This window comes from Leuciscus leuciscus, assembly GCF_965113295.1.
Source record: "Leuciscus leuciscus genome assembly, chromosome: 19".
Lineage (NCBI taxonomy): Eukaryota > Metazoa > Chordata > Actinopteri > Cypriniformes > Leuciscidae > Leuciscus > Leuciscus leuciscus.
The window spans coordinates 6,611,107-6,672,503 of NC_138743.1; the positions used below are offsets into that span (position 1 = coordinate 6,611,107).

Here is a 61,397-nt window from a genome sequence, read left to right on the forward strand (position 1 = left end):
CTTCGGTAATGGTTACTTTACTGAAATGAGGCAGTCTATATGACGTATGCAGCCGAGAAATTAGACCTCCGTCGGACACAACCTTCAAAATAAGACACAGCTTGTGACAGTTGAGCTGAAAAATAAAGATGCCGTCTGAATGTTGCGGTTAGTGGTCAGCTTGTATGTAAATGTATGAGGCGTCAGTTGTGTATAAACGCATGAAGAAGAAGGAGCATCCGTATAAATACCTATAATGACAACCTAAACGAGAATGGGCAAGGAATGACGGAGAATACACGGTATAAATACATGGAGCTAACAAAAGGAACTAATGAGCTAATTGATGGGCAACAGGTGAATATAATGACTAAATCAAACACACGGAAAACTAGGTCACAGTGGAAATACAATGAAACAGAACATAGCTATAACAGAAGCTCCCCCTAACGGAAAGCGTGGCCTTGCGCTGTAAAGAGTACATCAGAGAAGGAAGGAAGGGAGGGGGCTCTGGAAGAGGACAAGGAGCTGGAGAGGGGCAAAACAAAACTTTTTCGACTTCATACAGCGCTGTGCAGATCAATCGCCTGCCGACTTGAAGTAGACACAGCTGATCCACGATTGGCCGAATCCATCGCATGGCAACGTGTTTATTCGACACCTTCAATTCCACTAATGTTCACAAATCTGTTTTTTATAACAGTAGGCTTATGTTGAACTTTATTCTTGTACAAACAGACGCTGTATTAAGTAATGCATAAAGTATTCAATAGAAAAGTATCTGAAACGTCTGTGTATTTGTCAAATATTGCATTTATTTCACTTCAGCTTTGGTAAAGTATACAAACACCACGTGAGCGTTCACTACGGGAAGCAGAAAGTGTCCGACTTCACGTCTCCGTTTTCTGCTCCTGCCCGCCTGCATGCGTCGAACACAAAAGTCCAAGGGGGGAGTGGAGGGTGGGAGGAGCCAAGAGGGGCCCCGGAGCAGGAGGAGCTTGATGTTGGTCCAGAGACCAGCCAGGGCGAGGCCCCAGGGCGGAGTCGCAGGTGGGAGAGCCATGGTGGAGATGACTTGATGGAGGATGACCGACGAAGATGCAGCCACCAAAGATGGAAACACTGGCGGAGCCAATGAGCTGGGCTGGGTGCAGCTGGTAAACTGAAGATGCTGGACAGATCCTTACAGCGTGTTGGAGATGAAGAGGGGATGAAGGACACCAGCGGTGAAGTGGTGATTTGAAATCACTGAGGTGTTCACATAACATGCAGGCCATTACGTTTTAAGACGTTATTTATTTTGAATATTATTTTATTTAAACTGTACTATATAGCCTACACATTGAAAATGTTTATTCTTATAATGTATATAGCCTAAACTAAACAAGAAAGAATCTGGACTTTAAACAGAAAAGATTCTAAACTTTTATATATACAATAGCTCTTACAGTATTCATTATTTCTTTGTAAACATTTAAAAATAACACAATATAAAATGCAGTCTGTATTGGCATATGCACAGCCGGCAACTGAGGTTTCAAATGCGATTTGAAGGAATTATTTGAGGAAATGATCAATAGCTGTTTTGTAGTCAAGACTCATGTTTAATTTAACAAAATATTGTACATTAACCTAGACAAAGTAGCCTATATATATAAAAAAACAGGAAAAAAACAGGGGAAACATTTTGTCTTACATTCAATGACTTACTGCACATTCATCAGAGAGGAGTCTTCATTAAACACTTTCAGTGTGATAATTAATTTTAAGCTTTTCTGAAACCAAGGGTAAAATAAGGCGTACATTATGGGATTAATGGTGGAGTTCAGATAGAAAAACATTGAAGCAACATCTCTGACATAAATTAAGTCAGCATTACTGTACGGAACCACTAATGAACAAATATAATATGGCAGTAAACACAGGAGAAACACAAAGACCAGAATCCCCAGCAGTATGGCAGCTTTTAGCTCTGATTTGTCACTGACTCTGTTTTTAGAGGATTCTTTGCTGTTGTGAACCTGAAGGGCTCTTATAGCAGTCACATGTTTCCTAACAATGACAAAAATATAAGTGTATAATATTATGATGAGTGTACATGGCATAACAAACACAAGCAGGAGATCAATGATGGATGAACCCCCATCTAAAGTATAAACACATTCTCCTGGACACATGACAGTAAAGTTTCCATTAATGAAGAGCAGAGTGAAGTTATAAAGGACTGAAAACAGCCAGTTAAATAAAGTTGCTATGTAGATCACAGTGGGATAGATATCCTCTGAGTAAAAAAAAGGAGAATGTAAAGCCAGAAACCGATCAACTGCAATTATAGCCACAGTGTGAACAGACACGGTAGTTGCTTGAAAAGCCACAAAATTGAAAAACGAGCACATCACTGGTCCAGAAATCCAACATGACTCAATCAGCAAAATCAAATGAAACGGCATCACAAAAACTCCGACCAGCAGATCAGACGCAGCTAAAGAGAGGATGAGGATGTTAGCAGGAGTGTGGAGCTGCTTGAAGTGACTAACAGAGATGACGACCAGCAGGTTTCCACACACGGTCAGAAGAGACACAGCTGCTGCGGACACATACAGAATCAGATAGACAGAGAAAGAAACAGATCTCTCTGGACAGGAATATTCCTGACAGTCATCAGTTTGGTTCACTGCTGTAAGATTCATTCTGAAGTGCATGGAAGAAACATCTAAACATAGTGTTGTTCCCCTCTGACTTCCTTCATATAGCCACATGCGTAACCACAGATAAAGATCTCTGAAGACGCTATTTGTCTCTCCAGCAGCTCTGAACTGCTCCTCACCGAAACACCGTCAGTCCTGGAGGCTCCACAATAAAGACATTCTACAATCTATGTTTCCTTTTATACACTTGACATGTTGACTCTTTCCAGGATCAGCACCACCAAGGGAGAAGAACATAAAGCTGGGAGATGAACTGATTTAGAAAAGTTTGATACAAAAACATAGACGGGCTTATTCAGGCTTTCAATGTATAAAATTAAAAACTTCTAATCTTTAAATCCTGATGTATCGCCGTGTTCAAATATGCCTTCTTTCCTTTTATATAGTATGCGAAAAGTATCTTAACTACGCTTTGCTATTACATGAGGCCACACGAGAAGATTCATAAATGGCAGAGAAGCAGCATGAGTATATAGAGTAAGATACGACATTCATGGCAGATGTAATGTGTCTGGATTGTGTTCACATGAACACAGCTACTTTATTAAACATCTTTTATGGTCACTTCATAAATAGTGCGTAATAGCCTACCTGCCCTGACGGTAACATGATTATTTTTGGAGAAGTAATTCATTAAGCTTATTGTTGAAAAAATCTAGGTGTAATGATTATAGAACTGATACAGCTAAGTGATTCTGCAAAAGTATTCATTATTTATGAGTAACAATAAAAATAAATAAAAACATGACAAAAATACAGCCTGTATGGCCGTATATACATCTAGCGATATATACATTTTTTTAATGATATTTTTAAGGGGTTGTAAGAACGACGAACAGTTGAATTTGAAGAACTTGCTGAAAAAGAAAAGAAACCTTTTCTCAGACGACGTTTCGCGTGCGGAAGAGCAAAGCGTGAGCGAGCAGTAGACATATGTGAGATTGTATGGAAGGCCCTTATATGAACATGGTTTGAATGTGTTTTATTAAAGTCTTCGGGTCAGCGCCCTTCTTAATTAACATTAACTAAGATATTAGATCAAATTCATGTGCCTACTCACCAATCAGGCGAAAGCTTTGCGCGATAACTTTCTCTGTGCACATAAATACGCAAATCACAAAGTGAATTTGTGAATTAGTGAATGCTGCCATTTGATGCGCAAACATAGACTTAATGGGTGCTTCTCAAACGGAAGGCTGTGGCTGCTTCAAAAAGCTTACAAATGCTGCCTTCGGAGGACGCATTCCAAGGTAGGAAGGCATCTAGGCACATCCGAATCCAATGTTAGATTCACTTTCTGTCTCCTGAGATACATTTATCTGATCGATTTTTGAAGACAGCATAGATGTATTCCTCGTTACCTCTGATATCCCACAATCTTGTGCTTTCCATTCTGTGACAGTTAAGATGAAAAATAAAGATGGCGTCTGACATTTGCAGTTGGTTGTCAGTTTTTGTGTAAATGTAAATTTTTAAACCAATGCTTTCCACTTTTGATGTAATTTCTATCGAGAAATTACTATTGTCATAATTAAATATTTGATTAGATTCTATTTGCTTGCTCACACCACAATGACAGCCGAGCACATGGCGAACTGTCAAAACAAAGCCATGTGACAACGAACATAAGGACATGAAAACAGGTGAATCAGACCGGAGACATGACAGTACCCCCCCTTAGGGACGCCACCTGGCAACCCGGGGAGGGGCTCACCTCGTCGCCGACTGAAGTCCTCGATCAGTGCCTGATCCAAGATGTCCCAAGCTGGAACTCAGCTACTCTCCTCCGGGCTGTATCCCTCCCAGTCCACGAGATACTGGAAACCCCTACCACAACGTCTGGCATCTAGTAACTTCCTGACAGTGTACACAGGAGCGCCATCCACTAGACGAGGGGGAGTTGGGGGCAGGAGTAGAGACAACAGGGTTTAGGGAAGAGCAAAACACATGTTTGACCCTGTTAACATGAAAAAAAGGTTGAACTCGACCAAGAGTAAGAGGAAGCTTGAGACGAACCGCCACTGGACTCGGGACCTTAGTGATGCAGTATGGACCAATGAACATGGGGCCAAACTTTCGGGAGGCCACCCTGAGAGGTAGGTCCTTGGTGGATAAACATGACTTCTAACCACACACATAACGAGGGGAAGGAGTCTGAAGGCGATCGGCTGCTGCTTTGGTTTGTCTAGAGGTCTGGGCCAGGACCAGGACCTTCTCAGCCTTCCTCCAGGTGCGACAACAGCGCTGGATGAAGGCTAAGGCAAACCTGCAGCATTGGATTCCTGTGAAGGAAACAGAGGAGTTTGGTAACCAACAGAACATTGAAATGGTGACAAACCATTGTGAACATTAGTGCTACCAGCAGGGAATTTTGGGCGTTTTCCACCCATGTCAACTGTTGACACCAACAACTAGGATTCTGGGAGGCCAAGCAGTGGAGGGCTCTTTTGAGATTCTGGTTGGTTTGCTCACACTGCCTGTTGGTCTGGGGATGGAACCCTGAGGACAGACTTGTAGAGGCCCCAATCTGTCGGCAGAACACCTTCCAAAACCGTGAAACAAACTGAGGTCCCCTGTCGAAGGCCACATCAACCGGGTGGCCATGAATCCGGAAAACGTGGACGACCACCACCTGAGCTGTTTCCTTGGCTGAGGGAAGCTTGGACAAAGGAATGAAATGGGCTGCCTTAGAGAAGCGGTCCACCACTGTCAGAATCACAGTTTTACCTCTTGAGGGTGGAACGCCAGTGACAAAATCAAGGCCCAAATGTGACCAAGGATGAGAGGGAATGGGTAAGGGCTGGAGCAGACCAACCGGTGGGTGGTTCAAAGTCTTGTCCTAGGACACAAGTATAGCAAGCCAACACAAACTGCCTGACCACCGGGCCCATGGAGGGTCACCAAAACCGCTGGCGGATGGCAGCCAATGATCTCCGAATTCCTGGGTGACAGATGTGTGTCCCCACTGTAGGACTTCAAGGCGCAGTACTGCTGGCACAAAGAGTCGACAGGCAGGTAACTCCCTTGGCACCCCCTGCTGATGACGGGCCTTCTCCACTCGATGCCCCAGGAAATGGACCCCACCACCACTCCTCTAGGGAGGATAGTCTCGGTCAGTGTTTCACATTCGGGGGCCCCGAACAGCCGAGAGAGGGTTTTGGGTTTGACATTCTTAGATCGTGGTCGGTACAAAACTGTGAAGCTAAACCAGCCAAAAAAAGAGTGCCTAGTGGGCCTGACGAGAATTTAACCTTTTGGCCGAGCAAATATATTCAAGGTTTTTATGGTCAGTCCAAACTAAAAAGGGTTGTGCCGACCCCTCCAACCAGTGGCGCCACTCCTTCAAAGCCAAACTGACTGCCAACAGCTCCTTGCTACCAATGTCGTAGTAATGGTCTGCTGGGCTCAGTCTATGGAAGAAGCAGGAACAGGGATAAACCCTCCCATCCTTAGGGGACCGCTGAGACAGGACCGCGTCTTGATAAAGAAGAGCCCCGCACCAGTAGGCGATGAAGAGGGACGGATAAGACCGGCATTGAGGGAATAATGAAAATACTTGTCCATAGCCTCTCTTTCTGGACCAGACAGGGAATAAAGACAACCCTTGGGCGGAGAATTGCCTGGGAGGAGGTCAATGGCGCAGTCATACGGCTGGTGAGGAGGACTTGCTGAACAGATTTTAGTACTCCACCGGGATCCCGGTCAGATTCGGGAATTAGAAGAGCCCTCAAATGGATTGTGACCGGTAACAGGTTGCAAGAAGAAGGGTAATTAACACAGGGAGAAGCGCCCACCAGGATCCTCCTCTACTGGCCTTGGCTTTTAAAGGACACTTAATGGCTTCCAGGCTTCCCACAGTGCAAGCACAGGCCTCAGGTGAGGCGTTGTTGTCTCTCCTGGGGCGTGAGATGAAGATGGCATAACTACATGGGCTTAGGGTCAGGTAGAGGAAATTGCTGACGACGAGGCTGGAGAGCAAACACCAAGGAACATTGAGAAATGCCCGGCAGGAATTAGGATCACCGTCGTATGGTGGGGGGTTGTTGGCATGGGGCTCTGGTTTGTGGTGAGGAGGGGGGGTTGAGCAGAAAATGTATCTGACCTGACTAAATCCAGCAAAAGACAACAGGCAAACCGATCCAAAGAACGCTGGAAGTCCATCTCCTTAAATGGTGAAGCAGAGCGCAAAGCTCAGGCACCGGGAGAACAGCAGGGCGTCAGGCAGAGGGAGAGGGGCGTGTTGCAAGATCACATGCTGATGAGAGGCAAGAGACTGAAGCGGGAAGACGGGACCAGTGAGCTGAAACCCAGCCGGTAGTGATGTATGTCTCGAGACCACTTTTACGTGGTCTCGGTCTTGTCACGGCCTTGACGGTCTTTGGTCTTGGTCTTGTCTTGGTCTCGGACCTCTCGGTCTTGTCTAGGTCTCGCTGTCTCAGACCGACATAGTGGTCAGGGGATTTAGCAATACATTACTACAATATCCACGACGACACAACGTTCGATAATGCAACATTATTATTTCGCGCCCTTCAAATGCAACCAATCACATGCATGTATTTTTTTTGTGACACAGCCGTTGGCGCTCATCCATCCATTTAACATTATGCCTCAGTGAGTGAGTGTAGCGTAGAGCGTAAAGAGCACAGATCCAGCATCTAGGCTATAGTAGTAGTCAGTCAGTAGTATGTCAGCAAATTCCTTGGACATAAAATTTGCTTTCGTAGAACACAACGAGTTCTGCAAGTCTGCTTGACAGAGACAGCCGGGACCACCTCAACGTTCACCAGACACCTGGAGCGTAAACACAGAGAAAGGTAAGCTATCTACCCATTTTCAAACTCTTTGAGGTAAAACCTTTCCAACTTCCCATGACCAAACAGATCATGTATCCACTGAATTATTGTTGTTTATCGTGTGTTCTCACACGTTCTGTATTATTTAGGGACATATTTTTTGCAAGCCTCTCTAAGGACGTAACTAACCTGGTGAAGAGTGTAACTAACGTTACATGCTAAGTACAGGTAGTTAGCTCTATCAGTGGCTACCGGCGGCTAGCACTACTTAAATCAACATTTTACATTTTACTAACGTTACTTTGGCCAGGGGCGTAGGAGCAGTTTTGAACCTGGGGAGGACAGAAAATGCTAGGGGGGTTCGAGGGAAATTTTTAATTTTCGTGTGACTCGTTTCGCCTATTTGAACTATGTATAGGGGAGCGCAGGGCATAACCTAACGCGGGGCTAGTTGTAACACGCTTGTTTTAAATACTTCCGCACATGCTTGGATGATGAAACTTTGTGTATTTACTAGTTGCCATATCAACACTATACAGAAAAAAAAATTCCGCCAAAATTATTAATTTTTTTTGGAAGATATCCATAGACATTTATTAAACCATAGCAAAAGTAAATTTCTTACTTAAGTTAATTTTTCATCTCTATTTTTTGTGTTTATTTAAAATAAGACAAATCTGATATTATTTTCATCTCCAAGATGTTATTTAACAGTTGAGATAGTTATTTAATGCTTCGCTAACTAGCAGAAGACACTAGCAGGGTTTAAACCCCCGTTGTGCAGGTGGGGGCATGTTGTAACACTGCGTTACAATGTGCCCCTATTAGAAATATGCTATTATATTCTATACTTTTATTAATTTTATTGGGAAAACGTGAGAAAAAGGTGAATAAAGACTGAGAGTCAATGTTCAGAAATGACTAATTATTTATTTGTTTTGAACTAGGTTGTATAGCTGTGTTTCCATGTGTTCGTAGTCAAAACTCAAAAATTTGTTTATATTTAATCATTAAAAATTGCCATTATTTTATATGAAAAAGTTTTTTAATTGTATTTTATTTAGAAAATATTTTAGTTTGTTTTGTATATATTTTTTATTAGATCAGATAACATTTTAAGCTGTCATATATGTTATGTTACAATGTGCCCCACACATGTTACAATGTACCCCACCTATGGGGCATGTTGTCACATTTCACTTCCATTCCTTCGGGGTAGGCTATGTCAAGAAAAAAGTATATACTGTATTAATAAAACAAAACCACATAATTGTACTAGACATGTGGGAAATTAATGTGGGAAAAAATAAATACTCTGAACTATAAGTAGATTTACACAAACTGAGAAAGTCAAAAAGCGTTAGGTTGTACCCCACTCTCCCCTATCTTAATGGTCCAGTGGTAGAACTTTCGCCAACCATGTCAAAGGTACTGGGTTCTAATCCACACTCGTATAGTTTTTTTTTTTCGTATAGTTTAAAAAACACATAACAGTGACATGATGGGTTTTAACTTCATTCAGGAGATTTTGGGTAACTGCAAAACTGACAGATGACTTTGAGCGCACCGCCAACGGTGTGTGTGTGTGTGTGTGTGTGTGTGTGTGTAACCATAGCGACAAAACGACCAACTTTCGGATCCTGCACGTAATCCTATAATTTCGTTTTTAAAAATGTAATTATGTATTTAAAAGGTGCAGAATGGATTCATTTGGAGACCGTTCATTCAGGAGATTTTGGGTAACTGCACAACTGACAGATGACTTTGAGCGCACCGCCAAATCGGTGTGTGTGTGTAACCATAGCGACAAAACGACCAACTTTCGGATCCTGCACGTCAGCCTATAATTTCGTTTTTAAAAATGTAGGTCTTAGTGAGTTAGGAGTCCTCTCGACTTCTTTTAAGCTGTCCCAGGCTTAGGTGCTACTTTTAGGGCTAAAATACTTCGTGAATTACTCTTAGTCAAAAAAAAAAAAAAAAAAAGGATTTATACACATATATAATGTGTGTGTGTGTGTGTGTGTGTGTGTGTGTGTGTGAGAATGGTCAAATAGGAAAAATTACGCATGTAATTTCAAAGTGAAGGCTTAGAATAGACCCTATACTTAAAATCACTTTTTTTTTCCTTCTTGGACCACCAACCAATCACAGTCTTCAAAAGATTGTGTCATACATAGCAAAGGGGTCAACCCCACCTCCTTACTAAGATGAAAGTTTTGGTCTTTTCCTTACTCAGAGTTGCACTCAGATCGGTCCCGAATCGCTTTTAAGCTAAGACTCCTGCGTAAAAGTTTTTAAGCTAAATTAAGAGTTTTCTTAGAGGATTCTTAGAATCTTTATGAATACGGGCCCAGATGTTTAGACTGTACACATAGATGTAATGTCACTGTACTTGTAAGATACAGTAGTTTGTTGTGGTTAAATAGAAACAGATGTCTTACAGATTCATTTTCGCCTATTTTGTAGGTACTTGGAGTACAAAGCAGGATCTGCAGCATCAATGACAATAGCCGACCCCACACAGCCTCAAATATCATCGTTTGCTCAAAGGGTCCACTTATATTCCCCAAATTCAGCCAGGCAACAGGCCATCACCCAGTCCATCCTCCAGGACCTTGTGGTTGGATGCTCTCTCCCCCTGTCTGTCGTTGAAAATCCAAATTTTAGACGCTTCCTGAATGTCCTGGATAGCAAATACACTCCCGTGTCTAGGACCAGCTTGACAGAGAAGTGGATACCTCACCTTGTCACTAAAATTAAGGGCGACATAATTAAAGCCCTGGAAGTCCAGTCAAATGTTGCAATAACAACAGACCTCTGGTCTGACCGGAGGCTTCGGTCCTTCCTGGGAGTTACCGCTCATGTTGCCTGCAAGGACAAGGACTCTTACAGTTTAAAATAATTTTTTCTAGACTGTAGGCGTTTCACAGGGAAGCACTGTGGGGAACGAATCGCCTCAGCATTTGACAACATTGTTGAGGAGTAGCCTATGGCGTTGGCCATAAAATAAGCTACATTCTGACGGATAACGCGTCCAATATGAAGCGGGCCTTTAAAGTGAGGATGCCAGAAGTAGAGCAGCCTGAAGGTGACAGCAGCGATGACCTCGATGATGAAACGATGTGGGAGGATGCAGAAGATGTAGAGCCATGGTCATCATCGGGTGAACGTCTTTCTTGCTTCGCCCACTCGCTGCAACTCGTCATCAATGACGGGATGAAAGAGGTAAAGGTAATAGCTAGAGCCATTGCCATGGCCAGCAAATTCACAACTCTGCTGCACAGCAGTAGCAAGCATAGGGACACGTTTGAGGCCCACTTTGGCTCGAATAAGTCTATCCCAGCTGCAAACAACACCCGCTGGAATAGCACCTACAAGCAGTTAAAGGCTCTCACCACACTTGACCACCGGGGCATCACAGAAATGTGCAGTGACACCGAAAATTTTGTGTTTTCAACCCGAGAATGGGCTCAGCTGAACGACCTTTGTGCTTTGCTTGAGCCATTTTCTGAGGCAACAGACCTCACGGAAGGAGACACTGTAGTTACCATCAGCATGGTGGTCCCCACCGTTCTGGACTTACGGACGCATCTCATCAAGATGGAATTGCACCTGCCGCAGATTGTGACAATAGTCAGAGCAATGAAAAAGTCTTTAGAGAAGAGGTTCTCAGGAATTTTCAGAAGGATCAGCATGGACGAGGGAGATCCGGAGCAACCATTTAACCATCGCATCTACTTTCTTGCCGCCATGCTTGACCCCAAGTTTGGATTGTGTTGGGTAGATTTAGATGTCCAAAATGGTGAAACCGGTCCAGCACTGAAGAGGTTCAGAGATGACCTTAAAAAATCATTAACAGGTGGCTACAGTATATTTTTATTATTATTATTATTGTTGATGTTGCTATTATTACGGTCATTGTTTTTATATTGTCACTAGCAGCATCCTGTCTAATCCTGTCTTTTGTGTGTGTGTGTGTGTGTGTGCACCTTTTTCCAGACCTTTTGAGCACAGAGGTAGACAGAGATGCAACTGCAGCACCGATAGCAGAAGACACAGAAGAATCGCATAGTGACTCACCGCCGCCCCTGAAACATCAGCGTCTTCTTTCACGCTACAAGGCTTTTAAGTTGCAATGTAGCACAACCCAGAACTAGAGCATTAATGCACAAATAAGCAAGTACCTAGACAGCATAAATGACTGACTGTGATGCACTGACCTTTTGGTCCAAAAACAAAGAGCGTTTCCCCAATCTACACAATGTTGCCTTGAAAGTTCTCTCTGTTCCTGCCTCTTCTGCCCCAGTTGAGAGAGTTTTTAGTAGAGGAGGCATTCTAATGAGACCCCACCGTGCAAGGCTAGGCCATAAGATGTTGCAATTTTTTATTTTCCTGAAGTGTAATCAACCACTGTTTTAAAGCACACACAGGTGCGTGAGCGGGGCGTGTCTTCAATTAGCCATCCCATAGCCCTACTCTCTGGACTCTATCTTGCTTCCTTTAGACCTGGAGCCTTTCCAGTGAATGGACTCAGATCCCCTCAAGAAAATTCACACTGGTTCCCTAACCATAGAACAATTTGTTCTTCTCAGCTAATCCACACTGGTTCTGCGCACATGATATAGTATGCCTTTCATTCTAGTCTGTCTGTGTTCTATTGTTCTTGCCCCACTGAACAACAGGCTTGATTTCATTGACAGTGTGTTATAATCACTTCACACTGGTCTCTTGGTTCCCTAACCATAGAACAATTTGTTCTTCTCAGTTAATCCACACTGGTTGTGTTACGAACTGCTCCGAGACACGAAGGTTTAGATCCAAATGCAGCTTTATTTGAGGGCAATCCAGAGGCGTAATCCAATGTACAGGCAAGGGTCATACACAGATAGGCAGTCCAAACAAAGAAAGAAACAAAACAGGCAGGGACCAGAGGCAAGAGAGTAATCCAGGGAACAGGGCAAGATATCCAAAAAAAACCAAGAGACAAGAAAACCAAGAGAGCTCAGAAATGCAGTGTAACACTAAAACAAGACTTCGCAGTGAGTGAATGAATGAACATGGTATAAATAGACTGAGACTAACAGGGTGATGGGACACAGGTGAATGTAGTCAGTGATAATGAGGTACAGGTGACTGTGATGAGTGATCAGAGATGATGAGTCCGGGCAGTGAGTATGGGAAATGTAGTCTGAGAGTGAACGTGAGTGTCTGATGTGGAGTGCCCTCTGGTGGCTCTCAAGGGCACTCCAGCTGGTGACCGTTACAGGTTGTCACTGTTTTTAATATCTACACTGGTTCTGATATTTATAATGTAATTGTTTGGTATATGTATAATTGCCTATGTGTAGTTGACATGGCTATATAGGTATCAAGATATCAGAATCTTATAAGCTCTTATTCTTATTAATGTACAATTTGATGTACAGTTTTTGATGTATTAATATTTAGTATTTGTATTTTGCATTTGTTTAGATGAATTTGTGTCTTTGATATCTGTGTGTGTGTGTGTGTGTTGTTTGATTACAGTATTGTATTTAAGATAGTGTTAGACTAAATAAATGGTCTTTTAAATATCATATGCATATCTCTGTTGTGTTGACTAAACATTAGGCCTAATCCAAGTTTATAATTGTGTATCTTTAATTTGATGTTACGATTTCATCTACACATTTATTATAATTTCAATTGGTTACATATTTCTCATTCTTTAGACAGTTGTTGGAGGAGCAAGATGGTGTTGGAGATGTTTGATGTTTTGTCAGATGAACCAATCAGTACCAGTTATGTCAGTCCTCAACAGTACACAAAAGTTAAGGGAGTCTCAATCCTCTAATAGTGCAGTAACAGCCGTCATGCAATTGCTACACATAGTTGATCTCACCCAGTCTGCAAAAACATTTACAGTGAGCTCAGTCACACACATGACATGGTCTGTCTCTGTATTGTTCTGCCTGTGTAGCTGAAGTAATACCGTCTAATATGTATTGAATGTAAACTGCGGCTGAACCCTAGTATGCTGCTGTTCTTGAATTCATACAAGTTATTGCTTAGCTTCAACACTAGTCTGTTTTTTTTTCCCTCCGGTCTCGACTTGGTCTCGGTCTTGGTCTCGACTTGGTCTTGGTCTTGACTTGGTCTGTCTTGGTCTGTCTTGGTCTTGGTCTTGGTCTTGTCTTGGTCTCGATACCCTCTGGTCTTGGTAGTGTCTTGGTCTCGGTTTAGGCGGTCTTGACTACAAGTCTACCAGCCGGCAGCAGAGAGAAGGCCTAGAGAGATCGACAGAGGAAGATGCACAAAAGAAAACAAAACAAGCCTCAAAACAGGACTGCACAAGACACAACTGGAGTTAAATATTAACAGGCTGGGTCGAAGTGTAGCGGGGAAGCAAACACAACGATCTGACGTGACAGAAGACACGAGGAGAATAAATTGGGTAATTAACAAGAAAGGTAATCAATAACAGGTGCAGGGACTGAGCAGTGATGATGAACGAGAGGGTGGGGAAACAAACCACACCACAATGACAGCAGAGCACATGGCGAACTGTCAAAACAAAGCCATGTGCTCCGAGACAACAAACTACACAGACAATGAACATAAGGACAAGAAAACAGGCGAATCAGACCGGAGACATGACACATAAAGCTGCCTATCTCAGCTGCCATGTCATCAAGCGCCTTTGAAGGCCGCCTCAATTTTAAGGATCCTTAGAAGGCAGCCTTTGATTCAAGTCCTTCATTCAGCATTTTGAAGGATGCATCAAGTGTTAAATCATCCACAATTCTTTGCACACATTCCAATTCACGAATAAGAACTGATGGAAAACGAGTCGGCACTGAACTTGTCTGAATTCATTTTGAAATGTAAGACAAAAATAATGTTTTCAGAGATGAAGGCATACATGTAATCTTTTGTTTTGGTGTAAATTAATCACTTAACACTAAACTGCCAATAATGTAAGCCAATGGGAGACCACAGACGATTGCCATTCACTTTATTGTATTAGTAGAAAGTCAGTTAATATAAAGAGTTTTAATGCAAAATTAAGTTTTAATGGTATTTTCTGTGGGGGCGGGAACGTGTGACATGGCCATGCACACTTACAAGACCATCTCATTCTAGCATCTATTGCTGAGGAAGACTCTACAAGCCTCTAAATTACTGGACTGAAGAACGACACAGATTCACTAGGATTCAGCCTTCAGTTTGAGAAGCACTCTGTGACTACGATTCGGCTCCCGTAAAAGCATTGATTGTAATAAGAAATATTTAAAAAATCTGAACAGTTATGTGAGTTAATGAAATGAACTGAACCTTGCGAGGCTTGAAATCACTGAGATGTTCAAGATTGCAACCTTTAAACACTATAACATCACATCTAACAAAAAATAATAATATTTGTTAAAACTTTGAAGACTTTATCTTTGAAAAACCCTTTTGTATTCATAGGCTATAAATAAAGCACCATATTCAATAATTCTAATTATTAATTTCATTAAGTGAGATTATTGCACTATTATTGCACCCACTTACATTGTTATACAATTTACTGACACGATGTGTTCACTGTCATGTTTAATTTGAAAAAAGAGAATAAAAAGACATTAACATATGCGAAGTACATCTGAAAAATAGACAACAGGAAAAAGTCTGATTCTCTCTTACATTCAATGACTTACAGCACATTCATCAAAGAGGAGTCTTTATTAAACACTTTATATGAGAAAATTAATTTTAAGCTTTTCTGAAACCAGGGATAGAATAAAGCGTAAATGATGGGATTAATGGTGGAGTTCAGTAAGAAAAATATTACAGTGATATCTCTGACATAAATTAAGTCAGCATGTTCATATGGAATCACTAAAGAACAAATATAATATGGCAGTAAACACAGGAGAAACACAAAGACCAGAATCCCCAGCAGTTTCGCAGCTTTTCGCTCTGATTTGTCACTGACTCTGTTTTTAGAGGATTCTTTGCCGTTGTGAACCTGAAGGGCTCTTATAGCAGTCACATGTTTCCTAACAACGACAAAAACATGAGTGTATAATATTATGATGAGTGTACATGGCATAAGAAACACAACCAGGAGATCAATGAGGGATGAAACCCCATCAATAGTAGAAAGACATTCTCCGGGCCACATGAAAGTGAAGTTTCCATTAATGAAGAGAATAGTGAAGTTATAAAGGAGTGAAAACAGCCAGCTGAATAAAGTTGCTATGCAGATCACAGTGGGTGAGATTTTCTCTGAGTAAAAAAAAGGAGAACGTAAAGCCAGAAACCGATCAACTGCTATTAGAGCCACAGTGTGAACAGACACGCTTGTTGCTTGAAAAGTCACAAAATGTAAAACCGAGCACATCACTGGTCCAAAAATCCAACATGACTCGATGAGCCAAGACAGGTGAAGTGGCATCACAAAAACTCCGACCAGCAAATCAGACGCAGCTAAAGAGAGGATGAGGATGTTAGCAGGAGTGTGGAGCTGCTTGAAGTGACTAACAGAGATGATGACCAGCAGGTTTCCACACACGGTCAGAAGAGCCACAGCTGCTGCGGCCACATACAGAATCACATAGACAGAGAAAGAAACAGATCTCTCTGGACAGGAATATTCCTGACAGTCATCAGTTTGGTTCACTGCTGTAAGATTCATTCTAAAGTACTTGGAAGAAATACTTAAACATAGTGATGTTCCCTGTGACTTTTCTCATGCAAGGATTCATGGATTCAAATGCATCAGTTTTGGACTGCTCATCATCTGAAACAGATTACATTGACTTCTGGAGGATCCATAATAAATACGTACAATCTCTGCTGCCCTTTATACACTTGACATGTTGACTCTTACCAAGACTGGCAGCATCAAGGGAGAAGAACATACAGCTGGGAGATCAACTGATTTTGTTCATCTAGAGGAAAAGAGCTGAAGGCTGTAATATAGAACTCATTCAAAGACATATGTGGGCTTATATGAAGCAAATGCAAACTTAAAAAAGAAAAAAACTACCTAATATTTGCAATGTACAACAAATGTTGCTTGCAAAAAAAATAAAAAAATAATATTCAACTACTTTTAAAGGGATAGTTTACCCTCCAGGGGGTTGGCTGCGCCCCTGTCTTCATCTTCAGGCAGGATATGCAGCTTCCGCTACCCTCACATTGCACGCTAAGGACGGGGCCTACGCCAAAGAACTTTATCAATTTATGCTTGCTGGGCTGTCAATAAATATTCGCTTGTTATATCAATTTATCTCCCGAGTCTTTCTGGTAGAACTTGAAGTGGCCTTCAAATAAGACAATCATTCACTATAGCAACATTGTGTCGGCCCAGATCTGCCCCACACCTGACACGGCATTATAAGTCAGCCCACATACGTGGAATAATGGCACTATGGCAGTCTGCTCCTGTTTGCCAGACCTGGGCCACAAGCATCAATAGTTACCAGCCAACATCACCTGATCACATTTTGTTTTGGCTTTCTTTGCTATTGCAGAGTGTTATACAAAGACATTGTTACAGCTGGCAGAGAAAAACTAAATATAAAGTCCAAAAGCCCAACTAAAGGAAACACGAATCACCATAATGGTGACTTCAACTGAAACTAGAGCTAAACTAAATCTATCTAAATGTAGATCCAAATCCAAATGGCCCGTGGGCCGGCAGTTATAGGCTTAACACACTATACTCTTTGTAAATAAGAACAACTTATCAACAATGGAGATGTTTGACTGTTTTAGCCTTGAGGTGAAAGACATAGAGATAGCAGAATTATGCATTTCTGTATGCGAATATACTCTATATTGCCAAAAGTTTTGGGATGTCTCCCTTTACATGCACATGAACTTTAATGACATCCCATTGTTAATCCGTAGGGTTTAATATGGAGTTGTCTCATGCCCCCTTTGCAGCTATAACAGCTTCAACTCTTCTGGGAAGGCTTTCCACAAGGTTTAGGAGTGCGTTTATGAGAATTTTTTACCATTCTTCTAGAAGCGCATTTGTGAGGTCAGGCACTGATGTTGGACAAGAAGGCCTGACTCGCAGTCTCAAAACCTAGACTTGTCCATCGGATTGCCAGACAGAGAAGCGTGATTCGTCACTCCAGAGAACACGTCTCTACTGCGCTAGAGTCCAGTGGCGGCATGCTTTACACTGCATCCCACGCTTTGCATTGCACTTGGTAATGTAAGGCTTGTGCAGCTGCTCGGCCATGGAAACTCATTCCATGAAGCTCTCTACTCACCGTTCTTGAGCAAATCTGAAGGCCACACAAATTTTGGAGATGTGTAGCTATTGACTCTGCAGAAAGTTGCTGACTTCTGCGAACCTCAGCATGCGCTGACTGTGATTTTACGTGGCCTACCACTTCGTGGCTGAGTTGCTGTTGTTCCCAATTGCTTCTACTTTGTTATAATACCACTAACAGTTAACCGTGGAATATTTAGTAGTGAGGAAATATCACGAATGGACTATCACGGTACCTCGCTTGAATTCACTGAGCTCCTGAGAGCGACCATTCTTTCACAAATGTTTGTAAAGCAGTCTGCATGCCTAGTATGTGCTTGATTTTATACAACCTTGGCCATGTGACCATGGAAGTGATTGGAACACCTGAATTCAATGATTTGGAGGAGAGTCCCAATACTTTTGGCAATATAGAGTAACTTTGCATTTGTACTGTTTGTATGCTTTTTGTAAAGCCAAACAGTTTGACATATAGATATCTCATCAGACCTGTTCCACGAGGATGAGAGTAACGCTCATCCATCCCCACAATAAATGGACATTCATTGGATACTCATTATAATAATTAGACTACTAAACACGTTAAATGTTAAAAAGAAATAGAGTGGATGGCCTAAGTAGGTAAGAACATTGTAAATCTAAAATTAAGCATCTGTATTAAAACATTTTCTCAAACAACAAAGCAATCAACAAACATTCAAACATTTTACTTTTGATAAACAGTGCAGATAATAAGCTCATGCTTCTTGAATAACATGCCTGGTTTTATTCATCACAATATAAGATAATATAATACTATTTTAACAATAATGATAAAAAAGAACATCAGGAAAAACTAAATATACAACTTAAAAGCAGAGACATTTGTTTGACATTATTCCTTATTAAGAGCTTAAGGAGAGCACATTCATTAGAGAGGAGTCTGTGTTAAATACTTCAAGAGTTAGAATTATTTTTAAACTTTTCTTAAACCAAGGGTATAACATAGCGTAAATAAGTGGATTGATAGAGGAATTAAGGTAAAAGAGAATCAAAACACTGTTGATATCATTAGAAAATGAGTCATCTCTTAAGAAATTTGTTAAAGAAAAAATATAATATGGCAGTAAACACAGGAGAAACACAAAGACCAGGATCCCGAGAGCGAATGCGGCTTTTCGCTCTGATTTGTCACTGACTCTGTTTTTAGAGGATTCTTTGCTGTTGTGAACCTGAAGGGCTCTTATAGCAGTCACATGTTTCCTAACAATGACAAAAACATGAGTGTATAATATTATGATGAGTGTACATGGCATAAGAAACACAACCAGGAGATCAATGATGGATGAAACCCCATCTACAATATAAAGACATTCTCCTGGACACATGACAGTGAAGTTTCCATTAATGAAGAGCAGAGTGAAGTTATAAAGGAGTGAAAACAGCCAGCTGAATAAAGTTGCTATGCAGATCACAGTAGGAGAGATTTTCTCTGAGTAAACAAAAGGAGAGTGTAAAGCCAAAAACCGATCAACTGCTATTAGAGCCACAGTGTGAACAGACACGCTTGTTGCTTGAAAAGTCACAAAATTGAAAGCAGAGCACATCACTGGTCCAGAAATCCAACATGACTCGATGAGCCAAGACAAATGAAGCGGCATCACAAAAACTCCGACCAGCAGATCAGACGCAGCTAAAGAGAGGATGAGGATGTTAGCAGGAGTGTGGAGCTGCTTGAAGTGACTAACAGAGATGATGACCAGCAGGTTTCCACACACGGTCAGAAGAGACACAGCTGCTGCGGACACATACAGAATCACATAGACAGAGAAAGAAACAGATCTCTCTGGACAGGAATATTCCTGACAATCATCAGTTTGGTTCACTGCTGTAAGATTCATTCTGAAGTGCATGGAAGAATCATCTAAACATAGTGTTGTTCCCCTCTGACTTCCTTCATATAACCACATGACATGAGTAACCACAGATAAAGATATCTAAAGATGTTATTTGTCTCTCCAGCAGCTCTGAACTGCTCCTCACCGAAACACAGTCACTCCTGGAGGCTCCACAATAAAGACGTTCTAGTCTTTTATACACTTGACATGTTGACTCTTTCCAAGACCAACAGCATCAAGGGAGAAGAACATACAGCTGGGAGATCAACTGATTAGATATCTACCGATCTCTCTGGACAGGAATATTCCTGACAGCCATCAGTGTGGTTCACTGCTGTGAGATTCATGTGAAGTACTTTGGAGAGACATCAAATCTTGGTATTTCCAGCAGAATCAGTCTCAGTCGATGCTCAGTGTAAAGGGTTTGCGTTGTTCCCAGTTTGATGGATGTTCTGAGACAATAATGTTCTGCTGATTTTTATACATAATAATCACTGTAACTTTTTTCATTATTTAAAACTCAATGCACAAGTGTTTCTCACTTTTAAAACAAAAAACAACTTTCCACAATGCAGTTTCCACATTTTTTAGTTTTAATCGGATCTTTGTCAAACTTAAGTCACCAAACTTATATTTATGTAATGTGGCACTTTCATCCAAAGCCATCTGGGAGAATTTGAGGAGAGAGAGAGACCAGAGTGATGTAAAAGACATGAAAGTGATGCAAATATATACAGTTATTCCACAGAGCTGTGTAATAATAAGTTTGTGTTAATGTTATGGCCATGAATGGTCTCTTTTTGAATATTAATCTATAGCCTACTTAACTCAGACAGCATTTACTCAGACCCCAAATTGAGTTTTATTAATTTCAGAATTAAAAGAAATACACCTCTGGATTAACCACATATAAACTTGTATTTGCCATCATTTATCTCCACATAAATATTTCAGCTTTTGGTTTTTATTTTATTTTATATATATATCGGAGATACATGACAAATGACAAAAAAAGAGACAATAAATTAATTAGGCAGCTCTTTAGCAAGCATTTTGCATTTGTTACTCATTTTAGTAAGTTATGGAAAGCAACCCTGTGTGTGAGCAGGTCAAAGGTGAACCGTCTGCCATTAGAGCTGAGCTGAATATGCAACTCCACATTTGATAATATCTCCATCTAGTGGTTATTTCCTTTCACAATATTTCAACTGGGTAAACCTGATTTAGCTTGCATTAGTGACTACCTGTTCAACCCTTTATACTCTTTTTAGGTTATTTAACATTTGTGTAAAACAACATCATAGAGACAGACAAAAATGTAGTAACATTGTAAATTTTAAATCATTGCAGAATAATTTTAGTTTTGGCACAGTGAGACAGGATACATGGTTCATGATTAATAAGATTAAAAGGAATTGGGAAACACGACATGCATTAAGAATTCATCTACATATCATGCAGTAAGCTTTACATTCTCCTGGATATGAGAGGCTTTTCAGGGTAATATAATGAGCTGAACATTTCTGTAATCCATAAAATTGTTATGGCTTTGTGCTTGAGATTCACAAATATGTATAATTATTACTCATTTTTAAAACGACAAAGTTGGATTTAAAAATACAAAAATTAAAAAATAGAGTGCAACCTTTTCATTTGCATATATAAATGTACTTACACATTGGACCTGAATGAACCGGACACTACCAGTCAAAATTTTCTACTCATTCTTTATGACTATTTTCTATATTTTAGATGAATAGTAAAGTCATTATAGCTATGAAACAACAAATGGAAGTAAATTATGTAGTGACCATAAGGTAAAAAAAAAACAAAAAAAACTTTCGGTAACACTTTAGTTTAGGGTCCAATTCTTACTATGAACTAGTTGCTTATTAGCATGCAAATTACTAGAATATTAACTGTTTATTAGTAATTATAAAGCACATATTAATGCCTTATTCTGCATGACAATATTCTACATCCCTTAATCCACCCAATACCTTAATTTAATAAACTACCTTACTGACTATTAATAAGCAGTAATTAGGAGTTTATTGAGGCAAAAGTCGTAGTTAATATAATTTTATAAAAGTTTGTAATATTATACATTTTTTATTATTGCATAGATATTTATGCATAAACACAATTTCTATTTGTCTACAAAACTCATTTTGAACATTTAAGCAAAAGCCTTCAGATCAAAAAGTTAAGATGATGAGAAATAGTTTCAAGTGTAAAGTATCTAATGTTTTGACTGGCAGTGTATTCACAGTGTCTTTCTTCAAATAAAGTGTTTGAAAACAGTTTAAAGGTCAAGTGCCCTTAAACATCTTTATAGCAGCAGTTTTATACTGACTGACAGAGATAGAAAAACATTCATTTGTGCCATTTTCAACCATGGAAAATTTATCTTTAGGCCATTTTACTATAAGGAATGCTTGCTTCTAGAACAATTCAGATGGGTGGAAGATGCACAGAGCTGGCAATGGCATCATTATTGGTTAACAGTGGCAATGTTAAAATAATTTTCTAGGTTAAACAAGTTAAATGGATAGTTCGCCCAAAAATGAAAATGTTGTCATCTATTTATCCTCAAGTTGTTCCAAATTGGTATGAATTTCTTTCTTCTGTTGAACACAAAAGAAGATATTTTGAAGAATGTTAGTGTCACAAGATGAAGAAGATGAGGATGAAGGAGAGTCCAAAAAGGGTTCAATAAACAAAAAGGGTCCTTTAATGACAACAAACTCAGGTATTTCACAAAGATAAAGGCAAAGTGACAAACTAAAAGTCCATGAAAAAAAATGGAAAAAAACAACAAAGATAACCGAGTGTTCATGAAGGTTGGTAACCAGACAGTTGATGGGCCCCATTGACTTCCATAGAATGGAAAAAAATACTATGGAAGTCAATGGGTGCCGTTAACTTTCTGGTTACCAACATTCTTCAAAATATCTTCTTTTGTGTTCAACAGAAGAAAGAAACTCATACAGGTTTGGAACAACTTGAGGGTGAGTAGGCTAAATGATGAAAGAATTTAAATTTTTGGGTGAATTAAGCTTTATGTACAGTCTCTGTGGAATGTTGTAACTCAATGCATTGTTTTTTACTTTAAAAACTAAAAAAAATATTTTCTGTGGAAATGGATATCACACCAAAGATGCCCTTCATAGAGTTAAACTGTTATTAAATATTCCATTAATGACAATATCTTAACTGCAGCTAAAAGTCAAGTCAAGGCAGCTTCTCTTGGTGACAAACCTCTGCAAGTCATTAACAACATGCCAGTGCAAATGCTGTGGGGCATCAGATGGAGTTGACACACATTCATTTTTTCTGAGACGCCCAGACAATCAAACCAATAATGACAGCCACCACAACCAGAATAGCGATGAAGATGAAAATCTTCTTGCGGAATGACGTCTACAGGGAGCAGAAGAAATGAGTCACTATTATAATAATCATATTAATTGTTGTCGATTTAGCATTTTTTAAAAACAGTACATTTAATTTATTATAGCAATTTATTTAAAAAAATATTATATAAATATAAAAAGGTATTAATGCAATATACTTAAGCTGCAATATACAATAAAACAGTAAAAAAGTAGCATACGAGTAGCATAAGCGTAGGCCATACAAGTACAAGAACTCAAACACATGAGTGCAAGGGAAGCTTTCAAGCAAATTACAACTTAAATTTGCATTTGTTTCTATGACTTGGAAGCTATTGTGAAGAATTGAAATATAGTGCAGAAGTCATATAGGCTATTTTCATGGTGCATTTTTGGGCTTTTTGGAGCTTGACAGTGTCCACCTACTTTCATTTAGATGAATTTCTCCTTTTGTGCTTCACAGAAGAAATAAAGCCTTACTGGTCTGAAATAACGTGAGGGTGAGTAAATGATGTACCTGGTAACTTGCTGCTCTATTCAGATTTTGTGTTGCTGACTGCACATGGATCTCTGTGGTCGATACATTGGCCTCTATACTGTCTGCAAGACGAGAGGGAGATAAAACATCTCAGGGTTAAACACAAAATGAATTTCTTTCCTACAGTGAAAACTGATCAAATATTCTGACTCCATTATTTGCATCAAAAAAATATTATTCTCCATTTAAAACAAAAATGTTGTTTAAGGATAATGCACAGTCCCTCAGAATTTCATTCAAAATCCCTTAGTGAGCAATATTTCATCATTCATTCAGTTATGCATCTCAAAGTTTTGGTGGGTAGCACAAACAATGATGCAAACGGTTGTAAATTGGATGAAATATCACATATGTAAACAACACCAATAGGTGCTTGCTAATAGCTCGTGTCATTAAAAGTTTAGTGCTTGAACAAACAGTCCCACTGAGCTGGTGTGTGTGAAGCCTCGCAGGTCTTCATTATCAACATCTGCTTTTCCCTTTAACACCTTTAATTGCACTTTTCTGTTGAAGAGTTTCATCACTAAACACACACTCCCTCAGAGCCGAGTCTAAACAAAACACCACAGATTTTATTTTATTTGAAATATATTTAATATAATTATTAAACAAGTATTATACTTATTTATAATATATATTAGTATATATTATATATATAAGAGTATATATATAAATAAAAGAGAGAGAGAGAGAGAGAGAGAGAGAGAGAGAGAGAGAGAGAGAGAGAGAGAGAGAGATCTCCAGGCCTGGATCTGCTCTGTGTTCGATGCAATTATACAGAAAAAAATCTAAAATAATGTTGTCCAGTTAATAGACAGATGCTGTAGAGATCTAGAAAATAACACTAACCCTGAGAGAAGGAGAGTTTTATTTACGGTCCACAAGATTGTGGCTCATTAGTCACAGGACAGCCTACATGTGTTTACTTTTCAACAATTAAAGTACACATCAGCACATTAAAGCATTTGGAGAGACCTAAGTTGACTAGACATCAGTGTTCAGTTTGTATAGTGAATGCTGTCTTCCCAGTGCCGGTCCTAGACTTCTGGAGGCCCTAAGCAAAACTGTGAGAGCGGGCCTCTGTCAGTGTGAAAAAAAAGACCCCCATCTGTTCTGTTGAAAGCCGCCTGGGGAATAGTGTCCAATTTGCAACTTTTTTAGCTTCATGCATGTCCGGCAGGAGGGAGACTGTATATCACGGCAGTGACGTTACATGATTTAACTCATTTGGATGTTAGGAAGGACATAGGAAAGGCAACAGCACACCACTTGACAACGCATTTTCATAATCGTTGGAAGCCAAAATCAAAAACAAAACTGATTCAACTTCTATTAATCTCACAGCCCTAGTCTTTAAAATTGGATTGAAACTATTAAAGCTATTTGAGAGCAAAGGGGCCCCCTGGTGGTTTGGGGGCCCTACGCAACTAGCGTACTTTGCGTATAGGGAGGACCGGCACTATGTCATCCAAACTCAAGTGTCCACCAGCAAACTTTTGAAACAGTTTATTTGGACTCATTATTTTGAAAAACCCAATATATTCGGGAGTCAACTATTTTGACTTGGGTCAGTAACCATTTAGCATTGCCCTGGCAACCTTCTTGTATAACCTAGCATTATGTGAGAAGAGTTTTGCGTGGTTGCCACTCAGTTTTGAGTGTAAAAAGTGTAAAAAACGAGTTATATCTCTCTTGAGATCTTACCAATCATGTCTCCCTGTTCATGCACCATCATGCCCAGATCTCTGAAGATGTCATTAATATTTGTAATGTCCGACTGAAAAACAAGAGAGTGTGTTTTACACATGCCTAAACTATTCAAATTGTATTACATTAGCACAATGCTTATCACTTGTAAGATTAGTAGTTCTTTGATGAGTTGGGGTTTGAATGAGTCTCACCTCCAGCTGTCTGATTGCTGATTCTCTCTCCTGAATGAGATGCAGATCTTCTTCTGTGAAGTTCTCCTCATAGCTCTGAGTTTGAGCCTGAATCTCACTAAAAAAACACAGAGAGAACAGGTTTTTTTTTTTTATGTATAAATCTGACAAAACAGCAGAGATTCATTTAAAGTTCCCCTATTATGCCATTTTAAAGGTTCTTCATTTTGTTTTTGAGTTCAACAATAGGTTTACATGCATCCGCTCCAAGGTCAAAAATCACTTTAATTTTCTCATAATATACATTGCAACATCTCTTCTTCTCTCACAGTGTCTGAAAAGGTTCGATAAAGGATCCAGTCTCTCTAAATCCCTCCTTTCCGACAACCTGCTCTACTCTGATTGGTCAGATGGCTCAGTCTGTTGTGATTGGTCGACCACTTACAGTGCGTGTTGAAAACTAAACGTCCATTACCATATCTGAATTTCAGCTCCAGAGGCTTCCTCAGCACTTGTAAACACAATGTTAAAGGGTTAGTTTACCCAAAATTTAAAATTACCCAATGATTTACTCACCCTCAAGCCATCCTATGTGTATATGACATTCTTCTTTCAGACGAATACAGTCGCAGTTATATTAAAAAATTTAAGTTTATGTTTATGCAGTTTATGGTTTTGAAGTCCATCAAAGTGTATCCATCCATTATAAAAGTAATCCACACGGCGGCTCCGGGGGGTTAATAAAGGCCTTCTGAAGTGAATCGATGTGTTTGTGTAAGAAAAAGATCCATATTTAAAACTTTATCAACTAACATGACTAGCTTCCGGCAGACGGCCGTACGCATCTGAAGCCCTGACCCGACACACAATGTAATGACGAACGCGGAAGCGCAGAGGATAGAGCAAAACAAAACACCAGAAAGAGAAATGTCGGAGGAGCTTGAGTTTTTTGCCCAGCACTGTTTGTTTGAACCGCGAGAGGCATCTAAACTTACGATACTCCTACATCCTACGTCATACAAGTGTCACTGGTTATTCTTGTGGCGCAAGTCGACTTGCGTAGTATGCGTACGGCCGTCTGCCACTTTGATGGACTTCAAAACCATAAACTGCCATTCACTGCCATTATAAAGCTTGGAAGTGCCAGGGCATTTTTTTAATAACTCCGATTGTATTCATCTGAGAGAACAATGTCATGTACACCTAGGATGACTTGAGGGTGAGTAAATCATGGGGTAATTTTCATTTTTGGGTTAACTAACCCTTTAAGGACGAGTGCGGGTCCTCATCCTTTAAAAGTGCATGCAAAGTGAAATGTGCTTTCACAGCGCAGAAAACAGCGTCTTCTCGAGATGTCGACAACAAGAATCAAATTCTTCTAGGCCTCAGCTACAACTACAGCGTTTCAGGGCAAGTCAAAGTATACGTTCGCGGGCAGCCAATGAAGACCATAGGCTGGCATTATGCAAATTTGTTACAAACTTACGTAGGTTCGTGCAGGAACACTGAAATTACTCAATTCTTTCTTTTGGGAGACAATAACTTCATTCATCGTGCATTTTACATTAACAAACAGATATATTACACACTAAATCAGGGGGGCCCACTCCTGTTCCTGGAGACCTAGGGGAGACCGGGGACAGTTGCAACACTTTTTGCATTTCTCTCAGTTACTCATAGACTATTTGGACTAGAACAACCAAATTTGTATATATTAAACTTGAATCTGTCTTTATAAAGCTTGAATTCTCTTCTTTTAAATGAATTTATATAAAAAACAAATATTCTCTGTTTATGTAATCTGTATGAAAAGAGAGAGATGTCAGTCATTCTCATTTCAGCTCATTATCTGCTAATGTGAACACGCCTACGGAGAGCGCGCGCTATTGAAACGCAAATGATCTGAGGCAATCCATGCAAACCTGTGAACGCCCACATCATCTCGATAAAACACATCAAGTTTAATCAGCTTAATGTACTCTACGTCGTCTTGCTATGCTGTGAGGAATAAAACTATCGTAATAATAATCCTGGGAAATTTACCTCAGAACTGCTGGTTTAGTTTCACTAAGCACTAAGCACGTAAAAGTCCTGTCAGAAAGCAATGCATAAGGATGTAGTGTAACGACAAATTATTATTTTTTCCGAAGTGTTAACTAATAATTGTTATAAACTGGTACTACCAACAAAATATTAGTGCATTCCTGGAACTTGGCGTCGTTACACTACATCCTTATGCATTGCTTTCTGCCAGTACTTTTACGTGCTTTTCCCAAACCACTGAAGTGACGTCGACATCCGGGTTAGCAGTAGCATGAGCCGTCAGGCAAGTGTTATTTAAATAAACTCCTGATGTACTTACAAACTTTCCAATGCCTCGTTTTATGAGTACAGAACCTATTTGTACTACCGTATAAGTTTGGTACCATTCTGGGCATTATTAGTAGGGGTAATTTACGAGATACATCCTAGGATCCTTTAGGGCCTGCACTAAACCATCCGGCTGATATTTCAAAATAAGCTCTAACTTTAATAATGTTCGACCAAGGGAAAAAAGGCTTCTGGGGGGGTGTTTTGCTCGAGGTCATGGTGCAAAGGACCCTAGGTTGATTTTACTCCGAACCATCCCTTTAACTGCAAAATTACTAGAAGTGTTTACCTTGGATATTATACAATTTGCATGCATACACAATTTGTGGAAAAATATATTTTTTTCAAGATGTTTCCAACTCTAACTTAAAAGATAATGTCCGAAAAGCATAATGGGGCATCTTAAAGTCAGTGTCTAACCTTTTAAAGGGTGACGCAATTCCTCCAAAGTCATCATTTAGATCACCAGCCTGTAGGGCAGAAAGAGAATTATTTGAGAAATCTGCAACATGCCAATATGCCACCACCTTTTATTACTCAGAAAAAACATCATTATAGTTGAAGCCAACTATCATCTGCAGTATAGAATGATACTGCAACTAAATTGTGATTCTCAATCATACTATATTAGATGCATCCTAGTCTCAGCTTCAGACATCATGCCCATGGACCGTTGGCTAAAGCACACAAAATGGGAAACACTTCGGAAGTTTCGAAGTCGTCATCTGATTGGTTGAATTAGACGTGCAGCGTGTTCTTTAACGGTCCGCCTGGAAAGCAGTCATGATGCCAAACCTCCTCATGGTAGAAGAAAGCCGTCGAGTTTACAACTGTGACAATAAGCGCTGAACAGTGTCAACTAAACACTGGATTTTCAAAAATATGTAAAGTCCATGGCTCCATTGTTGCAGTAAACTTGCACAACATTCTTTAAGGAATAATTTAATATATGCACTACGGTCTGTATCGTAAAGACATTGATGTTACATTTTCACGCCCCTAAACATGAAGCTGAACATGATGCTGAACAAAACAAACTGTGATTGGTTGCTTTACATGTCAGATGGCCTCTTGTGCGGTCCTTGGCCAATAAAAGCTGCGATGCAGTCCAGACCTTCTGCTGTCAGTCTGAAGGTCTGGCTACACAAGACTAGATGCATCCTAACTGGGGAAACGTGGATTTAAGTAGTGTGTATTACTATCAAAGAAATGGACTATAGAAACTGGCCTTTAAGTGCAATACTCCCACTGTCTAGTGCAATATTCTCTTAACTCAGGTGATATTTATATTTATATTATTCATACTACTCAAAATACTGTAAATATGTTCATAATCTGTAACATGCACTAGACTCCCACTGTCTAGTGTAATATTCTTTAACTCAGGTGATATTTATATTTATATTATTCATACTTCTCAAAATACTGTAAATATGTTCATAATCTGTAAATGTTTATTCAGACTAAACCCAACTGTGACCCCTTTTTTTTTAACTTTTTATACTATTTTTATTTTATTTTTTTTAAATATATTTTATTCTTAGAATTTGTATTACTATGTTTCTTGTTGTATTTGTATTTGTATATGTGCACTGGAAGCTTCAGTACCAAGAAAAATTCCTTGTGGGTGCAAGCACACTTGGCAATAAAGCTCTTTCTGATTCTGATTCTGATTCTGATTCTTTACACGTTAGGTATTCGTGTCTGTATAAATCAACAAAGCATTTTACCTTCAATTAGGTGGATAATATCAATTTATTTATGTAATTCTTTCATTACAATTGTTAAAGATGAAACTTACTGAAACTCTTGAGCTCGCACGGACACGTTCCACAAACTCCTTCTCTTTCTTTGCTACCTCACGCTGAACTTTCTGGAAAACACCCAGTGCGTTGGAGAATTCAGTGATGAGACGCTCTCGCTGGATTTTTCTTTGCCGCTGTGTAAGAAAAGAGGAACGTCACATTTGAACTGTACTGGTATAGGTATAGTTCACCCAAAAATTGTAATTTGGTAAAGTCAATGGTAATCCAAAGCCATTTAGTTATCAACATTCTTCAAAATATATTCTGTTGTGTTCCACAGAATAAAATAAAGTCATGCAGGTTTGGAACAACATGAGGGTGAATAAATGATGACAGAATTTTAAATTTTGGGGTGCACTGTCCCTTTAATTTAATACTGTTATATGTCAATGTTTAAGCCCTATCCCAACACTGAATATTTGTATTTCTTTACTTATAAATCAGAAGGTTATGGACGCTGAATGTTCGACCATATACTAATTCTACAATACAAAAGTCTATTTAAGTGCTTTCATAGGAATTATTGTATGTATATGTGGTGAATATGAGGTAATACAGTGGGACAGTTTGATTTCTGTACCTGTTCTGGGCTCACAGGTAAAGAGCTGAAGTCTTTCATGTATTTATCTGTCACTTTAGCAAGATGATTGACATTCTGCTGTTTCTCCTGTCTGTATGTTTTGACAAATAAAAACAAATATATTTGCATTTACATATATAACTGTTTTATTTATTTTATATGTGATAAATTAAAGGGAAGGGAACTAGCTGCTTGTATTCGACTCACAATGTTTGTCGCAGGATAGTCGTGTCTTGTGCTGTTCCAAAATGTCTCATCATCTGCTGGATTTCATTAGCTGGGGAAAAAAAAAGGCAAGACTGGATAACCACTTTTAAGCACACCTCCCATGCTATTGGGTTATGTAAAAGTGTGTATTATGGTTTTTCATAACCATCCATTTATTATTGATTCCTCTTATAATTGATTTTACATGTTGTGGTAAGTACATGTAGATTTTCTAATTAAACTGCATAACATAAATATGGCGAACATTTATGTGCAATGCACGCTAACTTCACAAGTAACTAAAGTTGTGACAACAGAAACCGGACAATTAACTTTTCCCAGGTGAAGTTAAACGCCCAGGTGAAGACTAATCTAGACATAATGTAGTAGTTTAAAATGGTCTTGTTCCTTGCAAGGACTTAATCAGCAGTTTTCTAGTTAGTTTTAGGCCAAAGTGGATGGTTATTTAAAATGTATTTGGCAAAACCAGTGATTCAAACTCACACTTTTTATGTAACATTTATGCAAACAGTCCACACATCACATAAATAAAGAGGTATTGAGTAAAATTTACTCACTCAGCAGTGTTATTCTCTGGATATTTGAACTTATATTCTGTGCCAGCAAATTTGCATCAACTCCGCTTGACCCAGACATGATGGAGATCACAGAATGAGTCACCAAACCTAGAAAGATTACTGATGTTAAATCACATTTACTCTCAGGGATACTATCTCTTTTTCTGTATGTATAAATATATAGTAGCTATATATATATATATATATAAGGTTCACATTCTCTATATATTGATATATAAATCATTACATAATATATTTTTTTCACATAGGCTATATTGCTTTAAATTGCTTATTTAAAATGTTTTGCTTTGTGAATTCTGTCCTCCAGTAACATTAAAATGTATCTGTGTGCTATAGTTCATACATTCATACAATAGCACAATGAAGATTTTAACTGAAATGTAGAATTTTTCATAAATGTCATGACGGGACAAGCGGTCACAAATTGTTTTCTATTTTATCATAATGATTTTACTGTTGAAATTTTTCTATAAAGCCTAATGTGTTACCTCATGGTCCCCATTGTGACAACTTACCCCATATAGTGTGACTACGTGCCTTGCTTTACTCACATTAGTTATTAGTTCGATAATGATTCGAAAAAAGCTAGAATAGTGTTGTTCATATGTTAGCAGGCTAACTAATGTTTACCGACCTCCGCACCTGCAAAACGAAAGAATGCGGAAATCACAGCGCCTAAACTCACAAACACATTCATTTATTATAAAGTTAGACAGCTTCTATATTTACTAACGCACACCAAACATACACCAAGAATGGTCAGAAAAATGACATTGTCGTATTGTAAAATAAATGTTCAGAAACACGAGCTGTCAAAGACTTTCACATTGAATGAACTTCAGAACCAGCGACGCTTGTTCATCTCTTCACTGACTTTTCCCCGTAAAATGACTCTTAATTAAGTCAACAAACTTGCACTGTGTAAAATGACATGCCTTTTACTTTGATATGTACTTTCGATGTTCAGTTTACCTGGATTTCCTGAGTGAAACTCTGAGCCCGCAGCTGATTTCTTGACGCCTGAGTCACGTGATTTCTGTTCAATCTTCCGCGTGCGTTCAGGAACATGCACTACACATTTTCAGTCGCAAATATTTTATAGCTGTCTCTCAATATAGAACACTTACCTTAGTTAAAAAATAAATCATAACTTGTTCTTGTGGGGTTTTTTTTGTGTGTGTGTGTGGGCAAACTAGTTAGCAAATAAGAAGTAGACTTTAATATTAGGCTATGTTATTTCCACATGTGTTAATTAGGCTTATTCATCATTAAAATTCACAAAGACAGTTACAGTAGGCTACTCTTCACACTCTGATATCTCCTAATTATGTCTTTCATTTTTGCGAATTGTCATTCTTAACAAAGAGAATGAAGCATGTATAAAGATTGAAGTTTTTTTTTATTTTAATTTTTTTTTTTATCAAAAGGCCAAGAAGATCACCAATGCAAACATATTTTTGTAACAAATACATTTTCATATTAACAGTCTTCATGAAACAAATTAAACTGGTTAGTTGATGTCTGCAGTATTTTTAAGCTAACAATAAGCTTCACTGACCTTTTGAACCAGGGGTAAGATATTGCATATATAAATGGATTAATGCATGAATTAGCGTATAATAAACACAGTACAGCAGAGAGGCTCACAGATGACTTTTGAAATTGTTTCATATTAAGCATTCCTATATACCAGGGAACCCAGCAAATGAAATATACAAAGACAATTGTGCTCAATGTTTTTGTTGCCTTCACCTCTGATTTCCTGGAGGATTTTAGATTTTTCTGAGAGACTCTTTTCTTTGTAAAGTTGGAGATGGATTTTGCTTGTCTCAAGGCCACTGTCAGAATTCTTACATACAGGATTAATATCACTATACACGGAGTAATGAAGCTCACTATCAAGTCAGTTGAACCCCAGGCATTGCTGATAGCCACTGCACATTCTCTAAAACAGATCACAGTTGTCCCTGTCAGGTTTAAGTTTCCAAAATTCACTGTTACAAGATTATAAAAGATGGATGCAGCCCATCCTAAACTTATGCAGATTAGTGTTTTTCTCATTGTCATTTTGGACATATACAGGAGTGGATCACACACTGCAAAATAACGATCAATAGCCACAAGAATGATGTTGATGAGGGACACAGACACAAGAATGGAAAAAATTATATGAAAGATACGACAGTGCGACTTTCCCATATAAAAACATGAGTTAATTCTCCTGACACTTTCAACCGGCATCACACAAATTCCCACCAAGAAGTCAGATACGGCCAGTGAGAGGATGAGGAGGTTGGTCGGTGTGTGAAGCTGCTTGAAAACTGTTATAGAGATGATGACAAGTAGGTTTCCACACACCGTCAGCACAGAGATTGTAGATATGTACAAGAAAAACAAGACATTGACATAATTCGAATGAAAGTCCAGAGAGCAGCTTGTATTCCAGGTGGGAAAGCAGTGATGCTCAAGATATTCCATGGAGAAAGTCTTCACTGCTTTAAACTTCAATGCCTATGTGATATGGCTGCAGATCCAAAATCCTAAAGATGATTTCACTGCCAGTTTGCTTATATAAGTCCAATGACAGGTGTCGTTTATGGGAGTAACCAAGAATTTTAAGCATTCTACAGTCATCAGAGTTTACAATTATCATACAACTACTACAATCTATTTTTATGTATCAATCTTATATTGTGTCAGGTTGATAAAAAAAAAGTAATATTGCAATTAAAATGAAATCCTCTGGTTTCACAGACAAGGCTTTAAAGGGATAATTCTCCCAAAAATTAAACTTCTGTCATCATTTACTCACCCTCAAGTTGTTCAAAACCTGTATGAATTTCTTTCTTCTGATGAACACAAAAGATCTTTTGAAGAATGTTGGGAACCAAACAGTTGATGGGCCTCATTGACTTCCCTAGTATTTTTTTTCCATACTATGGAAGTTAATGAGGCCAATAAGGCCTAATCCTGGCCTGCTTCTAAACCCTGTCTGTGAAACCAGGCCTATACTATTTGTTTTGGATTTACTTATTGTGCTCTTGGATACATAATTGCAATTTAATTCCTGAATATTCCCTCCTAATAAAAAGGACTCAGACACACACACACACACACACACACACACACACACACACACACACACACACACACACACACACACACACACACACACACACACACACACACACACACACACACACACACACACACACACACACACACACACACACAGATCAGCTACTTACAGTATAACAAAACGAGCTATTAGCACTGTAATAAGAAAGCAGAGGATCACAGTTTTCTTAATTTTTTGAGATATTAGAATTGTTCAGCTACTTGATTTCATTCTCAAAAACAATAAAAGGTTAGTAAATACGTTTTTTTGTGAATATCTGTTAACTTTCATCAGTGCATGATATTTGACATTATATAAGGCTTTTAAAGGTGCTCTAAGCGATGTTGGGTGACGTCACTTCTTGTTGACCGTTGAAGTATTGTCAAACAAAACGGAGGCTAGCTCGACCCTCCCTCCTCCTCATCCCGTCCACTCCGCCTCCCTTTGCGCATTCCTTCTCCTTTTCCCTCTTCTTTGCTATTTGTTCATCGGAACGTCGTCTCTTTGGTCGTGTGTCGGCCATATCAAAATTCAAGAGAATATAATTCTAATGTTAGTAGCTGTCCGATGACTTTATCGGACTTCATGCCTCCACATCCCCCCGAGCTTCTCCTCCTGTCTATACGGTAATTTCTCTACTGTGCGACAGAGAGTTGCGTAGTTATGACACAATCGTTAGCCTATTTTTACAAAAACGGCTTCTACGGGGCCATAACATAAGATACAAGGTAATGGAGCCTTTTATACATTGTCGTGTTTCTTTAGAAATAAACAATGGTCAAATAGAGTCTTTAAATGCCTCAGATGTAAAGTTATTCACTGTCAAATTGACGCCAAAATGAATGGGAGTCAATGGAATGCTAACAGCAGGTGATGGCTTGTTAGCCAATGGATGCCCCCATAGAAGGTACGCTTTCTGGATGCTGGATTACCCCCTTGGGGTTATTCGCTCGGTGCAAGACTCTACTTCCGTTCTACTTCCGCTCCCTCGGGTGTGTGGGTCTAAACTTCCGGCAAGATGGCGATGTTTTAGACCAGATGTTTTACACTAAGATGGCGGCACGTGAACAACGCGAGGCTCAGCGTCTCTCCAGAATCTGTTATTTAGCGTTTTTTTATCTACTCTTGACTGGATTATTCATCCCGAATTGCTGTGCGTTGCTGACCTACAGCAGACAGGAGCTTCTGGACATTTGGACTCAAAACTCCAATAGTTTTATCGCCGATCTCCGACTCATCCCAGAGATCTCCAGAACATCGGAGGCGGCTCACTCTTCCCGGCCAGGCGGAAGTGCACGCAGGCGGCGCCGAGAAAGTAAACAAAGGCGGGGTAGGCGCCGAGGGCTACGAGCTAAGCTAAAGCTAACACCACACTGGCTCCCTTTACCCAGCATTCTCCTCGCCAATGTCCGTTCTCTGGCAAACAAAATGGATGAAATACGGCTCTCCATCACCAACAACAGACGGATTATGGACTCAAATGTCATGATTTTCACCGAAACATGGCTAAACAGCAGCTGCCCGGAAAATGCTATTGAGTTGGCAGGACGTCACACACACCGAGCCGACAGGATAGCAGACGACTCCGGCAAGACCAGAGGTGGAGGTTTGTGCATTTATATTAACAATGCTTGGTGCATGAACTCTGCTACTACCGAGTCACTGCTCACCTAATGTGGAGTTTTTAATGGTCAAATGCAGACCTTATTATCTCCCTAGAGAACTCACTTCCATCATACTCACTGCAGTGTATATCCCCCCGGATGCTAATGCTAAGCTGGCTATGAAAGAACTTTATGCAGCCATTAGCAAACACCAGAATAAACACCCTGAGGCTGCTTTTATTGTTGCTGGTGACTTTAACCACTCAACCAGATTTCAACCAGATTTCACCAACGTGTCTCCTGTCACACCAGAGGGGACAAGACTTTGGACCATGTTTATTCTAACATGTCTGGAGCATACAAAACAACACCCCTCCCCCACATTGGACAATCGGACCATCTCTCCCTGTTCCTCACACCTCGGTACTCACCACTCATCCAACGTGTGAAACCCACTGTGAGGATAATAAAAGTGTGGCCAGAGGGGACAGACGCTGTGCTCCAGGACCGGTTCAAAAACACAGACTGGAATAAATTCATCCAAACAGACTTGGACCAGTACGCCACATCTGTACTGGACCACATCTCCACGACTACACACAGTGTCACCACCCAGAAACAGATCATCATGTATCCCAACCAGAAGCCTTGGATGAACCGGGATGTCCGTCTCCTCCTGAAGGCCCGCAATACCGCCTTCAGGTCAGGGGATGCACAGGCCTACAGTACAGCCAGGGCTAAGCTGAAGAGGGGCATCAAAAATGCCAAACACCTCTACAAAGGGAAGGTAGAAGAACACTTCTCCAACTCCAACCCCCGACGTATGTGGCAAGGACTCCAGATCATCACAGACTACAGGACCATCAAACCCTCCCCCGCATCCTCTGATGTCTCCTTCCTCAACAAGCTCAACAACTTTTATGCTCGTTTTGAGCGGGGGAACCCAACAACTGCAACTAAGGCAGAGGTGACTCCAGACCACCAACCACTGACTCTCTCCCCCACCGATGTAGGAGCGGTGTTGAGTAGAATTAATGTCCACAAGGCTGCAGGTCCTGATGGCATCCCTGGGCGTTGTTCTCAGAGCATGTTCTGGGGAGCTGGCAGGAGTGCTGACGGACATATTCAATCTGTCCTTCGCCCATGCTGTGGTACCGGCCTGCTTCAAATCCACCTCCATCGTTCCGATAACCAAAAACTCCAACCCATCAAGCCTCAATGACTACCGTCCAGTAGACCTCACCCCAATCATCACTAAGTGCTTAGAGCAGCTGGTCCTAGCACACCTCAAATCCTGTCTCCCCCCCACTCTGGACCCCATCAATTTGCATACCGTCAGAACAGGAGCACAGAGGATGCAGTCTCCATAGCGCTGCACTCTGTCCTCTCATACCTGAACAATTAAAACACCTATGCCAGAATGCTGTTTATAGACTTAAGTTCAGCGTTCAATACAATCATCCCCTAACAACTCATCAGGAAACTCACAGACCTAGGCATCAGTTCACTCATGTGCAACTGGTTACTGGACTTCCTGACCAGCTGGCCCCAACATGTCCGGCTGGATAACCATTGCTCATCCATCATCACAATGAACACCGTTGTACCACAAGGCTGTGTGGAAAAACATGAAACGTGCCATAGTTTAGTGGAAGATTGCTACCATCAACTGGAAAACAAACACTTTTGCTTGTTCTCCATGAATAGTTTGTGCATGAATGACATTTGGACAATGACATCACTGTTTTATCCAGAGTGGCTATATTTAAATTAACTAAATTAATAACTTATTTACAACAAAAATAAACCATCACTTAACTTACTTAAGCTGGACTATGACACTATTTTATTCTAGATCTGCTGTACAGGAGAAGCAAACTTTTTTGCGTTATTTTCCTGTTATCACTGTAAAGCTGCTTTGAAATAATCTGTATTATAAAAAGCGCTATATAAATAAAGGTGACTTGACTTGAATGCTAGATGTAATGCTCTTGCTATTTGTGTTTAGGCTGTAATGTGTGTATATATATATATATATACACACAGTATATACAGTATATATATATAGTCTATATAATCATGAACACAATGACGGGGTGAAATAGGCTGTGATGCAAGGGGCACCAGGTAAAATCTTGCCTAGGGCAGCAAATTGGTAAGGACCGGCCCTGGTTGATAGGAAAATGCGAGTGAGTATGGCACCGGCGCCTCCACCATGTCATGCAGTAGGCTAAGCACGCTCCACACTCCGCAAAAACACTCGGATATGCGCCTAATAATAGTAGTAGTAGTAGTAGCCTTTATTGTCACTTAGTCACAAGTACCAGTGAACATAGCCATCAACCTGTCCATACATACATACATACATACATACAATATGACAAGGGGGTAGACAGGACAGGAAGACAGAGCATTGAGGAAGAGAATACAGCATAACATGAGGAGAGGTGAGGAGAAAAAAAGGCAACCCCCAGACTATGCTCCTGTAAGGAGTACAGTTTGGGAACAGTAAAAAACACCTCAGCAACATTAGCACATAATCAGTACACAACATGAACACACAAGACTTGCAACAGGGGAGGGGAGTGGGGGATGGAGGTAACCCAGCACAGGCAAGCAGCCATCCGGTCCTGCAGCCATTCTTGGCGCTGGTCACAGACCCGCCTGTCAGACTGGTGGTACAAAGCGTCGAAGGCGAGGGATGGGGGTTGGGGGGTGATTGCATATCTGTATATATGTAAGAGTTTGTGTATGTGTAGGCCTGGAGAGTCGCTATGCCTGGCATCCTAATCTAGGTGGCTCAGTCCGCAGGATGTCATAGCGATACACAGCAGTTGGCATGGAGTCAACCTTGATCAGGTCCCAGACAGAGTCAACAATCAGCAGGTGTCAGTGGGGAGTGGGGGAAGGAACGCAAGAGCGTCTCGCTGCAGTGCTCTTCCGGGGGAGTTGTTGTTCCAGCAGCAGCCTCGGCCAATGCCAGTGCTGGTTGAGGGGGGCCGAAAGCAGATAAGATTGGGGTTGTTTGGTCTTGGGACGAGTAGCCGCATTCCAATTTACACAGCTCCTGGTCCATTTTGGTCTCCGAAACGATCCATTTGCCTTTGCAAAGCTGTGAGCTTCTCCATGATGTTATCCATATTGTGGTTCATAGTCACAGTCTGAGTGCTGACAGCTCTGCCCACTGCTTCAATCATGATGAGCAGCCTTGTGGGGTTTTGGACAGCTGTCACCGTCTTCTTAATTCCTCAATAAACCAGGGCAATGCCTAATCCAAACAGCAGAAAACCTGTTATCATGGTTCCGAATAGGTAGATTTCTTCAATGTCCTCCACGGAAAGAGCCGCCAGACACACGACCCGCCACCTCTCCCACGCGTCCATCGTGTAGCCAGCTGCGAACGTTCCGGCAGGGCAGTCAGGTTCCCCCGAACCCAAGCTTCTCGTCGAGAAGATGGTGTCAATTGCGTTGAGAGACCAGTTGATCAAATCCATAATTTCTTAGTTTGGAGAGCAGTGCGGCGAGAGTCTCTCAAAGTACAAGACAGTAGACTAGACGAGACGAGAGGAGCAAAGCAGGGGAGATAAGGGAGAGGAGGGGAAGAAAAATGCGACCGCCTTCGTTGAGAGCCAAAGAAGAAAGCGAACATTTATCTAGGTTAACGTTAGAGCGAGCGGCCATGCCAGATGGATAAGTCCTCTTCATGTTTAACAAATCAAATCATGAATTTTCTACGGCGAGTAAGTGCTGCGCCAGTTTGAAAAGGGCGGCTGAAACACAACAATAGAGATAAACGCCCAAAGCTGTTTTCTTTAAATAAATTCGTCTAGGCTTTAGCCTCGTCTAGGCTAAATAAATATTGTTTGTGAGCTAATTAATGCCACAATAATTTATGTTTATTTTATAGGCTACTTATATTTTTCATTTTTGTTTTGCATTGAATACCATTTAAAGGATTTGTTGTGCACCATAATGCCATCCTCCCATAGAAAGCCATGTTAAGAGTTTTCTTTATAATAAAGGGTTTCTATGGCAGGAAAACGCTTAACGTGTAATTAAATGTGTTGCGTTCATATTCTGGACTCATCTGCTTTTCTGTTGGATAGTATGGTTTATTAATAAGGTCAGGTGTGTACAGAATTTGATCTTTTAACATGTCCATTAGGGGCTGCTATTTGCTTCAGCTTTTTGAACGTATGTATGATAAAGACATGATAGGCTATATCAATTTTATGTGGATAAAGGCATATTTTTTACATGACTACACATGTCCTTATAAGGCCTAGAACATTTGTCGTTTTAACAAAAAACATGTCTTTTTTACGACATAATTGAGTGGAAATAATATGTGGCAGCAATGCGGCTCCGTACTCTGACGACACCCAAGACGACGAAATAGTTAGTGAGGTAAAAGCTGGAGCAGGTCATGACTATGCAGTCACTCCTCTTCCAGGTATGTTTAACAAATTATGAAGCTACTTTCCCGTCATATTGTATTAAATCTATTATTGAAGCCTTTATTACGTCCTTTCACTTTCAAGTCATAATATCATTTTAGTTAATGTTGACACAAATTAGTGTTCCAGGAAGATATCACCATACTTTATTTCTCCAAATAATGCTGCCACAACTGCAGTAATAAAATTAAGATTTAAACAAAGTCTTAAAATGATCTAAAATGACTTTTACAATAAAGATTTGTTTTGTTTTGAGTGCGGAGTGATTGAATGAAGCTCGACAAGTCGAAAAACATCCGTAATTGCCGGTAGATTCTTCAGGGAAGCTGTGAAGAGTACGAGCCTGACTCCTTTTCACTGTAAGCGTTCTAATGCGTTCTAACTTATGTGAAAAAGGCCTATTACCTTGTATCTTACATTATGGCCCCGTAGAAGCATAGACAGTAAAATAAATGGACACAGTGACCCCATTGGATTCAACGGAGAAAAGTGAAGTCAATTAGAAGCTCTCACTTCCTGATGGCTGACCGTACTGCGCAGACTCAAACTGAGCTTGACGACGTAGATGTGACTTGAGCAACCTGTCTGTCTTCTAGTAGCTGTGCCAAGAGAAATCTGAATCATTCCCTTCCGAAACTTGCAAAGACGGAGAGTGTGAGTAGGAGCTATATGAGCTAGGAGCAGGAGTGTATTCTGATTAATTATTTTGTCATTTTGCCTCCACGTCCCCCCGATTGCCCGCAAGCTTCTCCTCCTCCGTACGGTAATATCTCTACTGTGCGACAGAGATTCGCATGATTATGACGCAATCGTTAGCCTATTTTTACAAAAACTGCTTCTACGGGGCCATAACGTAAGATACAAGGTAATGGACCCTGTGTGTGTCTGAGTCCTTTTTATTAGGAGGGAATATTCAGGAATTAAATTGCAATTATGTATCCAAGAGCACAATAAGTAAATCCAAAACAAATAGTATAGGCCTGGTTTCACAGACAGGGTTTAGATTAGGCCAGGATTAGGCCTTATAGGCCTGATTAACTTCCATAGTATGGAAAAAAATACTAGGGAAGTCAATGAGGCCCCCAACTTTCTTCAAAAGATCTTTTGTGTTCATCAGAAGAAAGAAATTCATAAAGGTTTTGAACAACTTGAGGGTGAGTAAATGATGACAGAAGTTTAATTTTTGGGTGAATTATCCCTTTAAAGCCTTGTCTGTGAAACCGAGTAACCGGGGGATTTAATTTTAATTGCAATATTACTTTTTTTTATCAACATGACAAAATATAAGATTGATACATAAAAATAGATTGTAGAAGTGGTATGGTAATTGTAAACTCTGATGACTGCAGAATGCTTAGAATTCTTGGTCACTCCCATAAATGACACCTGTCATTGGACTTATATAAGCAAACTGGCAGTGAAATCATCTTTAGGATTTTGGATCTGCAGCCATATCACATAGGCATTGAATTTGGCAATTTCATTCGAATTATGTCAATGTCTTGTTTTTCTTGTACATATCTACAATCTCTGTGCTGACGGTGTGTGGAAACCTACTTGTCATCATCTCTATAACAGTTTTCAAGCAGCTTCACACACCGACCAACCTCCTCATCCTCTCACTGGCCGTATCTGACTTCTTGGTGGGAATTTGTGTGATGCCGGTTGAAAGCGTCAGGAGCATTAACTCGTGTTTTTATATGGGAAAGTCGCACTGTTGTATCTTTCATATATTTATGTCCATTCTTGTGTCTGTGTCCCTCATCAACATCGTTCTTGTGGCTGTGGATCGTTATTTTGCAGTGTGTGATCCACTCCTGTATATGTCCAAAATGACAATGAGAAAAACACTGATCTGCATAAGTTTAGGATGGGCTGCATCCATCTTTTATAATCTTGTATCAGTGAATTATGGAAACTTAAACCTGACAGGGACAACTGTGATCTGTTTTAGAGAATATGCAGTGGCTGTCAGCAATGCCTGGGGTTCAGCCGACTTGACAGTGAGCTTCATTACTCCGTGTATAGTGATATTAATCCTGTATGTAAGAATTCTGACAGTGGCCTTGAGACAAGCAAAATCCATCTCCAACTTTACAAAGAAAAGAAAAATCTAAAATCCTCCAGGAAATCAGAGGTGAAGGCAACAAGAACATTAAGCACAATTGTCTTTGTGTATTTCATTTGCTGGGTTCCCTGGTATATAGGAATGCTTAATATGAAACAATTTCAAAAGTCATCTGTGAGCGTCTCTGCTTTACTGTGTTTATTTTACGCTAATTCATGCATTAATCCATTTATATATGCAATATCTTACCCCTGGTTCAAAAGGTCAGTGAAGCTTATTGTTAGCTTAAAAATACTGCAGACAGCAACTAACCAGTTTAACTTGTTTCACGAAGACTGTTAATATGAAAATGTATTTGTTACAAAAATACGTTTGCATTGGTGATCTTCTTGGCCTTTTGATAAAAAATGATCTTCAATCTTTATACATGCTTCATTCTCTTTGTTAAGAATGACAATTCGCAAAAATAAAATACATTATAATTAGGAGATATTAGAGTGTGAAGAGTAGCCTACTGTGACTGTCTTTGTGAATTTTAATGATGAAAATATGTAGTGCATCATACATGTTCCTGAACGCACGCGGAAGATTGAACAGAAATCAGGTGCTTCGGGCGTCAAGAAATCAGCTAAGGGGTTCGGAGTTTCACTCAGGAAATCCAGGTAAACTGAACATCGGAAGTACATATCAAAGTAAAAGGCATGTCATTATACACAGTGCAAGTGTGTTTACTTAATTAAGAGTAATTTTACGGGGAAAAGTCAGTGAAGAGATGAACAAACGTCGCTGGTTCTGAAGTTCATTCAATATTAGTTTTTGACAGCTCATGATCTGAACATTTATTTAACAATACGACAATGTCATTTTCCTGACCATTCTTGGTGTATGTTTGGTGTGTGTCAGTAAATATAAAAACTGTCAATAAATGAATGTGTTTGTGAGTTTAGGCGCTGCGATTTCCGCATTATTTCGTTTTGCAGGTGCGGAGGTCGGTAAACATTAGTTAGCCTGCTAACATATGAACAACACTATTCTAGCTTTTTTCGAATCATTATCAAACTAATAACTGGTATGTCAGTAAAGCAAGGCACGTAGTCACACTATATGGGGTAAGTAGTCACAATGAGAACAAATGAATTAACACATGGGCTTCACAGAAAAATTTCAACAGTAAAATCATTATGATAAAATAGCAAACAATTTGTGACCGCTTGTCCCGACATGACATTTATAGAAAATTCTACAATTCAGTTAAAATCTTCATTATACATCTACTACCACAACCACAACATTTAAAATCAATTATAAGAGGAAGCAATAATAAATGGATGGTTATGAAAAACCATAATACACACTTTTACATAACCAATTGTTATGAATTGGAAGACTATAGGATCCATTTGCAGCTTTTAATGAAGGAACGTCAAAACAGGCAAGGGTCAGGCAACAGCAAAACAGGGTGATCAGAGAACAAACACAGAGAGTAGTCAGGTCACAGGCAGAAGTTCAGGGCAGGCAGCAAGAGACAATAATCCAAGAGCAATCCAAGAGCAATCCAAGTCGAGACAGGCAGCAAACAGGCAGAAACGAGACAATAGTGATGTTACGTATGACACTGAAGCTTCGATGCGCGTATCATACAAGCGACACAATTTCTAGTGAAGCCCCGTATCGGGGCGTGTATCGGTTTACTAGAGTCACGTGATCGATGACAAACGAAGCCTCACTTTCTGTCCAATCATGTGCGCTTTTCGCTTTGGGTGTCAGAAGGCTCGAACTCCAGGGGCCTGTACCATGAAGCCGGATTAGGTGGCTAGCCAGCTATGTTTCAGCTTAGTTTCCGCCAACCCTGGGTTTTAGGTACTATGAAAGTAGCTAGGCTTTAATCGGAGTTCGTCGCCATGGTATCTTACGCTGCACGGCTAACCTGCTCCGGGGCAGGTTATGTTCTGGATTCAAGATCTCAGACTGAAGTTTGACCAATCAGCTGAGAGCAAAGAAACATATAGGTGACGCAACTTATTCCCAGTGTCTGTTACAATGACTTCACCTTTTCTTCCAAATCCTGTGACATCTCAGCGCAAATTGTTTGACGAGCACTTCGTAGAGAAAGAGTTTTTAGCCAGACAAAATCCCCTTGCCTTTCCTGATAGTTACTTGTATGAAAGATACAGATTTTCCGCGGAAGGAATGTCTTATCTTTGCGAACTTCTTGAGCCACACAAAGAATAACACGTCGAATTCATGCACTTACTGTACCGCAAATGGTATTGCGTTGCGTTTTTTTTTTTTTTTTTTTTTGCAAGTGGTACATACTTGCACGGTGGGTGACGCACAGAAGCTCGGGGAAAACATATGTTTGTCGAACCATTCGTATGGTGGTCCTGCAGGAGTACATGAATAGTTTCATTAATAGTGTTCCCCGGACATTTATCGACCATGTCCATAAAAGAGGGCTTTTATCAAATTGCCAGTAAGATATATTGATAGGGTGACATCACATGAACACTTGTTTTGTTTTTTTCAAAAAGCAAATTTCACAAATGTAGCCTAGGCTATACAATATAATACATGTTAAGAATTATTTTGAATCTTTTTTTATTATTATTCTGTTAATCTTATGATAGGATTCCCAAGTCATTGCAACATGTATGCAGTGTAGATGCAATCACCATACAATATTTCACTTAATAAAAGCACACTGAAACTGCAGATAGGTCTCAAACTGTTTTATTGGTTTTGTGGGATGGGAGGGAGAAAGAGCAAGAGAAAGTTGCATTAATAAATATTCATACTAAAGTGTTACTTGGTTAAATAAGTTATACTAATATATATATATAAAATATAACTATATACATACATACTGAGATCAGTTTTATCAAGCTGTTTGATTTTGTTTGGAGCCTCCTCAGCTCACAGTCAGCTCCTTTAGTGAACAGTCTAGTTCAAGTCTCCTTTAGTGAACAGTCTAGTTCAAGACTCCTTTTGTACAGGGCCCTGACTGAGTCGGTTTCCACCTGAAACATAATTCCACCACAAACATGATCATTACAAGTTTTCTGGAGGCTCATCAAAATCACAAAAAGTTCCTTGACTTCCTACAAACACAGGACTGACTGTAATTTATGTCAAGGGTTTTAAATTCTTACACATTTCTTCTGAAGGCCATTGAGGTAGAGGCCTCAGTTTCTGGGGCAGGTTATGAAAAATCCTACAATAAAAGAGATGTGTAAGGGCCAGTCCCTTTTTTATGCGACACATTCAAATGTTTGCCATAGTAAAAAAGCCCATTGCATTCACATCAGCAACTGTCTGAGAACACACAGAGTGTCTTCATTTCCTCCACCCTAATAAATAAAAATAGGCCAATATAAAGCATAACTGTTGTAAAGCAGGTTATGTTTGGTGTTCTGTCTGCTGCATACTGACCTCTGTGTGGGAGACTGTGTGTATGTGTGCTGGCTTCAACAGGGACACTGTATTTCCCTCTACTGCAGAACATAGTCAGCTATATTTACAACTTAAAAAAGTAGTAATGTATTGCACACGTACCCAGTGTTACTTGCTTAGAGGAGCCAGCACCAGGGTCAGATTGTACAGCACCTGTAATCACATCCATAATCGGCCGTCCCTTATTGCCTACTCAGAGCCAACTCCTCCGCCACAGTGTATTCTGGTTTACTGAATTTAATTCTTTATTTCTGTTTGCTGCAAACAAGTGTTTGTGATAAAATGTTCACAAAAGTAATAAAAGGTTGTGGTAAATACTCACCACTTTAAATTATATTTTGTCTTTATCTGCTGCCAAGAACATTTGGAGTTGGGGTTGCATCTAAAAATCAATGAATATTAATCTTTCTTAGTACATACATGCACATTTTTTATATAATATAAAAATAGCCTATAGGCTATATTACACATAAATAGGCTACACATACATACATACATAATTTTACATAAATATAGAACGTATTTGTTTAACTTACACATTAACAATCAGCAATCTTTCTCCAACAGTCTTCTCTTGCTTTGGCAGCAGAGACCGTATTGTTTCGAGCTTGAAATACATATTTAAATTAATCGTAATTATGAATGATTATCTCTTGCTCCTCCGCGGAAAAATATATCGCTCTCGCTCTACCCGCGATTGGTTGTTCAGTGTCGACGTCACTCTTTTATGTGCACGCGCGCGTGGAGTAATCATAGCTTGAGGATCAAAGCCTGAGTTGACAAAGAAAGTTGATGAGCTGCATCATGGTACCAATAAAGCCTGATTGCATCGGTTTGGTTTTGTCAACTCAAAACTAATCTTGTAACCCCGAGTTTGTTCAGCTACCTTCATGGTACAGGCCCCAGATCTTATATAACGAGTCATTCTGTTGCCTCAGTCTGGTTGATGTGTTTGTGAGGAGAGTGTTGTACTTTGAAAGTTAATCAATATATTACATTTAAATAACCAACATTTATTTTTCACTACTTAGGCTATTATTTTTTGTTGTTTTTGTGTCTTTTTGTTATTATAAAATCTTTGCATTTTTTGGTGATTTTAGGTAATTTGGTGTTGGTATTTGGGTTTAGGGTGGGTTTAGGGGAGAGGGGATAGGGTGTTGGTGTTTGGTGAAGGGTTTGTATTTAGAGCAATGGCAACAGCCAAAAATAATAAATATAATTAAAAACTTTATCACCTTTCTGTCATTCCTACAGTTAAGCACTATCAGTAACAAGTGTCATAAGCACATTTAATAACAGATGATATCAGACAATGTCCTTATTCATTTTAGAGAGAGAGAGAGAGAGAGAGAGAGAGAGAGAGAGAGAGAGAACATTAAATCTTGTTTAATCATATAAGCTTATATTATATTTTATTGTCACACTTTAATGGGAAAATGAATTTATTTAATGAACAAATCAAACACAAACATGTAAGGCTTTTATTTGTACACATAACATTGAAACTATGGAGTGTGTTGTGGTTGCTTCATCTGCCAGAGCTTCTAACACAGGCTTTTGGCTGCTTTATTTTAAATAACCACCAGATGGCGCTGTTCTCGACCAGTTCTCGACACTCTCGAAGCTTTGAACCTTTTCCCGGAACAGTCAGGAGAAAGCCTCAGTGATTCATGAGGCTTCATTTCCCCCATCCCTACGAGACAACAATCCAAGGTCAATAAACAGATCAGTAGAATAGGTGGAAACCGCTCAGTGATTTGGGGCCGTGGCAATACAATAGCCTACTTCGCAGTGATCTTCTGTTTGAGTGTGGTTTATATGGAGTGTTTGAATGAGATGCAGGTGAGTGCGCAATCAGTCCCAGGTATGAAGCATTATGGGAATTGTAGTTTTGTGAAGTGATCAATCTGGTGTGGAGTGCCCCCTGGTTAGGCGGTGGGCCGGACCTCGAAATTACGAATTTAATACTTACCTCACAGCTGTGTACGTTTTTTTTTTGCTGAGGTCATGTAATAAAATCGTATAAGTACTACAGACATTGTTTCCAACTTTGTTGTATGCACATTTGACGCAAAATGTCCTTACAAACTCTTACTTTTTTAAACCGGCAAAGAAGCAGGAGTACTAATCATAACGCTAGAAAACCTCCCGTTTCCTTGACAACCAATGTAAATAATGAACACAGATTCTACAGCGAGCGGAGGCATGTAATCTTTGTCAGTGACCAGAAAGCTGGGCCATATAGTTAAACTGACGCATATAGCTTATCTAACGGCAGATGAAGTAAAACCGTAAATCTTTATTATGAGTCCTCCTAATCATAAATACAGTGCATGTTCACAATAACAGTTTAAATAAATAAAAGAATGATTTAAACCAGTGGTTCTCAACTCCAGTCCTCGGGACCCACTGCTCTGCATATTGTGTATGTCTCCCTTATCTGACACACTGAGTTTGGAGTTGAGAACCACTGATTTAAACTATATGTTTTACTTCTGATATAAACATTTAAATTAAATATGCCATTCTCATTAATGGTGTTGTTAAACACTTTAACTACATGAAATAATAACTGAGAAGTTACAACATTTTTATATTCAAATTTTTTACATTTTTGTTGTGGATGCAATGCTTTTGAACACTTCTCCTCTGGCATGCTGTGTTTTAATGTTTTAACTAATTGCTTATCATGATAATAGCAGATTGTCTGAGAAAATGGGTTCGTGCAAATAATGCACAACAAGGTCTATCTGTTTCCATTAAAAATATAAATCAATTAAAAATACTATTTGGCCAGTGGAAAAGATTGAGAAAAAAATTATCTGAAATGTTTTTTACACTATTTGATTTATTCATTCAAAAACAAGGCAAGAATAGGCTACAAAATTATTTTTATTAATAAAATGAGAGCATATGAATAAAGCGGAGCGGTGTGACACTTAAATATAAGTTAAAAAACGTAAACATACGTTATATGTGTTATTTTATATACGTTTAACCCCTTACTAGTCAGCCCTAATTTTGGCAAGTGATGCATACATGACATACCCAAAATAAAAAGGTTGCTGCTCAGAAGTCATTCTGAATTGACACATAACCAACATATATTTAGAAATCCAACCCTTGAGAGTTTACAATTCAAGACTCAAAATTAACCAGACTGTTATTAATATTGAGATATACAAGCTCAAACATAGAAACAAAAACAACAAATATTAAGAATATATTTATTAAATGAATAAAAAATGTATGTGAATTTAGGATTGCAACTTATAACCACAACTAAAACATGGGGATTTTTTAAAGACAATCATCCCGCACATCCTATTCTATAATAAAATCAGCTAATCGAATATTCGAAAATCGTGACTCATCCCTAATTAATATAGTATTATTGTGTAAGTGGATGACATGACAAGCAGCAAAAGGCAGTGCAATTTGTGTGTAAGTGGGGTCAAATGTTCATAGCAAATTTCTAAATAAACCAATGTAGCAGCATCATAGTGTAAACTACCAGTGTATTTGTGCAAGAGTCAATCAGCTGCCCTTAGGTTATTGGAGGGTGGGGGTGGAAGGAAGAGGCTCACTATGATTCCCCTATAGAAAGTTAAGAGGATGGATTTTTGGGAGATGAGCCTTCCTCAACTGTGGGAGGAAGTGCAGAGGTTTTTGGGCTTTCTTGGCCAGGTTCTGTTGGTGGTGTCGATAGATCAAGATGGGTCATCTGTGATGTGGATACTAAGCAACTCCGTGATCTTGACCTGCTCCATCATGGTGCTGTTGATGTGATGATTGTCAACGATCACCTCTGTAGTCATTTGGGTGTGGAGAGATATGATGTTGTCCTGTCCATGTCTGTGTGTTAGATAAACAACTGAATTTAATTCAGATAAATAAACACAGAAAGCGCACATTACTAAATAATTTTAAATCACACTTTTCAACTTGACATTTGTATTAAGATGCTAACCATCTTGAGCTTGACAAGACTACTGCAGTTCTGACCACAAATAATTTTGTTAAATAGCTCAAAAACAGCCATCTTTAACTAAAATATTTTTCCACCATACCTGTTCTGTTATGTAGGTGAAGCCCAACCACTATCAATCGTGACAATCAACCATAATTGGCTTAAATAACTCCATGACTACCACTATAAAGTTGATTTGAAATAATTTCTTTGTTTTGCACTCTTTTTAGCTGATAATTAGTCTAGCTTACTTGTAGCTTGCTGTAACCAACCTGGACATACCCTCCCGTTTACCCCGTGATTCTCCCTTAGACTTATTTCCTGCTGTCTTCCCGTTTAAAGGAGTCATGACCTGCAATTTTCACTTTTCCACGAGAATCAATGTATGTTATGATTACCTAACGATTATACACTGGCCGGGAAGCCGATATTTAAAAGTGAAGCGTTTGTTTACCCCAGGATTCGTAAACCAGCGCGCGTGCACGCGCACTCAAATACGAGATTTTAATTTCAGCCCCGACTTGACGTCATGACGGGGCAAGATATACCATATATGGACACCGCAGACCTGCCGCAGGAAGCCCGCCCCTCTCCCCCTCATATTCAGTTCAGTCGAGAAAGATGCAGAAACGTAGTGCACACGTGAGTTGCTCTGTTGTTGACTGCCAGAATCAACATGTAAATGTGTTTTCTCTACCAAGAACGGACCAAGCTGTCAGGGACCAGTGGATTAAATTCATTTTTAATGACGCGGTTCCTACAACCCTTCCCACTGGCTTAACGTTAGGTGTCTGTGCTGTGCTAAACATTGTACGCCGGAATCCTTCACAAATTTGGGGCAATATCAGGGGAAGTTGGCATCGAAGCTCTGGAAAAAGGGGCCATTTTCAACAATCAGAGACTTGCCTGCAATTGAAACGGTAAGAATGTGTTTTTATTGCTCTACTGTGTGTAACAAACAGCAGCTAACTGCTAATGCGGCTATTGTATGCTAGCGGGAGTATTAGCTTCGAGGTAAACATGGGGAATGGCTGCTAACGTTACTTTGCAAACAACAAATGACTGAGATCATCATGAATTCGGCTATTGTATATTGATTGCCTAACGCTTATATATGAGGCGCCGTCTAGTTTGTGTGTGTGTGCTCGCGTCTCATATGAGTATGTGCATGGAGAGTTCATATACATGTATGTGTGACTACTTAGTATATATGTATGCAAGCGTGTTTCATATATGTGTGCGTGAATGAAGTTTGATTTAAGCCCTAAACGGCGCCTCATACTTATACACTGGCCGGGAAGCCGGTCGCGGCCAGGTCGGGTTCATTCACAACTTGCGCCATGTCATTTTGGAATGATATGTAAAGCGTTACCTGCGGTGTCAACCCCCCTCCTTCCTGCCACCAATCAACGCGCCCCTCATTTGCATTATTATAATGACCGTCCACGACAGCCAAAATATCGCATCAGATCTCGCGATACAATAATGCCTTCAGAAATAAGGGTCTGAGGAGCTCTGTGTTTATTTTTTTTCCACTTTTCTTTTTTATAAGGGCCTGAAAGACTATAATAGAGCGTGGGTATCCAAGGTAATGGTACAAGGTCATGACTCCTTTAAATATTTTTCCCGTAATTATCCCGTATTTGTATACTCTTTGCTTAGTTCATTGTGTATGTACCGAATGCTTATTTTGGATTAGCCTAAGCAACATACCGTTAGACCTCACGTTAGCTTTACTGCTCCACTACCAACATTCTTTCGTGGCTAACGTTACTGTTCTCATCAACGACAACGCATATATTCACGGCGAACTATAGCTTGCAGTCTTAAATACAACTTATATGAAAAGCATTAAGATATAGGGGTGTATAATAATTGTAAAACAAATCTTACCTTGACGTTGTCTTGCCGAGACACACCGGTCTCTCCAGGTTGGGTTGTAGACTCATGGATTTGGCTTCAGACTGACGCGACGCCGGTTCAACGAATAACGTGATTGGCCAAATCAATTCAACAAGGTAACAACACAAGCGTTGATTGGATCTCACTCCGGCCAACGTTTGTGATCAGCAAGCGAAATTAAATCTATTTTTATACTTTAATGTGCAACAATTGGCGTTGGAAACAATCGTTAATCTTTTTGTGAATTATTCATACAGACAAATAAAAAAAATGAGCCACACAGCTGCTGGGTAACTGTCAAATCAAAAACTAAACGAGATAGACGGACTTGGCCCACTGCCTAGGTGACTCTCAGGGGCACTCCAGCTGGTGATCGTTACACCAATAGCATGGGAGGTGTGCTTAAAAGTGGTTATCCAGTTTGTTTAGGTCTTGCCTTTTTTTTTTTTTTTTTTTACAAGCTAATGAAATCCAGCAGATGATGAGATATTTTGGAACAGCACAAGACACGACTATCCTGCGACAAACATTGTGAGTCGAATACAAGCAGCTAGTTCCCTTCCCTTTAATTTATCATGTAAAAAATAAATAAAACAGTTATATATGTAAATGCAAATACATTTGTTTTTATTTGTCAAAACGTACAGACAGGAGAAACAGCAGAATGTCAATCATCTTGCTAACGTGACAAATAAATACATGAAAGACTTCAGCTCTTTACCTGTGACCCCAGCACAGGTACAGAAATCAAACTGTCTATAATCAACTGTTATATTAACTGTATTACCTCATATTCACCACATATACATACAATTATTCCTATGAAAGCACTTAAATAGACTTTTGTATCGTAGACTTTGTATATGGTCGAACATTCAGCTGGTATTCAACACTAACAACATCGTAGCTTGATGGTCCTGTGAAGGAGTGTGGAATCATGGGAGTCGTCATCTTCACCTCCACAGCCGATTGAATCCGTAGGACGGGAGCAGAAATCATGTTAATGAATGAGGAAGCATACTGTATTTCATTGCTTGTTGCTATGGCTTATGTGGGTATTGGCAACATACTCGTTTAGGCCATCTAGGTAAGGGCAACATACTTGTTGCTTAAGGCTTTCCGGTATTGTTGGTAACATGCTGTTGCTCAAGCTTTTCAGGTATTGGCAACATGCTTGTTGCTTTGGCTCACTCAGGTAACTACAAAAGCATCCAGATTGCGCTGTCAGTTGGGTTTGGGGGATATTGGCATATGGTTTTGTTTTGGGGGGTTATTGCTGCTCTCCCTGCTCTTATCCATGCTAGGCTGCATGGATGCGCAGGGAGTTCTCGCCCAGAACGGAACCATACCGCTAATCCAAACTGTATGCTAATTGTCAATCGTATTTGACTGTTGTGGTCCTGATAAAACTTTATTTTAAGGTGTCATTTTTACAGTGTAATTATATATTTAAGTACTGAGTAATATTAAGCAACTACAGTACATGTACTTGCTTAAGGCCGGTGACACACTGGCTGCGTGGCGTGAGCGTGGCGTTTCTGTTGCGTGTCAGCTGCGTGGCGTTTGCGTGGCGTTTTCCATGTCTTTGCACACCAGAAACGTGTCTGACGCAGCGCTGCTGCTGCTAGGTGACATATAAGTCACTGACCAGATTGTGACATGTGACATGTATGGGGTTAGAGAAATTGACTAAAATATAATTTCCACTACAGTGGAAAAAAGTCTATTCCTGGGTCCCAGGAGAATATATTACTATGGAAAATTAAAACGGTATTTGTTGTTTTTCAGTTCGAGTTGTTGACAGAAGAATAGCCATTGCGGCGGCCCTTCTTCTGATAAGAATTCGCCGGAGGAGAAACAGATGATGGTGCGTTCACCCCATGAATCGGAGAAGAAAAACTTTCGGAGCTTATTATCACCTTGTTGCAGAGTTGCGACTTGATTCCGAAAAACATCTGAATTACTTTCGGATGTCAGCGAAACAAATGGAGGAGATTTTGTCTATTGTTGGACCCGACCTGATGAGGCAGACAACCAATTTCCGTGATCCCATCGAGCCCAAGCAGAGGCTTGCCATTACACTCAGGTAGGCTTTTTATTCTCTGTATAATAAAAGAACCAAAGACAGTTGTACAAGAAGAATTTTTTAAATAAACAATTGAACATTATAAACGTTTAAATACCAAAACACTATCTTTACACTAAAACAGATACATTATTCCACATAATGTTAATTTTACAACTGAACTATTTACATTTAATGCCATTACTTAAAAATTGTGGTAGGTGTGGGGTGAAGGGTCAGACAGATTCTCCAAAAATATACTGGGAGGGTCATCTTGGAGAGGAACAGGATGATATTGGGACCGGGCTTGGTGTGTGGGGCTGTATGGGTGAAATGCAGTGGAGGTGGAAGAGTGGCTTCCTCTTATAGGGCCTGGGGTGTTCCTCTGTGCCAGCTGTCTGTCCTCCAGTTCAGTGAAGTATGTCAAGAAGTGAGTTTGGGCCTGGGCCTGTGCCTCACGTGATAGCCTATTTAGCCTAGGCACCAAACTCAAAGCAAAATAGTACATCTCCTCTTGCATAGTAGGGACCATAGACTGTAAAAAATATGGACAAAGCGTCTGTGACGTCACCCATAGACTTCCTGAAGAACTGTTTTGAGGCCGTTTTAGGGGGGTATGGGTGGCGCCATCTTGGAAAATCTTGGGAAATCCTAACCCCGCCCACCTTCTGGCCAATCCATATATGGGTAAAAGGGCGGGCATTGTGTGAGACTGAGCCGGTGTGATGAGTCCGGGCCAGAGCCATAGAGAGAAAGACCGCGAAATTTAAAAATACTACTGTTATTATGTCACGAAATGTAGTTTTAAGAGTTTTTCAGTCGAGAATGTAGTTGTTTTAATCTCAAATATGTTGTTTGTTTATACAGATAGCGCATATTTAAAATTTTGATCTGACGTTTTCGGAGTTGTGACATCCAAGGGATCACCGGGCGCTCAGCGCTATGTATCCAGCCTGGAACAGCCTTACCTCGGCTAGTGCTGCTGACGTTTGCCGCTGGTTGATGTCTCTAGTCTAGTGGAGTGGTTAAACATGGGATATAATTCGTCTTGTGTAGGCTATATCTAACGGATGTCTTTGATCTCATGAATCTATAATTTGTTCCCCTGGCAAATCGTTGTATGGCTTCTTATGCCTTTGAGGCTATATACTTTCATAATGGCTGTCTAAGCTAACTAAAAAACACACTAACAACGAGAAATGTTTAATTTCACAAACTATAGCTTCGGTTAAATTCTAGTATATGAAACGTATAAGTTAAAATACATGCTAACTGTTGCAGTGCCACTGCCCACAAACATTGATGCTAAATAGTGCTCACTAGTTACGTGAAATAGTAGTGGAATGTCACTTACCGGAAAAACTGGAGTGAAGTCCTCCTACAGTGTTGGTTAGTGCAGTTTATAGCAGAGCAACCCATTTTATGTACGATATTTCAATACAAATGTTCAGAAGGGATACAGAGGTGGTATGATGTGTTGTGTCAGATCATGGCCGAGACGTCAAATTTCAGGAATTCCACTCGGCGCAGCCTATGCTCAGCTGTCAATCAAGCTGTCAATCAAAGTTAACCACGCCCTTATTTGTCATACATTTTATATCTAAATACGATCTAAACTAACGAGTTAGAAAAAAATTCACCCCCCTCACAGTTGTCAGGCACTCGGAACCTATCAAAAAATACAATAAAAGTCCATGGGACCAACCTGTAAAAACATGAATTTATGCTGTGAAAACTGACATTTTAACGTGGGGTCTATGGACATTTGCTCCCTTTTGGGACCTTCCCCTAGCGGATTTTCAATGTATTGCAGTTTTTCGCACTTCCGGGTAGGCTTCATTTTTCAGATTAGAATGTTGCCCCTTGGTAGGGACATGAGGGGGGACATTTGAAGTTGGAATGGAGATGATGTCCAGTAGCTGTTGCTCAACTTCAGTAACTACTTGTCTTCTCCTGTCACGTGCAGGTCTTGTTTGAGATGAAGTGCTTTGTCTAGTCTCTGAAAGAATAGCTTGAATGCGGTGGTGGGCTGAAGAGGGACTAGCTCGGGAGTGGGGTGTTAATGTGATTGGCCCAGATGGTGGGGTTGGGGTGTTGCACCTCTGTGATGTTGGAGTTGCTGTGCCCTCCACATCCTCCTCTATTGCACTCAAATCAATGGGGTCCTGTGTGTCGTCCAGTGGCTGTACTGGATCCAGTGAACATCTTGAGCTAAAATGTAGTAACAGTGGTCATTGTAATAATCAAGTAACACTTAACTTTATACAATTAATAAACAACCTGTGTTTATAATGTAAACAATTTAATGTTTTTTGTGCTAAGAAGTTATTCAGTATCTCTATAACCAAAACAAGGAAATTAAAGTACATACTAACCATCTTGGATGCAAATGAGGCAGCAGAAATGACATTTCTGCCTCGTATTTCCATTCCTCCACCTGCAGAGCCACTGGGAGGATGCTTTTGTTTTTTATGCTTTACAAAAGCATCTCTAAGGACCTTCCACCTTCTTTTGCAATCATCACCTAGAGGATAAAATATCATCTCATCAATACTACTAACACTTTGTTGTAATATTATTACTACTATATTATTATTTCTCATATTGGCAATGACATCTTTTTCTTTCTGACACAGATACCTTGCAGCAGGAGAAAGCTTTTCTAGCCTGGCCTATCAATACCATGTGGGGGCAATTACTGTGTGCTCATCTGTGCACATGATGTGCAGTGCCATTGAAAAAAGGATGATGGCAACCCACTTCCTCCACGAACTGAGGACCAGTGGAAAGCCATTGCTTCCAAATTTTGGAACAAGTGGAAATTTCCAAACTGCTTGGGTGCGATAGATGGGAAGCACATCACCATCAAAGCACCTCCCAATTCTGGAAGTCTGTTTTTCAATTATAAGAAGACATTCTCCATTGTTCTTCCGGCACTTGTGGATGAAGACTACAGGTTCACCTTCATCCAGGTGGGAGACTTTGGCCGGGCCAGTGACGGGGAGGTGTACGCCTCTTCGCGGCTTGGCAGGGGCATGGAGGCCAAAACACTGAATGTGCCCGAAGACACCCCTTTACCAGGTTCAGGTGTGCAGGGTCCCATGCCCTACGTCATTGTCGGAGATGCAGCATTTCCTTTGAAAACATACCTTATGAGGCCTTTCCCGGGTCATCGTCTCCCAAGGTGGCGTGAAAACTTCAATTACGACTGTCCTCGGCCAGAATGGTAGTTGAGTGTGCCTTCGGCATCCTCACTGCGAGATGGAGGGTGCTGCTCTCAAGGCTGCAGATGACACCGCACTATGTGGACACTGTAGTGATGGCTTTGTGCATCCTGCACAACTTCCTCACCAACCCATCGCAAAACCAGAGATGGCAGGATGAGGCAGAACAAACTGGAGACAAGCTGCCTATTATAAGGAACATGGGAGGGAACAGGGGCAGCAAGGATGCCTATGAAGTGCGTGAGAAATTAAGCACATTCTTCAATTCTCTGGAAGGGAGCCTGTGATCACATCACAACATAGTTATGGATCCATGCCATGCCAGACTTCGATGTGGGAAAGTAGTGTTCATTGTAAATAATTTAACAACATGGTTTTCGGTTCCTGTATATAGTTTGTCATGTTTGTGTGTAATTTAAAACGTTCTGTGTGGCACTTCAGTTAATGACCTGCAAATATCCTTTCTCTGTTCCTAATTATAAGAATTATCTTAAATAAAGAATGACATGTTGATCTCTACAAAACAACTTCCATCCATCCATCCATCTTCTTCCGCTTATCCGGGGCCGGGTCGCGGGGGCAGCAGTCTAAGCAGGGATGCCCAGACTTCCCTCTCCCTAGACACTTCCTCCAGCTCTTCCGGGGGGACACCGAGGCGTTCCCAGGCCAGCCGGGAGACATAGTCCCTCCAGCGTGTCCTAGGTCTTCCCCGGGGTCTCCTCCCGGTGGGACATGCCCGGAACACCTTTCCCGGGAAGGCGTCCAGGAGGCATCCGGAAAAGATGCCCGAGCCACCTCAGCTGGCCCCTCTCGATGTGGAGGAGCAGCGGCTCTACTCTGAGCTCCTCCCGAGTGACTGAGCTTCTCACCCTATCTCTAAGGTATCGCCCAGCCACCCTGCGGAGAAAGCTCATTTCGGCCGCCTGTATCCGGGATCTTGTCCTTTCGGTCATAACCCACAGCTCATGACCAAAGGTGAGAGTAGGAACGTAGATTGACCGGTAAATCGAGAGCTTCGCCTTACGGCTCAGCTCCTTCTACACCACGACAGACCGTTCCATCCTTCCCTCACTCGTGAACAAGACCCCAAGATACTTGAACTCCTCCACTTGAGGCAGGAACTCTCCACCAACCTGAAGCGGGCAAACCACCCTTTTCCGACTGAGAACCATGGCCTCGGATTTGGAGGTGCTGATTCTCATCCCAGCCGCTTCACACTCGGCTGCAAACCGTCCCAGTGCATGCTGAAGGTCCTGGTCTGATGGGGCCAACACGACAACATCATCCGCAAAGAGCAGAGATGAAATTGTGTGGTCCCCAAACCTGACCCCCTCCGGCCCCTGGCTGCGCCTAGAAATTCTGTCCATAAAAGTTATGAACAGAACCGGCGACAAAGGGTAGCCCTGCCGGAGTCCAACATGCACCGGGAACAAGTCTGACTTACTGCCGGCAATGCGAACCAAGCTCCTGATCCGGTCGTACAGGGACCGGGTAGCCCTTAGCAAAGGGCCCCGAACCCCATACTCCCAGAGCACCCTCCACAAGATGCCGCGAGGGACACAGTCGAATGCCTTCTCCAAATCCACAAAGCACATGTGGATTGGTTGGGCAAACTCCCATGAACCCTCCAGCACCCTGTAGAGGGTATAGAGCTGGTCCAGTGTTCCACGACCAGGACGAAAACCACACTGTTCCTCCTGAATCCGAGGTTCTACTATCGGCCGGATTCTCCTCTCCAGTACCCTGGAATAGACTTTCCCGGGGAGGCATACTACAAAACAACTTATTTTATTTATATTATCACAGTCAATAGGCCTGCACTGAAAACAGCTTTGTTTCATAGTCTGTTGGGTGACTTGTGTTTTGAAAGGTAGGGGAGATTTTTCTGTGGCATGTGGCAGATGAACACATCACTTCAAACAAACTTTTGAAATGCTAATTATATTGTTAGGAAAATGTAATTGTGATAAAAATAACAACTTGACGTTGACATATTCCAACGAACAAATAAAACTTTATAGGTCAATTAGTTAATTAATTATGTGGTGAATGGATTTCTGAATTTATGACATGCAAGTGCAAGCAGGAGACAGCAGTAAAGTGTGTGCTGGTTGACAAATAATAAAGGAGGGATAGATAACGGACCTGAAAAGATTAGTAGGCTATAGACGTTTTTTCTACACCCTGCACCCTCAAACTTCGATCAGAGCTGAAAGACCACATGTAGGCTACCGGTAAGTTGCCAATGACAAAACATGCACATGTAGGCTATATATTGAGAGGCGGTATTAACATTAAGTGATGTTGCTGACACACAGAAGCCAATGGCACATGTCACTATGCGCATTGGCACATTAGTTTTTGCTACCGTCTTACTCGCAAAGAAATGACAAATACACCACCACCACCAGATGTTCCTCAACTGTCGCAAGTTTTAGGTTATTTTGCGCTAGCCAGTGTGGACTTACTGACACCTACTGGCGTGCATGGAGCATCATGTAAAAGTAAAGGTTACAGTAACGAATGCGACTGTTAATGCGCTATTAGTTACTTCTGAATTATTCCTTGTGTTTCCTAGGATGGGCAGTTTGCGTGATCAACAACATTGGCATCACATACATTCAGTGGCTTATATTCCACTCAGGCTACTGATGTGTCACAAACTGACTTGTTTGCGAAAAAAAAAAAGACTGACTTTAAAACGTTTAATTGACATTTATTTATTTTTTAAAATCACTCAAATATGCTATTTATATAGGCTTTTGTTTCACAATTACGTCAGTATAGCTGCTCAGCTCATCTGTCAGTCACTAGGTGTCACAACACGGTTACCTATTCCGCGACACAGTGTCAGTGTTCCGCGATAATGTCAGTGGCACATGTCACTATCCAATGGCAATGTCACAAAAAATGCCACAAAATGCCACCAATGTCACAAAAAATGCCATGCACATGCCAATGAAGACCGGATGTGCCAATGCGCATAGTGACGTGCCATTGGCTTCTGTGCGTCAGATGCCATGCCACTTAATGTTAAAACTGCTACTGTATATATTGTAAACCTACCATTACAATCAATAGCTGTGGCAACTGAGTCCCATGCCTTCTCCTTTTTTGTGGATCTTTATAGCAAGGATCCTGTGGATCGTTTCAGTTTTAGGTGTTTCTCCACCTCTTCAATTAATCTGCCGTCGTCCATCGTTGCAAACTCGAAGTGTACTTGAAAGTGTCAAGTCACGTGATTTGGATCACCCTTGTTCGACATATGGGGAGAGTTGTGGAAGGCCTATACTTCATGTTAAACATAAATATAAAGCCTACTGATAAAGACACCGTCGGCAGTATTGATGGTAAAATAGACTACAGAATATTTCGTTCTGTATTGACAGTTGCAATATTTGAAAATCGATAATTATTGATTATTATTTTTTAAAGTTGCATTTATATCTGAATTTATATCAAAACCTAGAGACTTTCAAACATCAAAATGTCATTTATTAATGTGTTCGTGTCAAAATAACATATAAACATCTTTTCCTATTCTATTTTGCCTGGAAACGCTTCCAACACGCTTGCGTGTCACGTGAAAAATAGGCGTCGGTTCTATTTCTAGCATGCTATGGCGTATGAGGTGTGATTTGTGCATTTACTTTGCAAACTAAGCAATCATCGTGTCGACCGTCGCGACCAATGACGTATGATATCGTGCGTGTGGATAAACGTCTGGATAACGTACGCGTGGATAAACGCCTGGATAAACATCTGGATAATATACGCGTGGATAAACGTCTGGATTAATACTTAGGCTATATTCTATTATCTTTACTATTGTATCTTTTTAATTTTGGATATGATCATAACACACACGTTTTCATGTTTTTTTGGGTTGGGCAACAGTGTAGACACTATTAGTAATCAGTATAATAATAATTAGTATAATTATATTTACGCAAGATTTAATATAGTAGGACTGCAATTACTTAAGACTGCCAGTTAGAAAAAGGTAAATCAATTAATTCAATCTTGCAGTTGGTATTTGACAGATTTTACTGCCTACAGCAATTTTATAAAACTATATACATTTAGTAAACATGTCTAAATGAAATGCCTAGCTTAAAAAAAGGTGTTAAAAATGACCCAGAAGCTAACCCAGTGATGTGTTAATATCACTGACATATTATATGTTGTTGTGTTAGTAGTTTTGACCAATACATTTGTTTAGGCCTACACAAATATTAATTGTTGGATTATTTGGCTAAAATGTTGCATTAACCAGTATGTTATTGTTATTGTTGTTGTTGTTGTTATTATTATAGTCATGTAAATGAAAGCTTTAGCATAAAGTTCTGCCGGGAAGACTTAATTGTTACGTCACTTTACTTTTTTATCTATCCAATCACATTCCAACACTCGTGGTAAAAAAGATCGGTACTTACTCATGTTTGAGTTCGCAGATGCTGACGCTCCAATTCACCACCATCCTCCCCACCACCTCCAAGTCGAATCCTTCCCTCCATCCTCCCCACCACCACCACCAGGATGGTCCCTTCCAT

The 61,397-nt window shown here is 40.2% G+C and overlaps 5 protein-coding genes, 1 long non-coding RNA gene and 1 pseudogene across 8 annotated transcripts; 1 reads left to right on the forward strand and 6 right to left on the reverse strand.

Moving 5' to 3' along the window:
* Positions 1 to 1,565: 1,565 nt before the first annotated feature.
* On the reverse strand, positions 1,566 to 3,169 carry LOC309482999 (trace amine-associated receptor 13c-like). The gene has a single exon (XM_082148635.1). It carries the CDS (start codon positions 2,736 to 2,738, stop codon positions 1,686 to 1,688), a length of 1,053 nt encoding a protein of 350 aa, XP_082004761.1. The 5' UTR covers positions 2,739 to 3,169; the 3' UTR covers positions 1,566 to 1,685.
* An 11,846-nt stretch (positions 3,170 to 15,015) lies between these two features.
* On the reverse strand, positions 15,016 to 16,248 carry LOC309483017 (trace amine-associated receptor 13c-like). Its single transcript, XM_082148653.1, has one exon. The coding sequence runs from the start codon at positions 16,140 to 16,142 to the stop codon at positions 15,159 to 15,161; it is 984 nt and encodes a 327-aa protein (XP_082004779.1). The 5' UTR covers positions 16,143 to 16,248; the 3' UTR covers positions 15,016 to 15,158.
* A 624-nt stretch (positions 16,249 to 16,872) lies between these two features.
* On the reverse strand, positions 16,873 to 20,775 carry LOC309482997 (trace amine-associated receptor 13c-like). Its single transcript, XM_082148633.1, has one exon. It carries the CDS (start codon positions 19,682 to 19,684, stop codon positions 18,620 to 18,622), a length of 1,065 nt encoding a protein of 354 aa, XP_082004759.1. The 5' UTR covers positions 19,685 to 20,775; the 3' UTR covers positions 16,873 to 18,619.
* A 156-nt stretch (positions 20,776 to 20,931) lies between these two features.
* Positions 20,932 to 32,050, reverse strand: stx7l (syntaxin 7-like). 2 transcript variants are annotated; one of them, XM_082148662.1, is made up of 10 exons: positions 31,959 to 32,050; positions 30,966 to 31,073; positions 30,388 to 30,457; positions 30,181 to 30,271; positions 29,597 to 29,734; positions 28,216 to 28,265; positions 25,447 to 25,543; positions 25,250 to 25,322; positions 23,525 to 23,607; positions 20,932 to 23,035 (listed from the first exon to the last, which is right to left on the reverse strand). In XM_082148662.1, exons 2-10 carry the CDS (start codon positions 31,042 to 31,044, stop codon positions 22,940 to 22,942), a joined length of 777 nt encoding a protein of 258 aa, XP_082004788.1. In that variant the 5' UTR covers positions 31,045 to 31,073; positions 31,959 to 32,050; the 3' UTR covers positions 20,932 to 22,939. The 2 variants fall into 2 exon arrangements, with proteins under 2 accessions (XP_082004788.1, XP_082004789.1); XM_082148663.1 differs by lacking the exon at positions 31,959 to 32,050 and adding an exon at positions 31,502 to 31,912.
* A 415-nt stretch (positions 32,051 to 32,465) lies between these two features.
* LOC309483010 (trace amine-associated receptor 13c-like) lies at positions 32,466 to 33,526 on the reverse strand (the record flags this gene model as incomplete). Its single annotated transcript, XM_082148647.1, has 1 exon — positions 32,466 to 33,526. Exon 1 carries the CDS (start codon positions 33,462 to 33,464, stop codon positions 32,466 to 32,468), a length of 999 nt encoding a protein of 332 aa, XP_082004773.1. The 5' UTR covers positions 33,465 to 33,526.
* An 8,123-nt stretch (positions 33,527 to 41,649) lies between these two features.
* LOC309482409 (trace amine-associated receptor 13c-like) lies at positions 41,650 to 42,575 on the forward strand (annotated as a pseudogene). Its single transcript has one exon. The product of its transcript is annotated as a trace amine-associated receptor 13c-like (transcript).
* Positions 42,576 to 48,896: 6,321 nt separating this feature from the next.
* Positions 48,897 to 51,897, reverse strand: LOC309483038. Its single transcript, XR_014200470.1, has 2 exons — positions 51,547 to 51,897; positions 48,897 to 49,538 (listed from the first exon to the last, which is right to left on the reverse strand). It is a non-coding gene; the product is annotated as an uncharacterized lncRNA (long non-coding RNA).
* Positions 51,898 to 61,397: the final 9,500 nt, after the last annotated feature.

Bases quoted from the DNA above. Each gene is read 5' to 3' on its own strand.
- LOC309482999 (XM_082148635.1), bottom strand. From the start codon at position 2,738: ATGTGGCTATATGAAGGAAGTCAGAGGGGAACAACACTATGTTTAGAT.
- LOC309483017 (XM_082148653.1), bottom strand. From the start codon at position 16,142: ATGAATCTTACAGCAGTGAACCAAACTGATGACTGTCAGGAATATTCC.
- LOC309482997 (XM_082148633.1), bottom strand. From the start codon at position 19,684: ATGTGGTTATATGAAGGAAGTCAGAGGGGAACAACACTATGTTTAGAT.
- stx7l (XM_082148662.1), bottom strand. From the start codon at position 31,044: ATGTCTGGGTCAAGCGGAGTTGATGCAAATTTGCTGGCACAGAATATA. The intron at 29,735-30,180 runs GTACAGAAATCA...TTTCTTACACAG, and splicing joins TACCTGTGAGCCCAGAACAG to CGGCAAAGAAAAATCCAGCG. The intron at 28,266-29,596 runs GTAAGTTTCATC...TCTGCCCTACAG, and splicing joins GTGCGAGCTCAAGAGTTTCA to GCTGGTGATCTAAATGATGA.